We start from the raw sequence: 72,089 nt of genomic DNA, 5'->3' as shown, positions 1-72,089 counted from the left end.
GTGGGGGGAACGATGCGGTGATGCTAGAGGGAGCGGGGGTGGGGCCGCAGGGGAGCAGCGGCATGGAGCGGGGTGGGGCAGCGGCACCGAGGTGCAGGGGAGAACTGGGCGACAAGGGGCAGCAAAAACCAACACGAGGAGGAGCGAGAAAAAACGGCAAAGAGACAATACAGAGTACAATTTTAAAACGAAGCAGGCACAGAGGGAAAGTCAGGGGCAGGGGGCCAGAGAAAAAACGGCGATGAAACAATACAGATTACAATTTAAAAAGCGAAGCAGGCACAGAGGGAAGTCAGGGGCAGGGGGGCAGACCTAACAGGGGCACAAGACTACTCCTGGCAGCGGCGGCGGCAGCGGGAGGAGAACGGCCACACTCGGGGTGGGCCACACGGCAGGAGGAGCGACCGGACTGACCAGGTCAGGTCAGGTCACAGCTCCTTGCCCGTGAGCCTCGCCTAAAGTACTCTTGTGGGAGGGAGGAGCAGCTGGGAGGCGGGAGCGGGGTGGCGAGTGGGTGGAACGATGCGGTGATGCTAGAGGGAGCGGGGGTGGGGCCGCGGGGGAGCAGCGGCAGGGAGCGGGGTGGGGCAGCGGCACCGAGGTGCAGGGGAGAACTGGGCGACAAGGGGCAGCAAAAACCAACACGAGGAGGAGCGAGAAAAAACGGCATAGAGACAATACAGAGTACAATTTAAAAACGAAGCAGGCACAGAGGGAAAGTCAGGGGCAGGGGGCCAGAGAAAAAACGGCGATGAAACAATACAGATTACAATTTAAAAAGCGAAGCAGGCACAGAGGGAAGTCAGGGGCAGGGGGCCAGACGTAACAGGGGCACAAGACTACTCCTGGCAGCGGCAGCGGCAGCGGGAGGAGAACGGCCACACTCGGGTGGGCCACGTGGCAGGACGAGCGACCGGACTGACCAATACAGCTTTGGAAAGGACAGTTGCAGCAGATGGACATAGGCTATACTGCTGGCCACCATATACATTTGAAGGGTAAAATAACCTTAGGGGCAAAGTAGTCCGTTGTGGGCGTGGGCGTTCTGCTCGGGCGATGTGCTGGGAGCGTGTGCGTGTGCGTTGTGGTGGGGGCGTGGCCATACAGCGATGGACGCGGCAATCGCTACGTGTTAGTACTTCCTTGTGGCCATGTGCGTTGTGCTGGGGGCGAAAATCAGGTAAAACAAGCATTTGCAGGGATCCGTTGTGGGCATGTGGGGGCGTGGCCAACGCTACGTGTTAGTACTTCCTTGTGGCCGTGTGCGTTGTGCTGGGGGCGGAAATCTGAGGGCGGAAATCAGGTAAACAAATGTTTACAGGTCTCCGTTGTGGGCATGTGGGGGCGTGGCCATACAGCAATCGGCACGGCATTCAACGGGCATTCGGCAAAAAGGGGGCACGGAAATCCTGCAAAACAAGCGTTCACAGGACTACGTTGTGGGCGTGTGTGTACCCGGACAACGTCGGGACGGGCTGCTGGTTTAATCATAAAAGCCAAACAGATGGAGAGATTTGTACTAATACATGGGATGAGCATACAATGTAAAAGTAAATGCTGAAATCAAACGTTTTATTTCAATATAGAATATTTGCCATGAGTTATTTAATGTTTCCAAACAAAAGAAACAAATCCCAATTATATTGTAGCTCATTTATTGGTTTGAAGAGCTTAAATTGTGCACAGCTTGCTAATCATATTTATTGGTTGACGAGCTTAAGTTGTGCACAGCATGATAATCATATTTCGTTTTAAGGACAATTGCTACATCAACTACAATTTCAGATGATAACTACAACTGTTATTGACCCCTTTGGTGCTGAGGACATGCTGGAGTCACCTATGGTACCGGTGCTGAGGACTGCTCCAGCACATCCTAGTACCCACCTACCGGTTGACACTTCGAAGTGTTGCAGTAGAAGTGCTTCTGCTACCACCCTCGTTTCCTCTCATTGCTCAATGATGACCTTATAAACAGCTGGGAACTCCCTAGAAAGCATTTCCTTTTGGCGTGACCCAGCGTGAGAACATTAATTTGTAAGTCCTGTACTGGAGGGACGAATAGGGGTGGAAAAGACACACAATGAGAAAGGAAACAGTTTTTCCTTTCCCCGGTGTCTCTCTTCAGTGCATTCATGCTGCAGGATCACGGGTGAGACAACAATCGTGCAGCAGGAATGCTGCCACTAAACACCAATATTGTCTTTCTTCTGTGGAAGAGTTGCCCCTTTTTGGAGACATGTGTTGGCCATTTTCTGCCTCCCCTCCACCTCTTGTGAGCAGAAAACAGCTAGACACCAGGTATTCGTGTTATGTATGTCAGGGAGTTATCTGAATGAACTCTGCATGGCAAATGAATATGCACTTGAATTACACTTTTATCCTTTATTATGGATGTACTATATAGATAACTGTAGTTACCTGTTTCTGATAATGATGGGACGGTCCAACAGTTGTGTGAGATCCATGCATTCCGCTCTATACGTTGATATGTATCTACATAGTATCACACAGCAATGTTTACTTCCATCTATGGGTCATGAATTGAACCCTTTCTGTTTTTTCCTCTTGGTTGCCTGTAGTTTTAATATTAATTTTCCCACAACGTTGAAACTATACCTTTCCTGTACTATTTAACACTGGTCTTTTTTTGGTTGTGTTTTAATTCCCATACATTTATTTCACATTTCTTATGGTTTGGCCATTTTTTTCAACATAGATTATTATACCAGTTTTTCACACCCACAGGGGTTATCATTACCGTATTATTGCCCCTGGCTGGTAACCCTAGAATGCAGCTTTTCACATTCACCCGGCCTATTGCATTCACATAGCCCTTTCTCGTCCGTCTGTTTCCACAAGTTAGTGCAATCCAAACAATGCCCAATATTAAGAGCTGGTGTCACGAACACGCCTTGCTTTTACGCCATTGCTGCTTCCAAAACAAACCAAACAGACGTGTGTCAGTGATTAAGTAGCCTTAATGCGATCCAGTGAGATGGGCCTACCCTAGATTTTGGGATTCTTCCTCATCCCAAACCCAGCCCCCCACTCTATTTTTGGTAGGCACCCATTTGGTGTATCTCACTTTGGTTCACTGGGTATTTTGAATTCTTAATCCAGATTCCCTTTTCGACTGGGTATCCCTAGGTAGGAAGCACTGGACTAATTCCCTAAGCTTGATTCTGTCAGTCAGTTTCTCAATAGCCGTGACCCGTGTACCATTGCTGTAATTCCTTGCTGCCCGTGATATACCAATCCTAGAGGTATGCGCTGGTTTATGTTGTTTTCTCATGGCTCATAAATACAACTGTTCTTTATAGGTTCATTATGAGTGATTGCAACGCGCATATTTTTTCACAGATCACTACTTCCTTCAAATTATATCTGGGGCCTTCTGCTAGCAATCTTTCAAGTAATTACAGTTTGACTAAGTTGTGTGACTCAGGGTATTTTGGACAAATTATTACCACTATTATGCTGTGCGTGTTATTGTAGTATCATGATGGTGATTTTTATGACTGTGTGCGCAGCTCATTTTAGTTTTGAGAATTATAATGGAATGCATTCCGCCTTAAATGCATTATTGGTTTATCCTTTTACTTTGATGGCATTATTGGTTTATCCTTTTACTTTGATGACAGCTAACACCCTTTTTTCTATTTTCTTTATTTTCTTCTTGTTGCTTTTATTTCCTCTCTCCCTTATTTGTGATTATTTTGTAAGCTGCCTTACTATGGTAAATCTCAGGCATTGGCTTTGAGTGTCCTGATGATCGGTCCTTGTATTCATATAGGATTGGAATGTCCTCGACTTTGAAATTATATATACAGTACAGGTTCAATGCTCAAAGGGCTGACTTATGGCTAAATGGGTATTGTGACAAAATGTATAATCGTTATATAAATCACATACTATTGCCTGAGTATACTGCATTACTTTATGTTCCTTTTTGGAACTACCTACTACCTTTGATCGTTAATAAAGGTGTGTTTAATGTAATATGAAGACACTGAGTCAGGATAAAATTCATTGATTTAATTTGAGAGCGTTTGTTGTTTGTAGGGACCATTGTTCCTTTAAAATATCATGTACCTTGGTCCCTATGTATGCTTGGGTTTTCCCTTGTTTATTCATAAAACAATTGTTTATTTGGCATTCTTAATTGATTATGTTGGTGTGTTCTTAGAATTGTAGTGGTGCAGAATGTGGCTAGATTCTTGAATACCTTCCCCCAACACCCAAAAAAGTATTTCCTTGTTGGAGATGTAGAGTCAGTGTCGGAAGAGGAGTACAAAAGGAGAGGCAAATGCACTGCCTGTAGCGGCCTTCTTATCCTGACCTATGTGTGCCCATGTGTTTTAAATTGTGCCATATGCAACTCAAGTATAGGGAGCAACTATGAGAGGAAAAGGGGCTGTCTGGTCTGTATTGCTAAATATTTTCTGTTTAGATACCTGGTTGGCATTAATTTGATGTGTTTAATTTTGCCTGCAATGTATGCAAGCATAGTTGGTATTTCATCTTCTACCAATAGGTAATTTTTATCTAGTTGAAAAATTGTGCTTTTTTTGTCGGATGTTTCTTTTTTTCCTGTGTATGTAATTTGTTCATTGAGGGAGTGTTTAAAAAATGAAGTGGCGTTGAGCTTCATTGTGATGTTTGAGTGGCATTTGGTTGGTGGTGTTTATGGACTGGGATGTGACTGACAGTTTTTATATGTGTGTGCGTGTGTGTGTGTGTGTGTGTGTGTGTGTGTGTGTGCGTGTGTGCTTGTGTGTGTGTGTGTGAGCGTGTGTCACCCTTGAAAGGTTCACAAATGGCCTGCAAAGTGGCTGGTGACTTGCCATGCCCTTACAGCCATGAGTCACTGGGTAGGTATTCTAAAATGTCAATGATCTGATTAGCAGTGATTTCTACATTTAGATTTTTGTGAGGGGACTTCCATTGACCCTGGTTTGAACCATGCCTGTTACGGGCACAAGGCCTAGCTACACAAGTAGGTTAGCTTTTTCAAAATTGGGAAAAGTGAAGGAATGTCTCGTCTTGAAATGCTTCAGCGTTACTGAAAACTGACCCCACCTATTCATTAAATTTGGACTTTCTGGAGTAGGGGAACAGGCAATGAAAATTACTTTAGTGTTCCCTCGAATTAATTAGATCAGGGGTATTGCATATTTAAGATCCTTTGGCAGATGTGTTCTTTAGATCGTTAAAGGAGTACTTTCTTTGTGAAGGCTTGAATACATACAGCTTGGGAGTGTCAGCCTATTTATGGTGGCAGGCACCTCACTATTAATAACTAATGAGGACAGGAATAACTTTTCACTAATAAAGATTACCAGTAAGCAACCAGGCTATTAAGTGCCCCAGGTAATAAATATGCTATATGCATTTGAGAACTCCTCAGATACAAACTTTTCACACATGGTTCATCCTTCTGGTCAGGTATCTTCACTTACCCCAGACAGTACTTCAAGTTTACATCAGCTCTTAATCAGACTCTCCAGGATTTCACGATTTAAAAAACAAAAGCTACTTTGGCAGTTTTGGTCTTTGTATAAAGCCAGTGCTTTACAAAAGTGCCCACAAAATTTGAAGAATGCGACCTCCTCCTTGAGCCACTGGACCAATGCAAGGAGGGTCTCAGCGGCAGACAAGGTGTTTATTTACTCCTCACCTGCCTGCTATTTCCCATTCTTCCTTGGCTCCCACCTGCTGCTGCCAGACCAGACCAGAGACAGACGGGGAGCTTCTGAAGTCCCAGGCTCCTGAGAAGACAAGACTCCCATTTCTGTCGAGACCGTGACACCAAGGATCAAGTGGGATATCCCAGTATCTCCAGCCTACTGCAGCAGTCTGATGTGCTTCCATTTTCTTCAACCGGGCACGTTAGGTGTTCTGGGGAGGAAAAGAGAAGGGTGGGTCGAATGTGAGTGCAGCATGAGGTTGTGGGGCAAAACAAAAAAACGTTTAAAAACAGGCCTGCGCTGGGCCCAGGAGCAGAGCACTCTCTTGTATTTAATATATATTAAAAGGGGACTCCTATCAGTTCCCATAGTTGAATTACTGTGTTCATTCACTTTTGTGTGGAACTTTTTTTTCCTTAACTTCCACTGGCTGCACGCATTTACGATCTCTTCCAACTTGCCGGATTGCTTGCTCTTTATTACTTAGTTGTGCAAAGTAGATGTGTTAGCCTTGGAACATTTGTTGAATTTCCTATTCATGCCTCATTACCTTTCTATGCGCTTTGTAGGCTGTATCAGATTGATTTTTTTCAATCTCATCTATTTGGACATTATAATCTAATTCTAAATATTGTAATACACATTACATGTTAAAATTAAAGTTAATATACAGAGCTATGCTATATTTTCCTACTAAACAGGCAGTCACAAGTGCAGTTATCTTGCATGCAAGGAGTCACATGTTGTTTACGTATCGAACACACCGCAGACCCATAGGGCCATTTTTAAAAATAAAATCTAGGACCCATGGGGCACACAGCGGGTAGAGGGGGTAATTTATTTACTTAACTCTAGGGCCTACCTCCTCAAGGACTCATATTTTTTAATTGAATTTCATGCCTGACAACCACAGGGCACGTGGCGGGCCCAAGGAGGTCATTTTTTTAAATTAAAGATAGAGCCCGCCGCCCAAGAAGGCACACAGAGGGCCCAAGGAGGCACTATTTTTGTTTTTAAGTTTCAGACCCACAGGGCCATTTTTTAAATTAAATGAAGGGCCCGCAAACCATGGAGCGCACTGGGGGCACAGGGTTTTCATTTTTTCCTTCAATCTTGGGCCTGCCACCCACAGGGCACGCAGTAGGCCCTAGAAGGCTCTTTTTAAATTAGGTTATATTAAACTTCGAGCCCATAGGGTGCATGGTGGGCACAGGAGGCCATTATTCTTTTTTTAAATCAAGTGGCACATCTCCCAAAGGACACACAGTGGGCACTGGGAGCCAATAAGGAATGCATAGGCCTGCCACCCATGAGCATGCATTTGGCTCGGGGGGATATATTTTAATTTAGGAGCCCCATTAACCAGGTGCCAGTGCAAGGATGTGAGGTCCAGTTGTGCTCGGATACAGTGGTGGGGGTAGAGGCTGGTGTTTGGTTGCAGGGAAGGTGGAAAGTTAGTGGTCAGCTTGTTGGCGTGGGGAGTGGCAGCGTTGAGGGCAGTGTTCGGTAGAAACAGACAATGTAGTGTTTCACAGTAGGTGGCAGTATGGTTTTTTAAGGGTAACATGATGGGCCAGGTGGCAGTGTTGTGGGGTAAGGTGGCATGGTAAAGGAATAGCTTGCTCCAAATCTGTTTTTTTTGTAGAGTCTCGGAGAAAAGAATCTGCATGTTCCACCACAACTGTGCTATCTGTTAACTGAAATATATTCTTGCTGCTGCTCAGCTCATGTCAGTCTTGGATACTGTACACTTCTTGGGAGACAATCATTTGCTAAAGTCCAGAACCTTGAATGCTGGATCCGTATTTTGGAAGTCATACTTTAAATGGTTTGGGAGAAATGTGGGTGCCCCCACATACTTTGAATCATATATATCCTCTCTGTCCTAGATAATCCTTGCAACTATGGAGATGAGCATCTTTTCACAGGAGTAGTACAATGTTACCTCATGGTTTTGCAGTGGAGTTCTGTAGATTCTTGTGTGGGTATACATTTATTTTTCACAAATTAATACATTCATTGGGGCTTGAGTAAGTATGATTTATAGCATTTGCCCAAAAGGCATTCCACACATTTGATATGGGGGAAGGTTTGTGATTTTGAGCCCAGGTCTTCATGTTTCATCTTTTACACATCTTGAGTTAAGATGCATCCACTGCATTCCTGTTTAACTGTATTTCTCATTTTTGTTTGTTTTTTATCTTTGTTTCCCCAATCACTGCAATTGGCATGGTTTTGTTTGTTTTTTCTTCTCAGTGGATTGTTCTGTTTTAAATCTGCATTTGTGCGCCTGTTCCAAACTGATCCATGTTTTTCATTACTTGGGGCCACCGGCGATTGCATAGAGCCTGGGTTTCAATCTTTATTTATTTTTTGTTTTGGGTGGGTTGCAGCAACTTCTACTGAAGGGTGGTTGCCTGATTTTATTCTTTTTTTCCCTCTGAACTATAAAAGGTTTATTTTGTCAATACCCCAAACACATGCTCAATTATTAGTCATGTTATGAACATAATTTTAAGCAAATTGTCTTTGTTAATTTCTTGTCTTCTTTTTAGCTGCCAACACCTGTTTTGTCATGAATGGTGTACCCCACTACTTCTTCAGGGATAGAAATATAATAAACAATATGGCATACTTGTTGTAGTGTGTAAATTACACACATTGAGTAACACCTTTAATATAGTGTGCATTTACATTGTCACTTGAGGGTCTATGTATTGGGCATGACAGATGGAGGGTCGAACTTTTGGGAGCCCTTGCACTGGACTGGGGTTGTTCTGTGACTAGCTGGTTCTGCTGGCCTTTTAGTCTCTCATGCTTGGGCCCAACAGCTTGTTGTTGAGTGGGGGGCCTGTCTACTTCTTCAACAGGCAGGTTACAGTATCATAATGCACAATGCATATGGTCGGGGAGGTGCTGACGCCTTGTTGACTGTCTGTAGTGCAGGATTGTAGATCTGGGCCTCCTCGAAGATGGTCCATAGTTCAAATAACGCCCCTCTCTTATCTTTCATTTGACCTGTGTATTTGGTTTGAATGTATCTTCTCATGTTTTTAAGTATGTTAGTGTCCAAAGATCCTTCCTTTGGCCTGGGAAATGTATGTGCTTGTCTTTGCGAATAATACTACAGACAGTCAACAACATTACTAAGATTTTTAGCCTTTGTGGCAAACTAGGTTTGCATGTGTTTTAATGGTGTCTTCAGATATGTCTGGTAGTTTTTAGAGGACAATATATCTTAGCGTCTTTGTTTTAGTGACTCCCTGGTTTTGATCGGAATCATGGTGAAAATATAAATGGGGGTTTACTGTTTACAATTATGTAACTTTGAGTTCAGTGCTATGTACAGAGGAATCATTAATTCAACATGAAAATTTCATAAACACAAATAACAGTGCATATGAAGGGTTTCCACATAGAAAAAGTGCAATTTGTCAATGAAAACAGTATCTGAACGATATTGACTCCTTTCATCAATTACAGTTGGAGAGAAATAGCAGCATCTTCTTATGAAACATTGAGTTATCAACAAATATACAATAATTAGGACAAAACACAGTTTGCAGTAATTTAACATCACTACAGCATCACACATATACCTTACATCACAATCACACCCCGTATCACACTCAGGGGCTAAGCGTACCATATGTATCACGCCCAGTGGTCCAAGCGATCAGCGCCTAAAAAACTGACAAAAAGAAAAAATGATGACTCTGACAAAAACAATTCCTTAACCCGCTCATAGCACAGACTATCCTGTGACCATAGGAAGCTCTGCACAGAAAACAGGACTAAGTGAGCCCAATAGTCTGTCAATATCAGCTCCAGAACAAAGACAATAACAACAGTTCTAGGTAAAAAAAGGAATAACTTAAGAACCGCAGGCACCTCTTGGCCAAACACAAGTTACACCTAATCTCTCAGATCCAAATCTTTTTCCCTAAATGTCCAAATCACACCCTTTATCACACCCAGAGGCTAAGCGTACCATATGTGTCACACCCAGTGGTCCAAGCATACCAACTGTTTCAGGCCAAGCAGAAAAAGCGTTCCCTCTGTGTTACGCCCAGTGGTCCAAATGACCAACTCACTACTTTCAGATACCAGCAGTGTTGGAAAACCCATTACACTGAGAAACCCTTTTAGACCAAAAAATAAGATTGAGGTGTCAACTCTGACAAGAAGAGCAGAAGATATTCACCTTTCCTAGCGTGCTATCGAAAAAAAGGTGACTCATCTAGGACATAAAATAGGTAACATGCCAGATTTCTGTTAGTGACAGGGCTCTCGGGTTATGTTTTTACACTGCTCCCTAGTTTGCCATGCGCCACATGCTTTACTAAGGTTCTGACGTAGTCTCTTACCCTCTGTGACAGCTGCTTCAGGACGGACCTCCACCCTGCAAATTCAGCAGAACTTCCAGTCAATTGCAGTGTCTGCTCACCTTCCTTGTTGCACACATGTGAATCTGACCGGGAGAGGAGTGCTCTGTCCTTTGGCTGCAGTCGGGTTCGAGATACCCATCAGCTCCTATCTGACTTGCTAAAATGTTGCTTGAACATAAAATACCTTGAAGAAAAAAGAGATTAAAGGCGTTTAGCAAAACAGGAACAATGAGGCCAGGAGCACAGTCACTGGCATAGGATCTGAGAACTGTCTTAATTTACAGTCGGTCTAACATAGACTTACAGTTCATTGAATGCAATAAAATGTTTTTGGCGATCCTTTTTTGGTAAGGAATGTGTACTTCTGTTTTTGGAGCCATAAATTAAGGTATTGAATAAGGAATCCAATTGGGCCTCGACATTGTGTAGACACAATGTGGCCAGTGGGTAAGGTGCCCGGATGTCCAGCATGGGGAGCTCGTGATCACTGCATGTACTGTGTGTGCTATGCTGCGATTGGCTAAGTGTTCCTTACTTCATGTGGCATTTGATTTTATATTGTCTTGGGAACGCACACATCCCTCTAGCCATGTGTGCTTTATTGGGGTCTATCTCCCTAGACCATTGTAGTGTCACTGCATCTATCTTTGGGATCGATCTGGGATTTCCTGTTTGCATGTTTTTCTGCCATCTACATATGATCCCACTTGTGATATGTCAATCAGTGACCTCAGGCCGTGGTCTCAGGGCCTGCCTAACTACGTATTTCTGAGTCTGGTCAACATGGAGTTCACAACGTGTGAATTTATCAATTAAAATGCGATTTCCATTTTTATACATGAATGCAGTTATTCATACTGACATCCACTTTTTCAATATTAACAGCAGCACTTCTGCTGCAGGAGGGGTAGGGGAGACAAGGGGAGATGAATGCATAATTGGGAGAAGTGCAGCAGCAGGAGGCAGAAGCCACATGAAAGCTTCTCGCTTAGGGCTCAAGAGTCCAGGAATATCTCCAGCTGAGCCAGACCGCTGGCTCGAACCCTCATTGGCTTGGCCACCTCTATTCAAGATTGATTGAGGTGTTGCTTAGCTAGTAAGATTGGGGAGATGTGAGTAGCAGATTTTCCAACCATCACGCTGGAATATCATGTTAAAATACTTTATGTAGAAATCACACATGGGAGTGCTTGAGGGGCAGTGGAAAGGGAGAAGAGGGCGGATGGTTAGGGGCTTTTTAAACCCATCATTTTGTAAAATAACTAACATGTTTTAAGACCTTCAAAGCAGAGACAAGAGAGAGAGAGCGAGTGTGTGTGTGTATGTGCGCTTTTGTCTGTGCATGTATGGAAAAATTCCAGGTAACATCTAGCAAACATCTCACCATTCTTGATTGAAAAAACACTTACCCAACTATTTATTGGAGATTGCATTTATTAGGGGGGTGTAGGACCCTCCACACCCAAAGCTAAGCCCCTGTTGATTCTACTCAGCTTTTCCACTCTCAGCATGCATTGGGTGTCCAACCGTACCTAAGTTACCATTCCAAAAGTTCCTTTTGTGCTGTCATGCCTTCCTCACTAAAACTGAACACTTGCTCAGGGTTACATTTTGATCTTTCTTATGGGCATAGTTGCCCCAATCTTTGGTAGGTTCATTACAGTGTCAGCACCTACAGCGGGACAGCCGCAATTTCTTCCAGTACCTAAGCAGTGACAACATCCTTACTAATATCATCAAAGGCTAGAGGTCTGGCAAAGTAAAGTGAGGAATATATTAAGCTACTTCTGGCTAATTTTAAAGACAAAAATATAATTTAACCTCAGAATGCCCCAAAACTTGGAAAATTACAAGGTGAAAGTTTCAAGGTTCTATTTTGCTACCTACCAGTTAAAAAATCTTGAGGCATTTCATTTGGGAGTTTAGATTTCATATTTTTGGTGGGTTATTTTAGATCACTAATTTAGGGCCTCATTATGATGGCGGTGGGACTTTCGTCTGACAGCCATCATATCGGAAATGGGACCGCCCAACTTGCTGTCAGTGGTCCCGTCATGGGAATTACAATGCGAACGCCTTCAAGGCCGATCGATGCACATTGTATTTTTTGTATTGTGGTGGGTGCTGCGGGCTGCAGCACATGCAGCAGAACAAAAAATACACATTTTGCATATCCGTTCACTATGTGGCAGGCACCATGCGGTGCGAGCCCCATGTCTGAGAAGATGAGGGGCTCGCTACGGGTCCCCAGTGTCCCTTTCCTCCTGCCTTTTCATGGAGGGTAAACTGCCATGAAACGGCCGGTGGGGAGGGACTTTGTAATCCTTGCGTTGGTGCCTGGCAGGCACCGCCTCAGTAGTTGTAGGTATTGTGGTTGCCTCCGATGGTCAAACAGACTCCTTGAGCCCCGGTGGATCTGTGTCAGTCGGTCTTTCCGGCCGCCAACCATCCGCCCGCCATCAATATGCGATGGTCGGTGAGGCAGGGTCTGATGGCGGTGCGACCACCACCGACGGTCTGACAGTGGTGTTCCCACCACCATCGTAATGAGGCCCTTAATCTCCTTGTGTGGTCAATAAAGGGCAATACATGTGTCACTGTTTCAAGAGAAGTTCCCTCTTTATCTGATTTTCTGCTTTGCTGTTGATACCGTTAACAAGTGACAGCACAATACTACAAGCATCCATACACTCACTCTTCCATCCACACAATCACCCATTCACTTCTCCCATCCGATACAATTACCCTTCTTCCATGCTTCCCTCCCACACTGCCCTTGTACATTTCACCACTCAAAAAGTCACCAATCAATTTATCCTTCATTCCATGAACTCATTCACTCATCCATCAAACATTCAATCTCTCTGGCGTGGCTTAGCAGCAGACCAGTATGGCCGCTCGTTAGGGCTTCTCCGTGGCCCTCCTCTCCCACATCACTAATACGAAACACAGATCTGAGCCCCAGGTGGCGAATCAAACACCGGAGGGGAAGCGACGCCCGACGCTGCAGCCCTGATTAAAATTGGGCAGCTTGGACCGGAGATATCCGTTGCGGAGTTTTGAGGCCTGCGGTGGGGAAGAGCCGGGCCTCTAGTAGTGGAGCCTGCCATCCCGTAGGCTGAGGGTGCCGGCGTGCCCCCCTTCCCTCATCCCCGGAGGACCGGGGACCAAGACCGCAAGGCTCGGAAGTGCCTCTATGCACACAGCATCCGTACAGCCCCATACCTTGTAATCACCGAACCAACACAACTCAGGTGGCTGTCGGCGGTGCGGTGCTACACTCTCATCACGTACCTGTGGCCTTGACTGCGGGAACATGGCGAGGGAGGCCTTGGCTGTTCCCCAGATGGGCCGCCACTTGATGCGGTCATCACCACCGCTGTGACTTACCATGTGCCTGGCGGGCCGCACCAGCATTGCTCCAGTGAGACCGGCCTGGATTGTGAGACCTACGGCCCCATATCCTTTGGCATTGTTGGCCTGAGCTCCCCCCAGCACAGCGTGTTGCTCACTGCACAGACCGATGGGGAACCATTGGAGTGCCTGTCCTAGAGAGGGCAGGTTGGACGCTCCCCATTCTTTGCGCCATGCAAGTGCCAACTGCTGGGGGCCCCCTGCACCGTCCCCCTACTATCATTGCCCTCTTGTGACTCTGCCACCTGTATGAAGACTATATTTTCAAAAAGGAGCAACAGAGGGAAAAGAAAGCCAGGTCGCCCTCCACTCAGAAATCATCAAAACACCAAAACCTGGTTTCTAAGGCACCTTTTTTCAGGTTCAATGCTTTTACAACGTATGCGAAGTACTGTAAATTACTAAATTTCATACACTCCTCTTTTTTCTTATTTATGAGGTAGTCGCAAAATGTTTTCCGCCTTTTTTTAAAAAACCTGGGGGCATATTATGAAGCACGGCGATAAAATTATCACTGCTTTAGCGGCAGAAAACTGCAGTTAAAGCGGCGATAATGGGCTTGATAATATGCCGTTCAGAATTCCCATAGAAGCCCATGTTGACACCAGAACATGGGCTTCTATGGGCATTCACAAGGGCGTAATATCAAGCCCATTATCGCCACTTTAGCGGCAGTTTTCTGCTGTTAAAGCGGCGATAATTTTAAAGCCTGTCCTTGATAATATGCCCCCTAATTTTTACAACTGACAAGTCTCCCAAACGTAAAATACTAAGGTCCTTTCAACTTAACTCAGTGTACATTCAGAACCAAAGTAAAATCCTGAATCAGGAGGAGAATGTGTGAAAACAAAAAATTGTGAAAGACAAAATGGCCCCTCACGGGCGCCACCAACCATCATCGGTGGTCATTTTGTCCAAAAGAAAAAAGTGTCCAAAGGAAAAAGTGCAGTGAAGTGAAACAGGTCACATCACACGATGTAACCGAATGTGATTAAAATTGACAAAAACACTCCTATAGCAATCACTTTATTATTTACTGAGTGTTTTTTATCAAGTTAAAATGGACAGGTTGCTATTCATGCATACCATTTCCAACGCAAACATGTTTCTTTGCCACAGTAGTTTAGGCAAATTCTTCAGGGCCAATCACTTCGCCAAAGCACCAGTATTGGACACACCGTTATGGAGGACCTCAAATAGCCACTGTCTCTCGTACCGGCTTTCATGGAGCGGCTTTGACTACGCGCTCCATGAGGCCCCGGGTGATTGACACTATACTCGAATGGCCAATCCACAAGGAGGACTCATTTAAGGAGTTTTCCAGTTGACCTCAACAGTGAAAGCCGGTAGGAGAGACAGTGGCTATTTGAGGTTCTCCATAACGCAGGCTTAACATCCAACTTGAGAGGGGCGGGTATAATGCAAAAGAAATCATTTCCCTTATCAGTCACGTCCACTTATGTAGATGATCGAGGGCGATTTGCTGGGATCACGGGCACCTGGGAGGGCCAAACTATTACCTCCATGTTGATATATGAACCCCCAGGGCTACAAGCCGCAACATTCACCGACCTCAGTGCTATACTGCTAGCACTGCCTGACGGACACTTAGTGCTTGGCGGCGACTTTAACTCAATCTTGTCGGGCTCGCTCGACAGACACCCTCCTCGCACAATACCCCAGACCACCCACTCTCTTTCCAGGTTTTTAGAGGCGATGGGTTTAGTAGACGGTTGGAGGACTTATTTTTTTTTTTGTAACTTTTTATTATATAAACAGAAAAAAACACATCAACAAACAGTCAAGGCAATATGACAATAGTACATCCATTAGGCCAGTGCTCGAGGAGGACGGGAGATACATGTCAATAGCAGAAAAATACTTGGAAGACCGATAAGGGGGGGGGCAAAGGCGAAAGTGCACATAAACAGCTCAATGTAACACAGCTAGAAGGAATGCAGGCCAGGGTGACTGAGAAGGACTAGGAATTTCTGCCAGTGGGGGCGTACAGATATCTCCCCGATACGAGTTCCACTGTTCCAAATCCTTCCCCATTTTCCGGGTCTACCTCTCGCGATATACACTGTCTTCTCTCTGAACATGCACCAATCCACACTCTCTTTCCAAGCAGTCACTGTAGGCGGCCTCGGGACCCCCACAATTGTGCAATATTACGTTTGGCTACCATATTAGCAAGAGTCACCCACCGAAGCTGCGACACACCAAAATCATTCGGACCCCATACATTCAACAAACATTGACGGGCTTCTGGCATCATCACAACACCCGTCACTTCACTCATCACATCATGTATACGGTTCCAAAAAAGCACCACCTCAGGGCATTCCCAGATTATATGTAGATAGGTTCCTAGGAGACCACAGCCCCGCCTACACAAGCCATCCGTAGAATAGCCCATATGGATCAGACGGGGGCCGGTAACATAGATTCTGTGGAGGATCTTGAGTTGGACAAGACGGAGGCGGGCCGGAATCGCAACCTCCCTGGGAGAGGAGATCGCGGATTGCCAGTCCTCATCATCCAGTTCAATACCATCAGCAATCCAGGCTGCACGAAGGCTATCAAGCAGACCCGATCGGTCATTAATCATCTTTTTATAAAACAATGAGATAGTACTATCCGGCACGTGACCATCTAATATATGATCTTCAAGGGGGGAGGACTCCGGAATATCACTACCCACAGGGAACACAGAAGTCAAAGCATGGCGTACTTGAACATAACAAAAAAATTCCCTGTCACTCAGCTTATATTCCGCTTGTAGATCCGAAAAAGTCTTCACCCCTCCTTTAACCCAGAGATCACGCACTTTACTGATACCGATCGTGTCCCATTTGTCAAATCCCTTAGTCTTCCATAGACAACCCATTTTCGCGGAGGCGTAAAGCGGAGTTGCACCAGTTAGTCTATCGCTCCAGGCATAGCCGCAGTCGCGCTATGCCATACCCGCACGGCTATAGCGGTAGGTCCCGAGAGTTGTGGACGGGAGGACCCCGAGTAAAGCGCCCTGTAGTAGTCACCCCCCGGGAGCAGCAACTTATCCAATTCAAAAGCCAGATTCAGTGCCGGGCCGTACATCCCATGGTTGATGGCAGCAAGTTGGGAAGCCCAATAATACCTACGAATATCCGGGAGCGCAATGCCGCCATCATACCAGGGGAGTGTTAATTTTGGAATAGCGATGCACGAACATCCGCCCCATATCAACTGCCTCTGCAACGATTCTACCTCTCGAAAATATGTCGACTGGATCACATCAAAACTATTCTGAAGTGCATATAGAAATCGCGGTAAGGACATCATTTTAAAAAGGGCCGCACGCCCCAAGGGAGACAACGGTAATTTACGCCAGCGCACTACATCCGAGCGCAGCCTTTGGAGTGGGGGGAGTAAATTTCGTTCGTAGTGAACCGTCGGATCCAGCGTAATAAACACACCCAAGTATTTAAAACCGGACTGTGACAACTGGATGGGACAGCCCGCGGTAAACGAGGGACATCACCCGCGAGCACGTAGATATAGGATTTTGACCAATTGATAGCAAGGCCGAGTTCCTCCCGAAGGAGGTAAGCACGTCGAACAATACGTTAAGCGATTTTTAGGGAGATGTGAGGTATAACAAAATATCATCCGCATACAAGGAGATACGATCTTCGAATTCCGGTGTCCAACGTATGCCCCTCATTGAAGGCTCCCACCGCAGCCAAGCGGCGAGAGGCTCCAATGCAAGAGCAAAAAGAAGAGGAGACAATGGACAGCACTGCCGCATGCCCCTCCCGAGAGCAAAAGGCATGGAGACCCGACCATTAACCACCACCTGCGCCAGTGGCGTTTCATACAGGAGTTTGACCCAACCAATAAAGCCGGCGCCAAATCCGAACTTGGAGAGCGCGGCCCAAAGATACGACCTTTCAATAGTGTCAAAGGCCATCGTGGCGTCCAAGGATGCCAAGATGGCCGGTTCACGCAACGTAGGGGCCCTCGCGAGAACACCATGCAAACGTCGCAAATTTAATGCCGTGTTACGATGAGGGATAAAACCCGACTGATCCGGATGGATCAGGTCGCTGATCACCGTAATCAGACGATTAGCGAGTAGCTTGTCGAGAATCTTAGGCTCCGCATTTAAGAGCGAAATAGGCCTATAAGACGAGCAGAGATCCCTAGGCTTGCCCTCCTTGTGGACCACCAAAATGGTCGCAAGACGCTGTTCCCTAGGGAGAGAGCCATTTTCTCGCGCAGCCAAAAACATATCTCGGAGATAGGGAGCCAGGATATCAGGGCGTAATTTATATAATTCTATAGGAAGGCCATTGGGACCCGGAGCCCTGCCGGAACGAACGGAGCGCAATGGGAGTGCCACCTCATCCACCGAGGATGCGGCATCCAAACAATCCCGATCTGATTCTGACAAACACGGCAGTGCTATATCTTTAAGCAACGATTGAGAGTCCTCCTCGGGCCTGTCGGACACCGAGGTATATACCTCTCGGAAATAATCAGCAAAGTATTCAACAATTCCAACAGGGTCCGTCACGCGAACACCATCCAATTTCTCAATCACAGGAACCACACGACTCGCACTCTCCTTTCTATCCAGCCAGGCAATCAATTTTCCTCCTTTATCGCCTACATCATATAACCGTCCCTGCTGTTACCTGCTCATCATCCTGGCCGCATCAGTAACCAAAGTTTTATATTCCAATTGTTTAAGGTGGAGAACATGCAATGCTTCTCGAGTCACATCTCGCTCCAATGCAGTCTCTAAGTCCGTAATTTCCGTCTCGAGATGAACAATTGCCTCATTCTTACATTTCTTGGCACACCCAATCAAAGACAATGCCGGGCCCCTGATAACAGTTTTGAAAGCTTCCCACAACGAAACAGGTGAAGACACAGAACCCACGTTTTCAGCAAAATACAGATCAAATGATTTAATCAATTCAGTACGGGTTTTGGGGTTAAGAAGATACCAGGGGTTAATCGGGGCCACCCTCGCTGCAGCGCCTGTGTTAAGATGAAAATAAAACCAGACAGGGGAATGGTCTGATATACCCCGAGCCAGGTGTCTAATCTCTCCAATCGAAGGGGACAGGGCAGCCGGTATCAGGATATAATCCAGTCTAGAAAGACTACCATGTGCTCCCGAGTGGAAGGTAAACTGAGTCTGCTCAGGATGCATTAGCCTCCAACAATCTACAAGCCCAAATGTCTCCAGAAAGTCACCCAACCAGGATTGCGCAGCAGGAAGGTCTCTGGGCGGATAGCGATCCGCTCTGCCAGAAACGACGGAGTTAAAGTCACCACCCAATATCAAAACACCCTCAGGGAGACCCAAAACCACCCGCCCCAAGTCAGCAAACGTCGTGGATTGCAGGCCAGGAGGAACATACACCGACACCAACGAGACCGGTTTCCCCTCCCACCGCCCGACAAGTGGAACATATCGACCCCTGGCATCGAGGACCACATCATCAACCTCAAAGGGGAGGGAAGTCCTAAGCAATATGCCCACCCCTCTAGAACTGGATGTAAATCCAGAATGGGCAACAAGACGGAAATCCCGTCTATTAAGGGCGTGGCAAGTATTCCCACTCAAGTGCGTCTCTTGTAGCAAAACAACGTCAGGCGATCGGCGCCGCAAAAGCTGTGCAACTACCCCCCTCTTTATCCGATCACCCAACCCATTTACATTCCAGCACAGTACCTTCAACCCCCTACCCCCATCCGAATCCACTATGAGCTCCCATCCCAAAACGAGCACCACACCAATGTCAGAAATAGTGAAAGCTCTTTGCCTTGAAAAAGAAAAAACGAACAACCCCAACACATTTCCCTCCCGCCCCTCAATATTCCCAACACAACTCCCCCCCACCCTGCACCCCTGCACAGACTCAGAAGCCACCCCAATTTGCAGTGTGCCTGTCGCCCTAACAAATACAAACAAACAACTAATCTACACAAAGAAGCCCCAGAGGAGGAAAGGGTCCCGCCATCCCCGCTACCCCCCAGGATACGAAGGGAATGATCAAAGAAGACAGTGAGCCGGACACGTACGTCATAGTCATTCCTGGTCCGTTAGGCCCCCCCTGGGCGCCACCAGTATAGTCCTGGCCAGCACGGCGAGCCGGTAAAGTGTCCAACCAATCACATGCGTCCTCAAGTCGGACAAAAAAGAATGTTCGATTGTCATACTCAACACGCAGTCGGGCCGGGAACAACATCGCGTATTTTAACTCCATGTCTCGAAGCCGCCGTTTCACACCTTGAAAACCCATTTGTTGTTTCTGGACCAACTGAGAAAAGTCCGTATAAAAGTTCACAGCAGCGTTCTCGAACTGCGTAGGACCGCCCGTCCGTGTCGCCTGCAAAATGGCGTCGCGATCTCTGAAGTTGAAAATCCGTGCGATAATCGGACGGGGGGGGAACTGGGCTTCGCCTGCCCCCCCCGGCACTCTATGTGCATGTTCAATGGCGAAGAATTTGCTCAGGCCCTTGGGAACAAGATGATTGAGTATAAGGTCCTCCACTCGAAGATCAGTGGAGAGTGAACTAGAGTCTTCCGGGACCCCAATAATACGCACGTTGTTGCGCCGTGCACGGCCCTCAAAATCCTCCAAGCGACGAGCAAAGAAGTCATTGGCAGTTCTGAGGTTCCGCACTTCTGTTTGCAAGTCGGACACATCCGTTGTGAGGCTTGATGTTTTAATGTCAAGTGACTTCACCCTCTCGTTCGTCTTGGCCAAATCGGTTCGAATGAGGTTGACATCAATGGCCACCGTGTCCAGCTTCAGAGCCAGGGCTTCATATTGTTGGCCGATAGAGGACTTGATACCAGCAATGGCGCCCATCACGTCCTGTAGCGTTAGGTCCGCCGATACAGCAGGATCGTCGACAGCCTCCTCCCGGGTCTTAGGCGTGCCACCGGGGGATCCTTTAGAAAGTGTGTAGCGGTCCATGACATTTGTCTGGGTTGAGCCTCCTCGGAAGTTGGTCTTGACTTTCTGTCTTTCACCCTCGGGCTTGCCCGTCATGGCGAGCCGGGTGCCCTGAAGGGAGGCTTGGGATCTGGTCCAAATGGCTCCTTAGAATTCACCCACTAGAACACCAGAGGCGAAGTTGAGTCAATTCGAGTCCACAGCCAAACTGTCGCTAGCTCCAAGCCCAATGAACTGGCTAAGGGGCCAGTCCGATCAGCCGTCACCCAGCAGAGGGAGATGGTGCGCAGGAGAAACGAAACCGAAAGTGAAGTGAGGCGGTGAACTGATCCCCGCCAGCCGTTGTTGTTGAGTTACGACCCGGGTAGAGCCACAACTCAAGGCCCAGGCGATTCCAGGGAGAAGGCCGCAAACTTCAGGATGGTGGAACTCGGGGACCCTGCGTCCGATTCCGACCCAGAAGCCTGCTAGTACATCAGCTGGGCTGTGTCTTCAATGACCGTCCATCAAATCAGGATAGTATCCAGGATAAATGCGGGAGGCAGCGAGGGTCCTCGGGAGCCCTGTGCTCACGCGGCCATCGCGGATGCGCGCGAAGCCGTTGGAGGACTTATAATCCAGATAAGATTAAACACACTTTTTATTCCGGAGCACACAATAGCCTCTCCTGTCTTGACTACGTAGCTGTCCCGGCTTCACAAGTCCCGGATATCCACGAGATCCGACATTTGGCCAGGGGTATATCCGAACACTCCCCCTTATGGGTTCACCTCGTCCTTGACCATACGCAAGTAGGGCGCATCGCCCCTATAAATCCCTGGTACCTCAAAAATACCAAAATCCGTAAAGACCTGAACAAAGCTATAGACAACTAATTCTTGGAAAATGAACATACTGTTGAGTCCCCTCAGGTGTTGTGGGAGGCTTTTAAAACCGTAGTTCGAGGCCAAGCCCTTCCCCTATTAGCAGGGTCAAAAAAGATAGGCTTAAAGACATCTCTGATGCCGAGCAAGAGATTTACCGTCTCAAACAAGAAGCTAACTCTGACGCCACTCCGAAAGCCATTCACTCACTCCGTCTGTGCCAAGATGAATACCGGGCTCTGGTCACCGACCGTGCTAAGATCTTGGGGCCGAACAGACTGGGCCGAATCTATGACTGGGGTGACAAAGCTGGAAAACTAATTGCCTGGCTTGACAAAAGAGAGCAAGCCAGTAGGCTTGTCCCAGAACTTAGAGACGCTGACGGATTCCCCATAACAGACCCCCAAGACATAGTCAACCACTTTGCTACCTACTTCCACGCATTCTACAGATCGGTGGCGCCCTACTCGGAATCAGATTCCTCGGATCTTATCAAAGACATCTCCCTTCACACTCACTCTGAGGCAGACCGAACATTCATAGATAGTGCCCTCACCACTGATGAAATAGCGATGGCGATTCAAGCACTCCATCCGGGTAAGGCCCTTGGCCCAAATGGAATCCCAATCGAACTGTACAAGCTTCGTCCTGACAAATTAGCCCCATAATTGAAATCCATGTACGAAGATAGCCTTGAACAAGGATCACTACCCCTTGATCAGAGAATCGCCACTTTTGTCACAATTTAAAAGGACGGAAAGCCTAAAACAGACTGCGCCTCCTATCGCCCCATCTTCCTCCTAAATGCGGAACCCAAAATCCTAGCTAAAGTGCTCGCCAATAGACTAGTCAAGGTAACAGGGGAGCAGGTACATCCTGACCAATCAGGGTTTATGCCAAGAAGGAACACTGCCCTGAATCTGCGCACGTTGCACGGCATGCCGGGGAGGGCGTCTACGATGCGTGAAGATGCAGTCATAGTCTCCTTAGATGCCACTATGGCATTTGACATGCTTGAATGGTCTTATCTTTTTGCCGTCCTTGCAAAAATGGGATTTGGTCCGTTGTTTTGTCGATGGGTGGCCTGGTATATAGCTTGCCTATGACCCAAGTAATCGTGAATAATTAAAAATCTGAGGCATTCACCCTAAGCCGAGGAACCCATCAGGTGTGCCCTCCCTCCCCTTTGTTATTCGCTCTGGCTCTCGAGCCCCTTGAAGCATGGGTCCGTAAGGATATAATGACCCGAGTGATGCGATGGTCGGCAGACTGGGAAGACCGCATCTCGCTATATGCGGATGATATCCTTGTGTATTTCACATCCCCCAAAGGATCCCTGATTGCAGTTTTTGATATCCTGGACACTTTTGGCAAATATTCCGGATTCTGTGTTAACTGGCAAAAGTCTCTCCTATACGTCCTTTATGGGGGTACCCCTCCGCTACCCCAGGGCTGCCCCATACCTATAGTTTCAGAGGGCTTCAAATACCTAGGTATATTTATCTCTCACGACCCCTCGGTCAGGTATGCCCGTAACCTTGTCCCCCCCTGCAGAGTCTTAGAAGTGACATTATGCACTGGAAGACACTCCCGCTCTCACTGTTAGGCAAGGCGGCCCTTTTTAAAATGATGTCTCTACCCTGTTTTCTGTACGCCCTGCAAAACTCGGCTGACCTGTCCCAAACTCATATTTTACAGAGAAAGAAGGACTCCAGAGAGACCTTCTATGGGGTGGAAGACCGCGTATTGCCTTAGGAAAACTAACGCTCAGTTGGTATGACGGCGGTATTGCTACCCAACATTAAAAGATACTACTGGGCAGCACACCTCACGGCGGTAAACCATTTCACTTACGGTCACCCTGACAATCCGGGTTACGGTATGGACCTCTTTCTCCTTCCAAACGGGACCTTCACCTGTGGACTTTATTCCAAACCAGACAGGTACCCACTCACTGGCCCTACCAACCACACAGTTAAAATCTGGCACGTTGCAACCAAATCACTTCGCTGGAACAATAGGTTGACCCTCGCCACTCCCCTATGGGACTCCAAAAAATTGGGAGACTTGGGAAACTCCAAGGGTTTTGATAAGGGGGACCTGATTGGCATCTCCCACATTAGGGACCTTTGGAGCACAGAAGGTGTGAAGCCTTTTACCACTCTCCAAAGCCAATACTCCCTCACTGATGCAGAGCATTTTCGATACCTCCAAGCCCGACACGCGCTGCAGGCAATATTGTCCTGTGGCGTTTCTCCTCCAGATAGCTCCCCGTTAGAGGACAGACTACTAGATGGATACTTACCCAAAAAGGCTATCTCCCTTACCTATTGGAAGCTCATCAACAACATAGAGGACCCGTTACAGTCCCTACGAGAGAAATGGGTAGGAGATGGTAATGAACTGGATGATAAGAGCTGGCAGACGGCGATCTCCTCCCCTAAAACTGTTGCTTTCCCGGCACGGCTTCGCCTAGTGCAACTGAAAATCCTCCACAGGCTATATCTAACAGGTCCCCAATTAGTACAGATGGGTGGGCTGATGGACGGGTCATGTAGACGGGGGTGCACTCAAACAGGCGCATTCATGCACATCATTTGGCACTGTGAATCAATCCAGGAATATTGGTATGCAATCCACACAGCCATGAGCGAAACATTGGAGGTAGTAATTAAGCCAGTAGCACCCTATTGCCTCCTTAACATCTGGGAACCGACTGACATCAACACGCACACCACCCAGTGGGTCACACTCGGCTGCATGGTAGCCAAAAGGAACATAGCGCAGCTTTGTTGGGCCTCACATGCGCCTACGGGTTTGGGCCCCCTGGAATGCTTTTCGTGGTGACATCTGTGCTCCTCCTCACGACCTGGACAGCGATGACCCCCCTTCTCCGTGATTTCCAATGAACTTTCCTATTGTAATGGTGTCTAATTTTTTTGTATCCACTGTACCCTCTTCATTGACCATTGTGAACTGTACCTGATGTCGAGTTTGTTTAATAAAAAGATGTATTAAAAAAAAACATCCAATCTCTCGTTTAACCACTCATCTATCGTTCAATCACTAATCTCGCCTTTCATATGCATTCATAATTTTAAAAAAAAGTGCAAACCAATTGGCTTTACCATGTTGTTTTTCACAAGTGGGCTACACATTCTTCCACAGGCGAATCTGTCTATGTCTCTTCCTACTTAATGGCACGTGAGGGTTATCTAAATATATGGTTCCAATATTGGTCTGAGTCAGCTGATCCCCTTGAAGTATTTCTACAGCTAGCACCCTAATTTACAATCCTAATGTATGGTGCTTTGAATGGCCCATGTTGATGTGGCCTGTACACCTGTGTGTCCCCAGTGCTAACGTGCGGTATGTTTTCTTGTTGCAGCACTGACTACCAGGTTTCTCAGCTTTGACGCTGTTTTATTCACTTTTACGTTCCATACCATCAAGAAAAGGTTAAGTATCTCGCTCTCTTTCGTCTATTCGTTCATCTTGAATTTTAGAAATGACGGCGGCAAAGGTTAATGCTCCATCTGCGTCATTTAACAGATCCATCATGGCTTCCCTCGGCCTCTCCTCATGACTCCTGCTGCTTGATAGCGGCTTGAGCCATATGCTTCTCCATTAGCTGTCTTGTGCGATGAATGAAGAACCGCGCACGATGTTCAATCCCTTCCAGATTGGGTAATCAGTCTCTAAGGCACCAGCTGCTGCTGCCCTTTCTTTTTAGTCAAATAAATCTGATTAAATCTTCGCCATGGTTATGCCATTCTAGATGCGCTGATTTTTATGCGCACTTTCTAAAGCACATACATTTGATTAGGAATTTCTCCGAGTTTGTGCTTGTCTTGCAGACATTACAGCTGGCAGTGATTGCCCCCTTTCCAAGCTGGGTTGCTCATGCTCTAAATTGTGGCGATAACGAGGGAAATGTATGAACTTTAAAAAGTGCAGTTGAATGAAAACATGCAAACAGTTTTAAAAAAAAAAAAAAAAATAAGCAGTTGTGCCATGTGTAAGTGTGCATATTCCTGATGTAACTCTTGGGTCGTATCATGATGGTCTTTGCTTCGCTGACTCAGTGCAGAGCTGAGCACCTGCATCAGATCCCACCTAAGACGTGGCTTAGAGACCACCCATTGCTTTCTATTGGTTGGCTTTATTGTCACTCTTATTTGCTTGACATTTATTTGCTAGGTTCTATGAGCTTTCTTTCCTCTTCTGGGGGGGCATATTTACAAGCCCCTATCACCACAGGAGCGTCACCGTTTAGCGACTTTCCTGTGGTGATAAATCCTTCACGTTATTTATAAGGCAGCCTTAAGCCACTTAACGTGGCTTAAGGCTGCCTTGAAAATAAGGCCTCTGTTACGCTACAGCTAGTGTGAATGTGGTGGGCAACGGGGGTTGTGGTGGGCATTCAGCCGCAACACCCATCGATTTTGATGCTGTTCCCCATTTCCAAAGGTAGCATAAATAGGAAACAGTGCCAAAATTATGACCAGGGAGAACCTGGTCTTAACATGGCAAAACAGGGAGAAACGCTTTATTTCTCCTTGTTTTTGCTGTTTCTATGTGTGCTGCATTGTGCAGCACACATAGAAACAGCAAATTGCCATTAATGATTGTTTGTGTGTAGGAAGGTGTCCTTCCTGCACATAAACAATCATTTAAAAAATTACCATTTGCAACTTCTATGTGTGCCTCACAATGCAACACACATAGAAGTGATAAATCGCCATTTTGGATTGTTTTTCTGCAGGAAGGGGCACCTTACTGCACAGAAACAACAATTCCCTCAATGCAGGCACTCTTTTTGCGATGGTGCAAGGGTGCCTGTGTTGGTGCTAGGCAGCTGCATTTAGCGCAAGAGCAGGAAGAAACACAGGGATGCATCATGTTACATTAAATATGGCGCATCCCTACATTTCTAAAGTGACGGAGTGCCACGTTAGCAATTTTAGAGCTAACCCGCGGTCCGACACTTTCTTATACATATGCTCCCTGGTGTTTATCCCTCCACTGCAGCATGAACCACTACTTGTGTCCTTTTGCTGCTTCTGTTGCAGTTGCTTTCAGTTTCTCGTCTTTAGAAGCGAACGTTGGTACCAGACCATCTTTGTATTTTTTGCAATGTGTTCCTTGAAGGTGAGGTTGGTGTACACTGTGAATCTAAGTGACTTGTCATTCAGTAAAAGTTGGGGTCCAAAGCATCATGGTTCATGTCACTGAACAACATTTGCACTGTTTCTTTGTTGTTTTTCTTTAAAAATAATAATTTGACTTGCTATTGTCTTGCTTGCTGGGTTGAGTTCCAGGTAGGTGCTGGACATCCAGGTTTGGATGCTGTACCGGCAGTGTTTAAGGCATTGATGTCCCTCTTCTACAGAAAGTGAAACTGTTTCTTCTAGAACACAACTTCAGAACTATTATGCAAGCCCTGTACTCTCATGTCTGGATGGTGCTAGCAGGAGAGGACCTTTACATATCGTTCATCACACCGTGCTACCATTACAACGCGGTTGTTACAACGACTGTGATGTTACCACGCAAAGCCATTACTACCCAAGTCATTACATCGATGACGTGCTAACTGTTATGTAGCCTGGAGTTGGAATTGTAAATTATACATTTCTAATGTCAGCACGCCATCTACTGCAAGTCAATGCAATGACTTGCGTAGTAATGGCATTGCATGGTAACAACACAGTCGTTGTAACAACCGCGTTGTAATGCCAAGCGATGTGATGACTCGCAATGTAACTAGTCATATTCGTGCTAGCACCCTTCTCCATGTCCTCCCTGTCCCCACAATGGTGCTTGGGACTGGCATTTATTTTTAAAAACTGTAAATTATTTATGCGAGTGCACTACATGGTGGCGTTCTCTGCCTATTTTTCTTCATTACACCATTAGTGAAATTCAGAGGCAAAACAAATACTCAGCCCTCCCCAAGTTATATATTTTACCAATATCTTCAGCTATATCGCCAAATTCTGCCTGAAGCCTTGATTAGAATTTAATGCACAGACTCCATTTTATTTTTCTTAAAATATTCCTTTAATTCACATCTTCTCTCTCTTCCTATAGTAAAACGAATTCTTCAAAAGTAGCCAAAAAATTGCCAACACATTTCATCTCTTACATGAGACTTCTTCAGGGCTACAAAAATGCAAACAGTAAATGTACATTTAAAAAAAAAAAAATTGGGGGGTGTTTTAAAACAGTTTATTGAGAATCTGAAAAGTACACTGTCTCATGCCTACAACCCAGAAGCCGGCGGCTATCTTACGAGGATCATTTGACACAGCTTTTTGCCAACAACCTCAGGGGCAGGCAGCGTGATGTTCTTTGTAGCAATATGCAAAAATAAGTCAATGCACATAAACGAAATACCATCATGGCCTAAAGCAATAACAAAAAAACCCTAGTGCCCACCCCCCTTGTCGTTCCAAAGTCCGGACATGCCTTTTGCCAATATACAGATATATCCCAAGATATTGTGGAAGCCCTTTCACGAAATGTCAGCGCTATTCAGGTGCAGGCGCCCGATATACAGACGCACAAGCATGAAGCCACTACTGTCCCACCACCCCCCCCCCCCCCCAGTACAATCCAGATCGCCAATGTACTATGTTTCAGGGACTATTCAGACTGATAATCCACGACTCCCAATCGCAACCAGTCAGCAAAAGGGGCCCATACATCTGCAGGTCTGGATCTACTTGGCATCTGTTCCCAGAAGACCTCTAACTGGTCTTTCAATATGTTACTGCCCGAATCCAATCCGCCACCGCGGGTGGTCTTTGCTTTCTCCAGTGTATTGCCACCTGCCGTTTAGCCATCAGCAGCAGCATTGCAGTAAGTCTACGGTGTAACAACGGAACGTCTCGCACATAACCCAGCAAAGCAAGCATCACAGACCTCTCTACTGTGCCTCCCGTTATGTTCCCAATATGTTTAAATATATCCAACCAATAACGTGCCACAGGGGGACAGAACCAGGCCATATGTGTGAATGTAGCATCTTGTGCACCGCGACACCATCATCTGGTGTTATTATTATTATTATTAAAACAGTTTTGTATAGCGCGTGGTTACCCTAGAGCAACCCAGTGCTTCACCAAACAGAGTAACAGATTAAAAGAGAGAGAAGCACAGCGGTTTAACAAAAGAGAAAAGTTTTCAGTTGTTTACGAAAACGCAGAAGGCATGGCTCCGAACGTAAACCTAGGGGAAGTGAGTTCCAAAGGGTTGCAACCCTTACGGAGAATCTCCTCCCTCCTGAGCGGGCCTTTTGACCCTGGGGATCATGAGTAAGTGTTGTTGGTCTGAGCGTAGTGTTCTACTTGCCTTATATGGGGTCACCAGCTTTTGAAGGGCAGGAGGGCCTTTGCCTTGCAAGATTTTATGTGCAAGGCAGAGAGACTTAAATTTCACCCTTTCTCGCACTGGCAGCCAATGCCTGAACTCCCATTCGGTGCATTTGTGACGGAGTGCGGTATAGGCGGTGTAAGTAATTGAAATGTATAAGCCTAAGCCGGTAGTTGGGTGATAAGTATTCTAGCTGGGTGCAACAGTACAACCATTGCTCCTCGGTTATAGTCAGATCTGCCTCCTCCTCCCATGCCTCCCGGGATCTGGTGCGAGTGAGTGGGGTCTCCCTCTGCGTTATGCTATAGATGCGTGTAATAAGCTTTCGGGGCAATGGGTTAGACAGTAAGTTTTCCAGCGCAGGCAACATAGGGGGCTCGCTCAGGAATTCCTTATATGTAGCTCTGCAAGCCACTCGCAGCTGGTAGTAAAGTAACATGTCAGAGGAAGTTGGGGCCTGCGAATTGCACATTTCCTGCATCGTTATGAACTCTCTGGCTGGGTACAGGTCACTGCCCTTATGTAGCTCGTGTGCATTTGCCCTGAACGAGAGAGCTTTATCTAAGAGGGTTCGAATCAGTGGGTTGCCGCTCAAAGACATGGACGGAGCATAGAGCACCTCCTGGTGCGCCCTCCTCGCGAAATTTGTCCAAGCCCATCGCATACTCTCAACAGTGTCAATTCCGTGTGCGTTTGCAAGGCTGGAAGATGGCTGTGTTCAGAGGAAGTGGTGCAACCCTATCAATTTCTATCACCACATGGGGCTGAAACGGAGTAGGGTGTTACCAGAAATGTAAAAACTGAGCCTGCGCACTACAGAAGTAAAGTTCACCATCCGGGGCACCCAGACCGCCCTGCGAAAAAGGTAAAGTCAATACCTTCCATGTGACTTGGGGCTGTTTGCCCGCCCATACCAAGTCCAGAATGTTGGTGCGTAAACGCTTGAAAAAATGCAGAGTGAGCGGCATAGGGATGTTTACAAACATATAAAGTAATTTAGGAAGGATTACCATCTTTGCGATGGCTATGCGCCCCGTCAGGGACAAGGGGAGACACTTCCACCTCGCTATCTTACCCTCCAACCAATCCATGACCCTGCCATAATTTGCCGTCCACAGGTCCTGCATTGTTCTGCTGATGTGAATACCTAGATAGCGCACCTCACTTTCCGCCCATTGGATCGGAAACTCCGAGATGAAAGGTGCGGTCTCATCAGTCAGTGGTATCATAGTTGACTTAGCCCAGTTTATCTGAACTCCTGTTAACCCTCCATATCTTATGAATTCTCGCATTAACGTATCAAAGTTATCCCAGGGGTTAGTCAAATAAATTGTGATATCGTCTGCATACATTGAGACGAGGATGCCCCGCGTGGTGAATCCAATGCTTTTGCCTGCATGATGTTGCCTGTGCTTCGCCGCGAGTGGCTCCGTGGCAATCGCGAATAGCAAGGGAGACAATGGGCATCCCTGCCTCGTGCCCCTGGTAATGGGGAATGGCTGAGATATCTGACCATTTACCCAAACTCTAGCCATTGGGCCAGTGTAAAGGACCTGGATCTCCTTGATAAAGAGCGGGCTGAAGCCTAGGCGAGAAAGTAACGCAAATAAGAACTTCCACTCTAAGGAGTCAAACGCTTTTGTTGCGTCAATTAGGGCTGCCGAGGCCTGCAGGTGCTGGAGTACGCCGAAGATGGTACGCAGGTTATGCGCCGTGGAATGGCCCGGTATAAAACCTGACCGTCAACGCAATCTGCGGTAGCATGGGCTGTAGCCTGTTCGCTATTAATTTAGCATAAATCTTTGCATCTAGATTAATGAGGGAGAGAGGACGGTACGAGTCTGCCCTAGTGGGGTCCTTGTCTGGCTTCAAGAGAGTGATAATGGTTGCTTCGCGCAATGTGGGTGTCAGTTCCCTAGTCTCCACGGCCTCCAGGTACATCTGCAGCACCGGGGTGCCAATATGTCAACGTATTCCTTATAAAAGGCCGCCGCCAGACCATCAGCTCCCGGGGCCTTGTCCCCTGGCATGGCACCAATCACTTTTCTCACATCTTGAACTGTCATGGGCAGCTCCATGTATTTACGGGCACCATCATTAGACCATGCGAGCCCTATGTCATCTAAATATTCTGTTATATCCGTCTGCGACGGAGTCTCCCGGGAGGTATACAGTTCGGAATAATAGTGAGCAAATTCCTCCAAGATATCAGGAGGAGCATGAAGTACTGTTCCATCCTCCGTGTGGAGTTCAGAAATATATGTGGCACCCCTACGTGTTCTAAGCAGGCTCGTCAGAGTTTTGCCAGGTCTTTCGCTTTCACCATAGCGCCTAGCTTGTGCGTATTTATGCAGATATGCCGTCTCTCTCTCAGCCTCTCTCAGCCTCGCTCTGAAATTCGGTAAGTTTAGCCCGTATGTTAGCAACCGTGTCTTGTGATGGGCTACACATCTGCTATCCCGCTCTAGGCATTCTAGCATGTTGCGGATATCGCGCAGTACCCCAGTTTTCAGTGCGATACAATCCCCTCTCGTTACAGCCTTGAAGGCTTCCCAAAGTACCCCGGGTGAGTCTACCGAGCCCTCGTTTAGCGTAAAGTAACCCTCTATCTGGTCTCGAAGCTCTTCCCGAAAGACCTGATCACGTAAGGCTCCCGATGGGAACCGCCAAGAAAAAGGTTGTGTGTACGCCGGAGGAAGGATGAGCCTTATCTGTGCGGGTGCATGATCCGACAGGGTACGGGAAAGGTGCACAGCGTCTTCCAGCCAAGCATGGAGATCGCCTGAGAGCAGCCAGTAATCGAGCCAAGACCAGGCATTTCTATGGTGTGTGACACATGTCCCTTCTTTACTCGTTGGGTGAGCGGCCCTCCATGAGTCAATCAAATAGAGATCAGCCATGATCTCATGGAGGAGGTCCGCAGCCTTCGGATGGTGTGCACGGGAAGTCCCTTGTCTGTGGAGGTCGGTGGAAAGGGTTACATTGAAGTCTCCACCTCACATTATAGCGGTGTGTCCCAGCTTTTTTAGCACGTGCCATATGTGTTGGAAGAATTCCGGACTGTCAGTATTAGGGCCACACGTGTTAACTAGGGCTACGGGCGTGTTACAGAGTGCTCCCTCCATTATTATGTACCTGCCTACCCTATCTATGATCGTGTTGTGTGTATGCCAGTGTAGACCTTTCCGCAGCAGTATGGCGACCCCTCTAGAATAATTGGAGTAACCGGTAGCAACTACCACCTCCCACCGCCTATTCCTGAGTGTGTTCGCTGCCGAGCCAAGTAGGTGCGTTTCCTGCAAGAAGCCGATATCTACCCCATGTCTCGTGAGGTAAGAGTGTATAAGTCTGGTCTTCCTGCGGCCGTTAAGACCTCTCACATTCCATGTAAGACATTTTAGTGTGGCTACAGTGTCTGAACTAGCCATCGCAGCTAATGGAGTAGCAATCGTAAGGCATAATCTGTTTTATCATTGCAACAACTCTTAAAAGACATCCACGCAGTGGCAGGCCAGGACGGCGCGGCCATAGCACACATCCACATATCACGTTTACTGAGTATTTCTTCCGACATGGCATCTGAACCTTGAACGACAGTGTCTGCAACCAAAACAACCACCCTACCCTACCCCCACCCACACCAACCCCCCAATCAGGTTGTGAAGCCCTCCCACCCCCCTCCCATACTCGTCCCCAAACCAAAATGTAAAGCCAAACATGGGGAATCATCCCAGTGGGTTCGTCGGGTTACCGGCAACAACCCCTGCACTTTTGGTAGGGTGGCCAAGCTACAACTGGCGCATTAGCACTCGCTCCCCTCGCCCACAATTAGTACTATTGTGCAGTCATCCAAGGCTTCCCCCGGCATATGATGTATATCGTGTCTTTCACATCACTCCAGGGCAGTCGTACTGCCCCGACCTTACCAGTTCTAGGCCGCCATCGTCCGAGTTCGGCTGTTGGCACCGCCAAGGCCCTCACATGGCAGCCAAACTTAGTCATTATCACTGAGCCTGTCCTGCGAATGCCCATCCTCTTGCGTCTTCTGCAGTTTGTGATCTTTGGCCAGCTGCTTCGCGAATGTCAATGCGGCTTTGGCGTCGGTGAAAAAGGCGGGCTTACCAGGTCCCTGCACTCTCAACTTGCCGGTTAAATCAGGGCATATTTGGTTCCGATGTGCTGGAATATCTTATTGGCGGGAATGAACTCCCTCCTCGCCGCCTGGACCTGTAAAGTAAAATCCGGGTACAGCGCAATCTCATTGCCTTTGTATTGAATAGCGCCTTTTTCACGGGCAAGACGGAGTATCACATCACGGTCTTTGTAATTCAACACTCTCGCCAGGATTGCCCTCGCAGGTGCGCCCGGCTTGCGCCGCGGGCCTATGCACTCGCTCTATGAGGAACATAGGTGACAAGCCGGGGCCAAAGAGGTCCTTCATCATGCCTTCCACGAAAAGCTCCATGTTAGGAATGTCCGTAGATTCCGCCACACCAGTAATACGTACGTTATTTCTGCGCGAGCGCACTTCCAAATCCTCATTCTTTTGATGTATGAGCTCTAGCACCTTGTCCATGCCCCTAATCATCTTTTCTACCTCTGTCTGCCCCTCTTCTGTCTCCGTTACCCTCATCTCCAGGAAACTCACCCGACCTTCCTGTCTATCCATGCGCTGGGTAATTTTATCCATCCGGTCAGCCAAGGCATCCATTTTGGAGTCTATGCCTTTCAATCCGTTCTTTAGCTCCTGGAACATAGCCCTGACGTCGTCCACAGGCAGCTGGCTTGCCGCGCCCCCCTCCGCCTGACTGCGATCTCCATCCTCGGCTTCGGCAGATTTATTCCCTTTTTTCCCCTCAGAGTTGATGCGGGACTGGTTTGTGTCTGGTTTCCCCATTACGTCACAGTTCCAGGCTCCGTGATCCCAACTGGCCTGGCAGGGCAAACACACCAATCAAACCACCACTGCCAGAAAGTACTACATAACACAGCCTCAGTAGCATGTAGATAACACTGGTGAATGCAAAACTGGCACCGCGCAACTACACGCGGCCTCTCCAGCACCCTGTAATCAATATAATCCAGTGAGGGAAGCAAGCGTGATCTACCACCTCTGTTAGAGTGGGCAGTCCATGTCCGGCAGGTGACAGAAGGGACCTGACGTGCAGTCAGTATCACAGGGCTAATCCTCACAGCGAGCGAAGTGCCTCTGTCTAGCGAAATCACGCTATGGGCCCAAGTGCGTGGTTTCTTACCGGCCACCGCCCACCGTGGCGGTTCCGCGAATCTCCTGGGGCGGGAGGCAACACCACCAGTCGACCTCACAGGGGCAGACGGATTGACAACTCCCCAGGATGGGTATCTTCACAGCCCCAGCGCCCCTCTCTCTTCTTTCACAACTGGGGCCCGTGTAGACTCAGCCGATTTCTCGGGTCCGCCCCACACAGACTGTGTGGTATTCACAAAATGGTGGTCCAGCCGGGCCTCTTCACTGCCAGGCGAATCGGTTTTAATAGTGCGATCCCCGGATCCCAACAAGCAGTGTCCCACCGACCCAGTCTTTTGCTCACCTCGGTCAGTTCATTTAGTTTCGGTCCAGGGTTTTGCCGCAAATGGGGGGCCTCGTCAGGGACGGATGCTCCGCCGCACTCTCCCAGCTGGTACCAGCTCTCCGGACAGATCTTCAGCTTTTAGGGAGGCGCGCAAGGTACACCCGACGCGCCCGCGATGTTTCTGGCAGGCGCTGCGGGCTCCGGTGGCTCGCCGCCTTCGCTCCGTGCCCGGTCGCAGTCCGTCGATGCGGCCCCTCGCCAGGACGGCCGCCACTTGAGGCCCCGGCTCCACTCTCGCTCACAGGCCTCAGTCACGCCCTCGGGGCCAGCCTCCGGCACGATATCTCTGCAGCGGGGTAAGATCGCCAAAGTGCATCTGCGGGTGCCAGGGGGTGTCAGCACACAGTTCCCGGGCTTAGGTCGGCGCACAGCAGCCAAATTGACGGATATATGTCGGATTATCGGGTTTGGCCGGCAGAGCCGCTTCAACAGACGGCCATTCCACTGCTCGGCTAAGCCACGCCCCAACAGTAAATGTACATTAAAAACATATGTGACACTCAACATTTTTCTTCCTACATGTTATATCCAAAATCTATTGATCCTCAATCAATGTCATGTCACAATACAACCTTATAGTTTATGTCATCTGTGCACTATACATCTGTTATTTACTACAAAATTATGACTCATTACAGAAAGAGGCGATTGGCTATGATGTAATTATTCCATGCAATATTAGGTTCTCCATGAGCAAGAAGTTCTTACTAGACTGATCTACGCTTGGATGTATTTCTTCTTTTTTCTCAATGTGCATTTCTTTTCAACACTACTGATAATATGTACCTCATTAATTAGCTTTCTTGAAATTAACCAAAGCACTCATCGACCTGCCTGGTCTTTCAATGTATCCTGGATTTGTGTTCCCTCCTGATTCAATGCTAGTGATGCAGCGGAACAAAGGGTTTACTACATCAAAAACCACATCATACTCGCCTCAGCTACGATCATCAACAATATCACAGGGTTTGGCCCATAAGAACTCTAAAACATCAATGTCTATAGTATTACAAATCAGTCAAGGTCCTCCAATGGATTTTTGAATCAAGCCGACTAGGATAACTTAGAGACGAATGGCCACTCCTTCATGAGGACCTGAAATAAAGAAGTGCCTACATGTCAAACATAAAATATCCAAAGACTATATACTAAGAAAACAACATACACATAAAGGTTAAAATCAACAAATCTTTATCTAAACTCCAAATTTCAAATGGTTAAATTTATTATCGATTATTGTTTTAGTACAGATAAAATCACAATGCATCACAGTTGAGAGTCAAATACATTTCAATTGAAATACCTGGTGAGAATGAGAGAGAGAGAATTTAAAGCGATATCAGAATACAGATTATGAATCAAACAAACCAAAGATCAATTGCAGATTGTCAGAAATGCGGGGATTCAAGGTGAGCCCAAAAAGACACTAGAGCACAGCGTGCAATAGCCGAAGTCATTTAACCCTTCGGCCGCACAACTTCTCCAGCTGGTGAAGTGCAGGAATTCAGGAAAGTTTATTTGAGAGAAAATCAAAGTTCAGTCGGACAGCATGCCAGGCATATGGGAAATATCAAGAATTGCCAGCCCACAGTTCTTTCCTCACAGGGCAGTTATACTTTCCGATTATTCCTAGTTCCTTCCCACAAAAGTATCCTTTACGCAGTTTGGCACGATTTCCATTCCTATGGTCTGTCCTCGGGGTAATTAATATATTACCAAATTGATCCAGAAATTACACGTAATACCATTGTCTGATCTTCATCCTTTTATTAAAAAAATTCAGTGTCATTCCTCCTTGGAACTAGGAATTTAATTTGTAACTTATCATGTTGGTTCCCAAGTGCTCTCTTTTGAGCTTGCAACAAAGTCGACTCAGTTTTGTTCCAGCAGAGAGAGAGCCCTTTATTCAAAACTAGAGAAAGAAACTTTAGCAAAAAATCCCACAACTGATAGTGAAGTCATATCAGCTCATTCTAGTCTTTTTGAAGGAAAAAATGAAAAATGCATGCTAAGGACCGCACGGAAACCCAACTAAAAACATTATTATTTACTGAAACTGTATTACTCTTTCAAACATTGAATTGTATACGGATAAAGCTTTTTCATTTGTGATTAATATTTCTTCATAAAAATGAATAACCAAACACCATGTTGTATCCCCTTAATAAGCATTAACTCATTTGTGAAATCATTTATAAGTGAACAAACACATTTTCTCTCGACATTTTGAAACTGCAGGTTTCTATGATGCTATTGCTACGTGAACAAAAGTAATTTTCTCGTTTTCATTTTCAACAACTTCTGTTAATCTACTTTTGCTTCTAAATGAGTATTTTTCTAACTTTTTATAATCAGTTAGTTAAAACCTACTTCATTATGTCACACATGTTAGCATTTATAAGTATTCATAGCACATAATTATTTTATATTCATTGACATTATAAATTTCATTCTCCTCATGAACAATTTTCATCTCAAACTGGTTTGCGATCATACTGCATGCTTTTACGATGCAGAGTAAACTCTCGTGTGTTTTCCGTGTCGCACTGTTAGTTGTGTTTTTAAGCATGTATTAGTATCATATTATTCAATGGGCAGGAACTGACAGAGACAAATCATACTAAGATAATTACGCTCCATCAATTCCCCCTCTGATGGCGAACTAAGCCATCACGCAATTGAGTTTTGCTAATCTGATAACAATCTGATAAGGCTTAGAATGCACTTGTCATCATTTGTTTCAGTCTAACACCTTCCATGTCCTGTACAACATCATAATAAGTACTTTTCATATCTTTTAATTCTATTTCAGTCCTTTTTCACTTTCACCTTTTTCTTTCCTTTATTTGCGTATACAGCGCCTGTATATCAGTACTAGTATTAATATGCCAATTGCAAAAGCAAACAATTGTGTTAGTATTTGCCCAACCAAGCTATTCCCCAGTGCTGCAATCCAACTTCCTACTGAGGAAAATCCTTTCCCAATTTTCTCCCATGCAACATCAGCCTTTAGTTCTGTTAAATCATGGCTCAAGTTAGTGATGTTACTTATATATCCCTGCAAATCTTTGCATTTATCAGGGATATAAGTGCAAGATTGTTGAATTTTCAGCACAAAACAGGCTCTGCCTTCTTTCACAAATAATACACTTAAGGCAAGTAGGTTCTGCAAAACCATAGACCTAATGGCAACCATTTCAGTATCAATCACTAAGAAACCACCAGTGGTATCTGTTGATAATGGATCAACCACTGTAGACAGTTTTCTAATGTTATGCAAGTTCAATATTACCCCTACTGAGGGTATTATTGCAACAAATATATCACCAATAATCTCTTCAGCACTTATTCCCCTTTTGTTACTTGTCAGTTTCTTTCCATTGGTTCCATGATGATCATTCACGTGGTATATTTTATGAAAGACAATACCCATGTAACAACATCCATACCAATTTTTAGGCAATTTATAATAAGCATTTCTCCCACACACATAATATGCCACCCTCTAATCCCCAACCTCCCATTATGAGGAAGGTGTGTTCACACTCACTGGAACCAATGATTTTATTATTATATTCAGTCTTTTGTCTTAGTATGCAAAGCTTTCCCTTGTTTTGCCAATCCAGAGACATTGCAGCATAAGTCTCACTCTTTTTATAATCACCTTCCTTGAGCCCACAGAGGTATACTATTTTTCTGTTCCGCAAGTTTTCTTTTTATTTCTTCTCGTTTATATTCTACTGTGTGAAGTAACTCTTTTTCTACATTGTGTAAGATGCATGTTGAATTATTTATTTGCGCATGTAGAGTATCTAAAGGCTTTAAAGCATGAAATAATTCTTCCATTACCTCAGCATTTTTCACACACTTACAATGTTCAGATTCTTCTTAATAGGAATTTCAGAAAACACTATGTCATAATTACAGTAATAATACTGAAACTGCTCTTTGCCATAGAATAAACTTGTTAGTACACTACAAGAAATACCATATGTTTTAACGAAGGTGATGTTAAGTCACCCCTTCAGACACAGACGTAGGTAATTGCATGCACACAACAATATCTTGCATCCGTTGTGTCAATGTACTTGGACAATAGTTTGGTAAAAACATTTAACAAAAAGTTGTTAAACGAGTTATCTTGGTGTAAGTCACTACTTGTGCATTCTTTAATGTCTATACCTTCTCCAAGGACTCTTGCTAATTCAGTAGTCATATTCACGTACGTATTAGTAGATTTGTTGGAATACATATAATGAGGTACATTTAGAATGATCAACAACAAAACAAGTATTAGGACAAGAACACTCATAAAGCAAGCACCTACACACTTTCGTCTAAAAGAAGCAAACTTTTTCGAATTTCCAGTTTTGTAACCACAGCCATCCATTTTATTATGTACTTTCTACATTAAATTTATGATTAGCACCAGGTTTTGCATCTTCGATCGAACACTTATACTACTGTCTTCTCACAGCTCATTTTCTTCTGCCTTCTCTTTCCAGCACCCTTCTTTTCCCACTCAGTTTTTTTAGGGTGGCTTTAAACACAGTATTTGCTTCAGGACAATATATTATGAACTCTTTCTCCCAATTGTTTGCTGCAGCTAGATATGTCCAATAAGGTACTGAGTATCTCTTATTTGGGACTCATACTCTTTTTGTTCTGTTCACTATATTTTCTTCTCCGTCTGCATCACTTTGTTCTGACTGACTAGAGACTTCGAATACAGAGGATGAAATTCTTCCTACTGTCAGAATGTCTTGCAATTGTACAGTTTTTCTGGGCCATCGGTCACCTTATCTCACTCATTTTCTGGTTCACTGTTTATTTCACTTGTGTCAATACTTTGTTTATCCTCGTTACCTGCAGGGTTCAACTCTCTTTTGCTTTCACCATGTGTTTTGAGACCCAGTAGTTGGTGCCCACTCTACTTTGTGCTCAGTCTGTTCAGGCTGTCTCACTGCTACCACCGGTTCACCTGTAATCGACTCTGCACCTTCAAGTGGACTAAGGACTCGACGAGTGTCGACTGCATGAACCCAATTAGGTATACCACCACATTTAACCGCAGTTGTTGTGACAAGAATCACTTGGTAAGTACCACGCCAATGAGGTTGCAAACAGGACTGTCTCACTTGTTTCTTAACAAGCACCCAATCACCTGGTCACAAGTCATGTGTTTGCTCCTGTTGGACAGTAGTGGGGATTACTCCAACCTGGTGAGACACAGACCACACTACATCAGCCAATCCTTTAAAGTAATTGAGTACCAAATCATCAGATATATTCACAAGATGATTCACTGGACGGTAGGCTGTCTCATGGCCCTCGCCATAATTATTGTCCTTTTATCTTCAATACTCCAACTCATCAACACCAAATGCCAATCGTGATTTTATTGTGCCATTTATTTGTTCAACTACACCTGAGCCCTCAGGTTGATATGCACAATGCAATTTTTCCTCAATTTGTAAAACAGCATAGAGCATTCACACCACTTAAAGTGTGTTCCCCTATCTGATTCCAACAAGACTGGAAATCAAAATCCTGGGATGAGCTCTCTAAGCAGCACTTTTGCAATGGTTAGGCTGTCATTTCGTCGCGTAGGGTATGCCTCAACCCAACGTGAAAACAGATACACAATCACAAGGGCATATTTTAATCCATCACAAGGAGGCATCTTTATAAAATCTAACTGCATACAGGTAAAAGGACCTCCAGACCTTCCAATTTGACTAATGCTAACCACTATTTTCATTGCTGAATTCTGTTGCTGGCATGTAATACATCTCTGGCACAGACTCCCTGCAATGGCTCTGAGTTTTGAATTGTACCATGTCTGTCTAAAAAGTCACATCACTGCATCCCTGCCTATATGTGTCGGTCCATGGCCGACTCTTGCCATTGGTGACAGCAGAATATCTGGCAGTACAGGTCTTCCATCTGTATAAACCCACACTTCCTCTTCTGGTCTACGTGTACATCCTGCTTTGATCCACCCTTCCCTTTCTGTCCTGGTAACGGAATCTTGCAATTCTCCAATTTCTTCCCATGCCTCAACAACTGAAACCATTAGTATGCATTCAGATTAAACAGAGTGTTCGTTCAAGGATTCCCCATTAAACACATATGAATTTAGAGCACAATAACGTGTGGTTTTGTTAGCATATCATAATCATGTCCAGATTGAGGAGCCGAACATTTTACCATAGCAATTTGAGCTGGCAGTTGTAATGCCATCAGTAGGTTCTTCGCACACTCTCGGTTTCTTATAGGTGAGCCCAAAGAGGTCATGAACCCAAGTTGAGACCACAACTGCCCAAAATCATGCACCACCCCAAAACCACATTGCCTGTCCGTAAATATGGTTATTCACATCTGCTCCATGATGCAACATGCCCTAGTGAGTGCAATCAATTCCGCCACTTGTGCTGAATTTATTCCTTTCCACCATGATGCTTCAACAACACCCACCACTGTAGAAATCGCATATGCAGCTCGCAAGGTGCCTCCAACGCCTCTCAAGCATGATCCATCCACAAACAAAACATGATCAGATTCTGGTAATGGAGTGTCCTGTATATCAATTTTCCACTTTGTACACAAATCAGTCCCATCAAGGCAATCATGACCAGCTTCTTTTACAACCACTTCACAACTTGGGAGCAGCATCAATGTAGCTGGATTCAAACTCATACATCTTGGTACAGTCACGTTTTCCACACCCAAAATCACTATTTTGTGAAGCAACTGCTTTTAAGATGCTGTGTACGCGTTCACATTAACAACATCTCAACTAAATGTGGCACATACACTTTCAATGGATGACCCATCACAATCGTCTCACACTGCTCCAAACTTACTCAAGTTGCAGCAACAGCTTTTAAACATCCAGGTAAGGCCGCAGCCACAGAATCTAATGTGGTTGAAAAATATGCCACAGGACGGCATGCAGTTCCATGTATTTGCGTCAGAACTGAAAGAGCACAACCGTCTTGTTCACTGCAAAATACAGTAAAACTCTTATTAGAGTTGGACACTCCCGATGCTGGAACTCAACATAAACTGATTTGCAGTTCAGATGTACAGGGTCAGACTCGTCTTTGTGGGTCAACCTCTGCAAGGGCTTGGCTACCAGTGAAAAATTTGGTATTCACTGCCTGCAATATTCAATCATTCCTAAAAACAATTGAACTTTCTCATGTTTACTCAGCGGATTAATCTACAATATGGCATTGATCCGATCTTGAGACACTTTTCTGACTCCTTTTTCAATATGAAGTCCCAAATAAAGAACTTCTTTCTGACAGAATTGTAATTTGGCTGGCAAAACTTTATGCCCACCTACTGCTAAATGGCTAAATGGTTCAGTTTATTGATTGTATTATTAACACAAGCCTCTTTTGTTCCTGATACAACCAGAAAATCATCAATGCACTGTACCAGCACAGAGTGATTAGGATTTTCCAATGTTTCCAAATTTCTTTTCAAAATCTGATTAAAGATTGAGGGACTTTCAGTATACCCTTGTGGAGCTCGGCACCATGCCAAGACTAGGTCTCCGAACCGGTATGCAAATAAATATTGGCTATCTGGATGCAAGGGAATCGAGAAAAATCATGACACAAATCAATCACTGAGGATCATTCTGCCTCACATGGAAACTGATATAGAATCACAGCTGGGTCTTCACTATTGGACAACAAGGTATCACAATTTGATTAGTTTTTCAAAGGTCCTGAACTATTCTATATTTATCATTAGGTTCTCGAATACCCATGACAGGTGAATGACATGGGCTTCCTAATATTTCCTTCAAGATACCTTGTTCAGTCAATGTTTCAATCAAAGGGTTTCTTCCAGAACTGTCTTGGGACTCAAATTATATGCTAGAATTCTCGGGAATTCTGCATTTGGTTTTTACAGTAATTCAAATTCGAGCCCCTCCTCTCATCAAACCAATCTCTTTTCCTGAAAAATCCCAGACATCAGGCAGACCTGCATCTTTCAATTCAGCAGGCAAATCATTTGCTGTAAGCAAAGGATGTAGACTATTCACTTCTAGCTTTTGTCAAGCCATTTTAAACACCACATCTTTATCTTTAGTATGGAATTCTATCCCATCTGGAGTACAATAAATGGAACAGTTCATCTTACACAGCAAATCTCTTCCTAACAGATTGACTGGACTGGCATCACACATCACAATTCTATGTAGATCTTTAAAACTTCCAATTTGCACTTTAACAGATCAATTTATTCGATACTCCTACAACTTGGATACTTTTTCCCGAGAGGGTTAGGTTAGGAATTTCCACAGTTCTCACAGTGTAACAGGTAGCACCAGTGTCTACAAGGAAGTAAAATAGGCTTTCCGTCTACCTTGCCATCCACATAGGGGCTGTTCTGGTCTACCTCTAAGGATGCGCCAAGCACGCATTCCTCCTCCCCCTCAGGCACCATCATTTAGATGCATCTAAATCACTCTCATCCATCTGTTAAAAATATTGTGAAGCCACCTGCACATTTGAATTCATTTGATCATTTGTATGGAAACCCACAGTCGGATTTTACCTTTGTACTTGACCATTCATATACTGCATAGAAGCTTAAGGCCTTCTCTGACCCTGTCCTCTTCCGATAGACATCTGTTGATTCTTATTCTGTTGATTCATTATTCATTACCTATTTGCAACTGTCTCATTCCATCTACTCCTGGGTCTATGGTTTGTACACCTCCTGTTTTTGACAGAATATTTCTACACTTGCGCCTCCAATGCCCGAACTTGCCACAACCATGACAGAGAAACTTCTTCTTCATTTCCTCTAGATTACTTCCTCAACCTGTCCCTTTTGGCATCAAATTTGGCACAAGATTCAGCACCACACCTCTCATTCCAGCCGTAGTCCGACCATTTCCCTGTAATACTCCTGAAAAGTCTGTATCCATACTCATATAGCCTCTTTTTTGTTTGCTGCTTTCATCTGAGCTAACATCAATTTCTCTTTCAACTTTTTGTGACGCAAATCAATGTCATCTCCACAGTATTTTGCATAACGAAGTATCTCATCTATTGACTTACTCTGCCAACAAATCAAATGCTGCTGAATCATGGCACTTATTTCTGGTCTCAAACTGTGCACAAACTGTTATACAAAATGTCCCATATCTTTCTCAGAGCCATTCTCAATCCCGCTATACTGTTTAAATGCCTGTAAAAGCCTCTCGTAATATGCATGAACTGACTACTTCAATGCTTAAGTAGTTCTATTTTTACCCAATCTGTATCTTGCGTTGACATTGTTCCCTTCAAATAAGTAATGACTTGATTATATTTTTTAATGACCTCATCCGATGGTGCTACTGTTTTCAGATCTCTTGGATACTCCTCTTTTGGCCAATTTATAGCAATTTTACACTCAATCCACAAGTCAGTCGGAATTACAATGTCAAACAAAACATCTAAATCTTTCCACAAAACCTTCAAACCCATAATAAATCTTTCCAATTGCTTGTACCACTCAAAATGTTTTTCTCTCAACCTGGGTAAATCATTTGTAAATGACAATATGTCCTGTTCTGAATATGGAACATGAACAAACCCTCCTCCTGGTACTTCTCTCATAGGAGAAACCATTACGTTTGCTTCCCCCTTTTCCATTTCCCTCACTGGATACAGAGGTAAAGGTACTGTTGCATCCTTCTTTTTAGCCCATCTACTTTCCCATCTATCCACTTCATCCTGTGTCCTTAGAGTGTTAATCAACTCTTTAATCTGTAAGCATTTTCCTAAAACATTTAAACTCTCAAAATTGTTGTCCCTAAAATCCAATCGATATGTCTTTTTTAAAGCTTTGGACTTTTCTATATCGACTCCATATCTTTATGCAATTTCTGCAAACTTCTCATGTGTGTTTTTCACTTAAAAAAGTAGTTCTTCACCCCGATATTTGGCTAATCGTTCAGGACTTGTGGTTCCTAATATCATTTCTTCTATTTCCACTTTTAATTTACTCACATCTACTCCCAAATCTCGAGAATTACTCTGCAGGCTACAACGAGGCGCAATTTCTGGTATCCATTCATCAAGTTCTTCTGGGGAGGGTCATAAGGATGTATACTCTCCTGATCTCTGTAGTCCCTCAACAGTTCCAACCGTTTTTGACCATCTTGATGACGGTGACAACAGTCTTTCCATCTGTAATATCCTCATCAAATTAATTTGTGAACCTCTTTTTGGTACTTCATTCAACCTGTCTGAAAAATGAACTAATGGTTCTAACTCTCCTTCCGTATTTAAATTCCTTCTACTATTCCCTTTCAACCCACTTTTATTATTCACTTTTGGCCATTCCCTGATCTTCCGCACTCACATTTCTCTCCGATACAGTACAAGTTTCACTCATATTTCTATTGGGGACTTTCATAGCATGAACTTGTGAAACTCATTGTCCATCATTGTATAATGGAACAATAGGTCCTATAGTCACTGGAACAGATAAGGCATCTGGATAATTTGGCATTATTATTCCCGGTAACCCTTCTCTATCTGAGATCTGATACTGATTCTGAGAAGTCGTCTTGTGAGCGTATTTAACTTTACTAGTGGGGTTATTTTCATTGAATCCTACAAAGGGACTTGCCTCTACATTATTCTGTTCTTCGTGATAAGGTGGAGGTCTATTCAGTAATAATTCATTCATGAATTCATCATCTACATCGTCAACTCCTTCATCAGTTAAATCAGTATCTCTAGACTTTGACTCCTCAACATATTTCTTCTTTTCTTGACATTTCCCTACTATTTTGGTCTCGGTTACCATTACAAGATACACACATACCCTCTCAGCTACATTCTTTCTCCATCTCTTTTTCTGTGTATCTCATTTCGCTTCAGCATACCTACTTACAGTATTCCTGTACCTACACTGATTTTTCTCTTTGTCTCTCTTGTAGGCTTCCTGTTCCCATTCCTCGAGAGCCTCATATTGCATAGGACATGGATTTGGTCTCAGACTATTCATTTGGTTTCTTTGATTTTCAAAAACTCGGGTATTAAAGGTTCCAAATTCTGGAAATGCTAAGTCACCATCTCTCTCAGTATATTTTATACAGATATCCAACCAATTACACGTATGATATCCTTTTTCCAATAACATAAATGAAGCAGGGGTTCCTTCCAGAGCCACGGGAACTCCTTCCCTAATTGATATTGGTTCATCTTTACAAAAAAAAGTTTTTTACAGTTTTAAAACTTCATTTTTCTTCTACACTAAATCAGAACCTTTACAAATAAATCTTTAACAATTTCTCTTCCATGTTATGGTTCTTTACTACCAATTAGAAGTCTTCCTTGTCCACCAATGCCAGTGTGGCTTCTCACCAACCGACCAATATCAGTGCGGTACCTAGTGGCGTCAGTCTAACTCCACACTGCGACTGACCATCCCTTTACCAATGTTGTTTGTTTTCTTTTCTAAAGTCTTTTAACAAAACAAGACAAACAACATAAAACAAACTTTGTTTGCTAACCTAAATGAAAAAAATAATAGAACCATACACTCCAAGAATTTTCTCTCGCTTCCTACGCAATCTCAACCAGCGTGATTTCGCCCTCACTAAGTCAAAAAATCCTCAAGATTTCCCCATATGCTCCTTTTTGAAGAAACCTCAATAATTTTCACTTGTCTTGCTTCAAGCTTCCCTATGTTAGCACCAACAAGGCCTTTTGCACAGTACTTACTTCCACAGCTGACAAAACACGCTTTGTTTATGCCACACTAAGACAGCCCTTACACTTTATACTAGTATCTTAGGCCTCAACAGACCCATTTAATTCCATTAAGGTCAACAACGGACCTTAACGTGAGACACAAACAAAACAAAACTTCCATAGTCGCTCACAAGTCCATTTTTTAATGTTTCGATTATTCAACCCTTACCATTATGTTTAACTCTTCAATGTAAAATGTCACTAACCATTATCTGTAAGCTTGTCTCTTCATTACCTAGTATATTTAGTGAAATAAACCATCCTCTGCTACCAGAAAACTGATGCAATGGTACAAAGGGTTCAATACATACTTATCAAAAACCACATCAAACTCTCCTCAGCTACCATCATCAACAACATCACAGAGCCTCGCCCATAAAAACTCTACAACATCAATGTCTATAATATGAAAAATCAGTCAAGGTCCTCCAATGGATCTTTGAAACAAGCTATCAGGGACTAGGATAATGTAGAGACAAATTGCCACTCCTACTTGAGGACCTGAAATATTGAAGTGCCTACCTGTCAAACATAAAATATCCAAAGACTATACACTAAGATAATGACATACGCATAAAGGTTAGAATCAACAAATCTTTATCAAAACTCCAAATTTCAAATGGTCAAAGCACAAAAAATACATTTGGAATCATTTAATATCGATTATCCTTTTAGTGCAGGTTAAATCACAATACATCACAGTTCAGGGCCAAATACATTTCAATTCAAATACCCGGTGAGAATAAAAGATAGTACCCTCAAATTACTCCTTTCTGTGTGCAAGACCTTAGTATTAAACTCGCCCTTTATGCAGACGACCTGTTAATTTATACCAGTAACCCTATAGAGGTTCTCACTAAAGTGGAGAATACCTTATGCGAGTTTGGACTGTATTCTGGGTACGCAGTCAATCCTTCTAAAACAGAGATAATGTGTTGGGGGATTGAAGGCTGGGATAGGGGTGTCAGCACAGGATTCAAATACCTGGGGATTAATATAGAGCAGGACGTGGCGAATATTCCCCTGATAAACCAGAGGAGAGTTTCGGACGAAATTGACCATCTTTTCCTTAGGTGGAAAAATCTATCACTTACAATATACGGCCGAGTGAACATAGTCAAAATGGTAATTTTACCTAAGCTGACCTACCTCTTCAGTGCCATCCCCCTGAACTTCCCCGGTAAACTCCTGGGGAAAAGCCAGAGTAAGATTGGGAGTTTTATTTGGGCCAATAAGAGTTCCAGATTGTCTAGGAACAAGTTAAAGAGAAGGTTGATTAAGGGGGTGTTTAGCTTTACCTGATGTCCTCTGCTACTGCCTCTCTTTCCAGTTTAAAAACATTCATTGTCTACTGTCCAGCCCAACCGAAAATAACTGGGGAAGGATCCTGAGTGCCATGGCTAACCAAGAGGGGGGGACTGGATTCTTGTATAAATAAGGGGCCCCCAGGTTCTTCAAGAAAGTCTGCCTAAAGGTGATCAGATCCGGACTTAACATCTGGCAAAATCTTAAGGCACGGTGGGGGATAAAATACTATTCGGACTTTGCCCCAATCTGGGACTCCCCGGGGCTTCCCGATTGTTTGAAAGACAGCTTGGCTGTTCCAATCGAGCGTGCGGGTACCCTGGTGTGGTCTGATTTATTATCTTCAGATGGGGTTCTGCCATGGGAAGTTTTGAAAGAAAGGATTGGGGAGGCTTTTTCCCGCTTTATATTTTTACAACTGTGTTCATGGTATGCGGCAGAAAAGGAGAATATAGGTGGGAATTATAAGGTGGAGTTAAAGCTCCAAAATATAGCCCCCATTAAAAAAGAGATCGGGCTATGGTATGGTAGTCTACTAGATAGGGAAGACGCCGAGCTACCTTTACCACATATAGTCTGGGGTTCATCTATATTGGAGAATAGCTCCTCGGAGTCCGCTTCCCTTAAGAAAAACCATTTCTACACCATTAATAGGCTGTACTATACCCCCAAAAAATTGCTAAGTTTGCTTCGGATCCACCTCCTCGATGCCCCAAATGTGGTTTGATAGAACCAGATGACCTGCACATGTTTTACGAGTGCACTCAGCTAAAGGGCTACTGGCATAATGTAGAGCTGGCATTGACGGCCCGGACATTAGGAATTGTGTACCAAGACAACAAATGGGCCTTTTTTTATGTCTGATCCTGTTAGCCCGAAGGGAAATCTGTATACTATGGAAGGATTTGGCTCCCCCTTCATATGAGAAGTGGGTCCGTGTGGCTTTGAATATGGCAAGATTGGATCGTAGCGAGGGAAATATCTGGTCGCCCTTGGTACGCTGGGCCAAAAGCGAATGCAGGAACATCGACCCAGGGCACCCAGGATCAACAGGGTCTTATATGTTACGATGGCAGACGCTTACGGTGGTATGAGGAATAAAAAAAAAGAAAGAAAAAAAAAGAATAAAAGATAGAGAGAGAATATAAATCGATATCAGAATTCAGATTATGAATCATTCAAACCAAAGATCAGTTGCAGATTGTCAGAAATACAGAGACTCAAGGTGAGCCTAAAAAGACACTAGAGCACAGCGTGCAATAGCCGGAGTAATTTAACCTTTCGGCTGAATGGTTTGCACGCACAATTTCGGATGTATATGGCAAGATTGGATCGTAGCGAGGGAAATATCTGGTCGCCCTTGGTACGCTGGGCCAAAAGCGAATGCAGGAACATCGACCCAGGGCACCCAGGATCAACAGGGTCTTATATGTTACGATGGCAGACGCTTACGGTGGTATGAGGAATAAAAAAAAAGAAAGAAAAAAAAAAGAATAAAAGATAGAGAGAGAATATAAATCGATATCAGAATTCAGATTATGAATCATTCAAACCAAAGATCAGATTGTCAGAAATACAGAGACTCAAGGTGAGCCTAAAAAGACACTAGAGCACAGCGTGCAATAGCCGGAGTAATTTAACCTTTCGGCTGAATGGTTTGCACGCACAATTTCGGATGTAAACACATGCGATGTAACGCATGCGTTGTGATTGGTGTTCCCCACAATGGAACCAGCTGGTGAAGTGCAGGAATTCAGGAAAGTTCAGTTGCAAGAAAATCAAAGTTCAGTATACAGCATACCAGGCTTATAGGAAATATCAAGAATAGCCAGCCCAGGCTAGTTATACTTCCAGTTATGCACAGTTCCTTCCCACAAAAATATCCTTCAAGCAGTTTTGCAGCACGATTTCCATTGGTCTATGGTCTGTACATGGAGCGATCATTATATTGTCAATTTGATCCGGAAATTAGACGTCCTACCATTGTCCGATGTTCATCCTTTTATAAAAAGTTCAATTTCATTCCTTCTCAGAACTAGGAATTTCATTTGTAACTTATCATGTCTGTTCCCAAGTGCTCTCTTCTGAGCTTGCAACAAAGAGAACATGGTTTTGTACTAAAAGAGGGAGTGTCCCTTATTCTTTCTTTTTTCTTTAAAATCTGTATTCGATCTGTTTACAAATAGATCATAAAAGCACAATTTCATCATAACACACTAATATTGTAAAAATCATAAAAAAACAGTTTAAAATGTAGGTGACCCTTGGACCCAGAGACTTTCTTTTCTTTGTACAAGCCCACAAGAATGATGCGACAGAGAAACATACATAGGGATTTAGTAAGGATTTTGTAAAGTACAAAGCCACCCTGCATTGTTTAAAATTATGACATCTTAAAATAGGGAGGATAAACGCTGTTCTTTCACTTTGGTAAAAATTTGCAGAACAGTACCAAATGTAAATCCGTCAGGGGAGAGGAATTGTCACAGGGGCAAAAACATGCTTGAACTTCCTCTCTGGAAACCAAAGCATCAGTGGAATGAAATTCAAGCGAAAACGTAACTAAATAAATCTATGGTGGACCAATGTAATACGTGAAAGATAAGAGTAGGCTTCTCCTGGTCTAGACGGAATGAGGGCATAGGCTATGAATTATTTCAGCTGGCAGTTCTTTTCCTTACGAGCACAGCTGGCCCTCTGTGAAAATAGCTCGACTATTTTCTGTTTGGGGACCTTTCTGCAAGAAGTGGGGTCTTTAGTTTATTCAAAACTAGAGAACGAAACTTTAGCAAAAAATCCCACAAGTGGTAGTAAAGTGATGTCAGCTCATTCTAGTCTTTTTGGAAGGAAACATGTTTAAATGCATGTTAAGGCCTACACGGAATCTCTACTAAAAACATTATTATTTACTGGCAAGGTATTAATCTTTCAAACATTTAATTGAATATAGAGTTGTTTCATTTGTGAACAATTACATTTTCTCTTGACATTGTGAAATTGCAGGTTTCCATGATAGTATTGCTTTGTGAACAAAAGTATTTTTCTTGTTTTCATTTTCAACAACTTATGTTAATCCACTTTTGCTATTAAATTAGTAATTTTCTAACATTTTATAATCATTTAGGTAAAACCTACATCATTACATCACACATTTTAGCATTTATAGGTTTTCATCGCACATATGTATTGTGAATTCATTAACATTATACATGTTTCTTCTCGCTTATGAACAATTTTCATCTCTAACCGGTTTGCGATCATACTGCATGCTTTTACTATGCAGATTAAACTCTCATGTGCTTACCAAGTCACACTGTTAGTCGTGTTTTTAAGTATGTATTAGTATCATACTATCCAATGAGTAGGAATTGACTGAGACAAATCATACCAAGATAATTACACTCCATCACTTGTATCTAAAACATGAACATTGTTTGCTTCAATACTGTGTTCACTCTTGAGTCCGGTCAATGATGTTATTATCCAATAATCATATCTATGTCTCAGCTATTTTCACTTCCTGTTGATAGTGATATTTCCCAATTCCTTCACTACTACAGCAAAAATAATCCCAATGTATCATCCAAAGCATTGAAATATATACTCCCTATTTAAGCGAGACCTTACTTATTTAGACCACATGTCCAACAATGCAATTTGGTGCATCCCACAAACGATAAGATCATAACTACACAGTAACTGTGGAGACCAATACAACAATTCCTCCCAACAATTCCTCCCAACATTTCTCAATTTGGGTCATCGTTAATCGATTATATGACATTCATCACCCGTATATTCGTAACTACAGTCAATTCACCACTACCTTCATGTATAGCACAACCCATGGTTTAATATTCCATTTTCTGCCACATGTGACTCGACCTACCTACTATGCATTCAGGCTGCCTCCCAAATACATTTGCAACAGTGGGGTTAGCTACTGTCATTTGGAATACTTGGATCCCACCTTCTCGGGTGCATTGTGCTCTCATGTATAAACAGTCAGAGTCACTCTTTCTTAAGAGTAGAATCCAATCATGTTTCACCGCGTACAAGGCAGAACTTTAGTAGAGCCGATTTGCTGCCACATGCAGCTCTCCCTACTGTACATTGTGATTGTCCCCCCAAAACATTTCCGGGGAGGAGTTATCCATAGTCATTTACACTAGTATCGTCACCTTACGATTCGGTAGAGAAGTTCCGACATGTCTTGTGCGGCGTGTTCCCATCACTGTCATCCAAACAGTTGAGTGGCAAAATGTGAATTTCAACTTTCACAATTAATTTATACATTTCCACTCAACCTATAACACCTGTGAGTGTATTTCAACTCTATCCAATGACCTCATTGCACACATTACAGCACCTAGGTCCCACCATTTGGGTGTATTACGCACCGCTATGTGAATGGTTGGTGGTGTTCTTCCATAAGGACTAGAACAAAATTCTAATCATATTTTGCCCCATCTTACATAGTGAGACTGTGTGGGTGCCATCTTGGTTGTATTTAGAACCACTTGCCGCATATTGTTATATTCTAGCTGGGCACAATTGCCCCTCATTGCGTACAATGGGGCTTTAATCACACCATCTTAAGGGTGTTCCGTACTCCCAAACTGAAAGCCATGGTTTGCCACATAGATGACTAAACTATGGTCACACCCATGTAAGCACCCATACAGAGAATTTAAAACGATTGAAATGGTCTGTCGATATGGCCCCATCTCTGATGAAAAATGCAGAGCACTGATAAATCAACAACCAGATATTGACTCCTCAGCTATTAGTAGCTGGTCCAACTTTACTAACCAATAGTTATACGCAGTGCCTCCAAAGAGGAAAACTGGGCAGCAAGTATTTCGATCATACACTTCACCTGCAACAAAAAAATTAATTCTTCACAGAAATCGAGCCCTTCGGCAATCAAGGAAGAGCCCAGACAACAAAACTAAATTTCTCAAATATAAGAAAGCTCTAGCAGCTTTCAAGTCCGCTGTACTCGGGGAAAAACGAGAGGCCTCTGATCAATTTTGGCTTAAGCTCTTCCATGAAAGTAGGAAATCAAACTCAAAGCAATTCTGGTCCCTGGTGAACAGGAGCTAGCGTGGCGGAAACGGCCAAGGCAGTGCAAACATCTGTGCCGATGAATGGATCCACTTCTTATCCTCCCACTTTAGGATCGCTCATCATAAAGATAACCGTCTTACTTCACCAAGCGTAAATATTGCAATGATACTTTTACCAGAGGCCACGAATCAAATACGACCGCGCCCCAGCCCTTTATCAGATTAGCACACTTGAAGAGACTGTACACAGAAGTAGGAACAACATCGACTCACTTACTGAAAAGACAAAACGGCCACCTGAAGGAATAAAACACAGGATCCTACACTCTATAAAGAAAGCCAGGGCTGACGGCACACCTGGGCCAAACGGCCTCCCCTAGGCAATGTTCAAATCAGAAGCCGAATTTTGGTCAGAGCATTTGACCCCCTGTTTTTGGAATGTCGATTAAACAACGAAGTTCTCGAGTGCTGAGAGGTGCTTTCATCCATCCCATTTATAAAAGTGGGAAGAGAAACAACCCCAGTAACTATCGAATGATATCCCTCCTCGACGTGGAGGCCAAATACTATGACAGTACTCAATTGGAAGATCTTCTGACCTGGGCCAACGAAACAAAGCACCTCCCATTCAATCAAACTGGTTTTGTGGCCAAATCCGGTACAACAACCAATCTACTAACATTATCTGTCTTAATAGAGAAAGCAACTGTCCAACAAACTCAATTGCACTGTTGCTTTGTGGATTTCAAAGCGGCCTTCGACCGTGTGCCCCGGGATCTATTGTAGCAAAAACTAAAGGGCTGGAGAGTGCCTCAATCCTTGCTACTAGCAATAGTTTAACTCCACTCCAAAACATGGATAAGACTCAAGCTGGGTGAAGGCTCCCATGTTTCCAGGAAAATCGAGACCAGCAGTGGAGTAAAACAAGGTTGTGTGCTGGCTCCACTCCTTTTTAACTTGTTCATATCGGACCTTTCGCCAATCCTTGAAAGCATCTATTGTCATCCCCCCAACTAGATGGAGTACGTATCAGCAACCTCCTATACACCGACGACCTGGTGCTGCTCAGTCACACGAAGGTGGGCTTACAGAGGCTTCTTGATGAACTGCTTCCCTATACTAAAAACAACCTCTTAGAGCTGAACCTATCGAAAACAAAAACAATCACCTTTGGGAAACCTAAGAAGATGTGTAGAGGGTGGCATTTTAATAACGTAAAAATTGACTCACACCCTCAAGTATCTGGGAATATTTTTAGACTCTAGGAGCTCATTTGCCAAGCAAAAAGAAGCACTGAGGACCAAAGCACTGGCTTTAGAGGCTACAGCAACAAAACTGTCAAAAAAACTACTAGGTCCCAGCTTAATCCCATTGTTAAAAGTGATGAAGGCAAAAATATCTAACTCTCTGACGTACGGCCAAGAGATTATGAAGGGAACCACAAACATTCTTTTAAACAAACTGACAACTAAAATCTTTAAACGTGCATTCCATCTGCCAAATTCAGCATCACCTGCACAAGTCTGTCTCAAATTTGGCTTACTTGACCATCATGGCGTAGAGGCTGGGGCATTTATAAAGTTTTGCAACAGACTGCGTCAAGCCCGGGAAAACACACTGGAGGCCAGACTTTGGCAAGAAATTCGGAAAAGTCAAGCCAGTCACAAATATCGGCTCCACCTGGATCATGGTCTACAATTACTTGGTATTAATGAATTATGGGGAACAAATCCCCCCCAGTCGGTATTAAAGAAAGCTATCAAGAAGAGTGCCAGGTTGTGGTCCTTTCACTCAGACAGGGCAATACTGTCAAAAAGGAAACATGCCTGGGCAGTAATCACTAACTTTAATCCAGGAGTTGAAACTCTTCATTTATCAAGCACTGAGGTACTTTTTTTTAAACTAAAGTTCCAGGCTCTGAGGTTGGGTGAATGGCCTTTTTTGAAAAAACTTCCAGAATGGCGCCGGAAAGACAGTCAAATCCAATGCAGGTTGTGCGGCTACCACACTGAGGGGATGGAACATATAGTTTGTCTATGCCCAACAATGCTCACTTTTAGACGTTCATTACTGCAAGAAGAATGGAGAAGACTTGGAATCCGATCTTGTCGCCAAGCCATAATAGCAGCCTTCAACCCAGACAACACAAAGCTGAATATCGGGTTAACGAAATTTGTTATTAAAGTATTGAGCCAGTTGGAAGTTATCGGGGTAGCCAACCCTGTCCCATCATAGCTGTGCGAAACTCCATCATTAGACATATCAACGGCTTGTCGAGTATTAACAAGTTGCTGATTTGAACTTGGTCTGCGAGACTTATAACAGCAGCTAAGAAGCTAAGTATAATTTTAGCCAAAAAGTTAGTTGTCGTTCCAATAATTTTACCTAATGTATCTTTTTTTCCGTCTACCTATTAATGAAAAAATCACGCAGCACAGCATATCACCTTGCTGTGCTGTGCTGCATTATAAGAAAAGGGCAGGGATGCACTGTATTGTATGTTATACTGTGCATTCCTGTCTTTTCCCTTAGCGCCAATGCAGGCACCCTCGTATCATGGTGAAAGGGGCCCTGCATTGTAAGCAGGAATGTTTTCTAACACAATCCTTTGAGGCATTTTCCTTGTAGTATGTGTGCTGCAGAATGCAGCACACATAAAAAGAGGAAACAACGAGGAGAAATTAAGATATTTCTCCTCATTACGTCTCACCTGGGGAGGTGTGGCATTTTGACACATTCTCAGGTCTACCAGTAATGGTAAATCTGGGAAAGTGCCACAGTCCATGGGTGGATGCGTTGGGACACCCAAGCTCCACCCAAGCTCCACCCATGGAACACTTTCCCGGTGTAGATTTGCGCTGTGTTGCTTTACGCTGGATTTATCAAGCCACACAAGTCCACGCAAGGTAGCCTTGTGTGGCTTGATAAATCTAAATTAAGAGTTGTGTCACTCTTGTCTTCCATTGCGTGGTGCAAGGGCGGTACAACAATTTGATAAATTTGGGCCTCGATCTACTACAAAATAATAAAACTTGTTCCTCGAGCCAACCCAACAGGTGAGGGTGACCTTCAATCATCAAAATGACTCACTTGTTTAAGTGTGATAGTTAGCAGGTCATGCCGGCACTGCTGTTCGGCAGCTTTAGCGGCAGCTGTGGGTGGTGCAGTGGAATACCTTGAGCCCTGGGCATGGGCAAGGCTAAGAGCTCTGGCTTGAAGGTGGCAGCCCATGGAAACGATAGCATGGATCAATGCACTCTCCATGCATTAGCACATTTAGGTCAACCCGCTTACTTTTGCCAATTTATGTTATTATTAGGGTTGCTGGTTTGTCTTCGTCACCATTTGAACTCCAGGAATGGTTTCCTACTAATTTTCTCCCTTCATGCTCCCAAGCTAGGTCTGAACTTTGGCCCACTAGAATGTCTTAAGTAAAAAAAAATCTGCGATCCTCAGTCGAAAAAAGCCAGGATCTGGTGTCAAATTTCTTTCCAATCCGCCCTTTATTGTGGCCTCAAAGATGGCGCATGGTTCTCCTAAACTTTTAACTGAAATGGTTCCAGTGTTTGGGTCAGTGCTACCAACCTTCATCTCATTCTTGGCAGTCACCCTACTGCATTTGCAATAGTCAAATGCATCTGCAGGTAAAGAGCGCCGCGCAGTAACGCATTCAAATCATTGTAAAAAAATGTACCCCACAATCTCACAGGCCTTCATAACCCCTACTTGTCAGGCTCCTCCTTTTGCTCATAAATATCCTTAGCACACCTCATAACACACTTGTATTGGGTCCCTGCTAATGTCGCAAGATATAAGACTTTCTTAGTAAATGTACAGGTCAACCGGATATGTCTTAGGAAACATATAGGCAGAAGCAAATGAATTACACATGGGTACTCACAAGTACCTTTATTTTCCATGTAATTTTTGAGTAATTGAACAATAATAGACTCTAGGAGGACAAGTGTTTGGTTCAAAACAGTTTTGACATAAAAATATTAATTTCCAGATATTTTTGGGGGGAAACATATCGTCAGGTAGTTTCTTTTATTAACAGTACTAAAAATCAGTTGGTTTGAGGAGAGTCAAGGATAATATTAAATGCATTGTCAAATGCATAGTTAAACACAGTGGACCGGAAGTACAACAGCACAAAAGCAGGCTGGTTACCTTTAGCAAATCAATTTTTTTAGAAAAATAACTCACATTAATGAGTTTGTTCCGGAACTTGCAAAAACAGAATTGCAGCCTTTGAAATCTGGCATTAGAGCTTTCTATAAATTGGAAGAAGCAAATCATCATCTGGACAATGTACGCCTACAACGACAAGAACATGAAGGGGAATATTTACAAGCCCCCAAAGCCACCAGAGCGCGTCACTTTTTCTGACGCTTCGGTGGCGTTCCCTCTACCCCATATTTACAAAGTGGCGTTAACATGGCTTAACGCCACCTTGTAAATTTGCCCCTTACCGCAGCAGTCTGCTGGTGGCAAAGGGGCAGGCAATGGGTGTTGCAGTGGGCATTCCGCTACAACACCCATTGTCTTTTTGATGCTGCCCCATGTTTACAAAGATGGGGCAGCGCCAAAAACTAAGACCAGAAACTTAGGATGGTGATACGAAGAGAAATGATTAGTTTCTTCTTGTATTTTGCTCTGCAGAACACAGCACAAATAGACACAGCAACTCACCCTTACAGGTTGTGCAGAAAGGTGTCCCTTCCTGCACACAATTGCTGCTGAAGCGCAGACAACCTTGCAACATGGCGCAAGGGTGCCTGCGCTGGCGCCAGGCAGCTTTTTCAGTGGTAGTACTAGGGTAAATAGAGGGGTGCGCCATATTTTTGTAAATGCGGCACATCCCTGCTTTTAAAAAATGTCACAGGGCGACATTACTGTTGGGATATCAATGCTAGAATGTAGAATGTGTACTGGTGCAATGTTGATATTCAAGGTGGGAGCGACAGTTTACATGAACCTGCTTTCCTGTCGGTCCAAGCTGAAGATACTGGCAATAATAATAAGATTGGAGTGGACTCACCTGTCTCCGCATCAGCTTTATATTGGTGACGAGCGGACCAACAGAGGCCCATGCGTGCTCCTCCTGTGCACTTTCAGGTCCTCTGCATCTATCGTTAGGGTTTGCTCATTCTGCTGTGACTGTTTCCGGGACTTCTCCCTTCTCGACTAGATTCCCATGTTTGCTGGACCAGGGCCATGAGGACGCAGATTCCCTGGAGGTTTTCTACACATTTTGGGTGCATCGGCCGCATCTTCATTGCGCCTTGGTGCTTTCTTTTTCGCCGATCCTGTCTTTGTGAGGAGGGCACGAGCAGAGAGCACTGGGACCGTGGACTAGCCAATGTGTTTTAGGTTCAGAGTGTGGATTTTGGATGACCGCAGTACCCCTGGCGCGTGAGTACAGTCTCCGTTAGCCGCTGGGAGGCTTGTGCTTTCTGCCTGCTCGCAGCCTCACTTTGTGCTTTGTCTCTTGCATCATATGACATCATCACGCGGAGTCACGCAACATAACCTCATCCGCGGCCATCTTGAATTGGTGGTTTTGTGGTGGCAAGCCTCAGCCAGGCCTATCAGTGCAAGGGATTCGCCCTTCTCTACACAGAGTCCTTAGACCAATAGCAAGAAGTTGGCACAGAAAGTGGAATAGAATAAAGAGTTTATTAAACCTCATGAGGTGGAACTACATTCACACAACACCCTTCGATAGAGTATGAGGTAGCACACTGACTGGAAGGAGCTTGGTCATTTTAAACCCAGACAGGGGCTCAAATAAAGGCGGTACAAGGTATAGAATGCTGGTTTCAAATACATATAAGGTCATACAGAGAGTGTGCTAGCAACAAGTGGGAGGGGCTGACAGTTAGATAATTCTATTGGGCACATCTTGACAGTTACAAGTTGGAGACAGCTGTAAGCTCAACTGAGCATGTGCAAAACAGAGGAGACTAAATATATCTTGTCTCTAGGCAGATTTCAAAAGCAGTTGACAGGAAGGTAGGACAGAGCACATAGCAAACAAAATGGCCGACAGAAATACAAAATGGATTCCGTAAAACGGACAAGATAGTCTCTAAATACAAGATGTCTTCTGCTAATGCTTAACCTAATCATTGCTAAATTACCACAGACAACCCTTTCAGCATTTGCTGAAGACATTTGTCTATCTGGGGTAATCTAAATCTGCATCCTGTATATTAATGTTTATCATTTCAGTAACTTCACTATTTAACATTTGTTGTTCTTTTGCAATATTTCTTTTGGCCGGTGTACAAGCAGTGAGCCACATGGAACAAATCATGGGACCACATTGTATACAAGTACAGCATGTAAATAGTATCACCAGTAGTATACATAGAATAGTCAGTAGCTTCCAGCCCCAAGTAACAAAAAGTGTCCATATCCAGTTTGAAAATTTCCGTGTACCAGTCTCTGGGTGAATGTCTGCAGCAATCTTATGCAGCTTAGAGATTGCGTCATAAACTGAAGGTGAGTGGTCAGGTATAAAGACGCAGCAACTGCTACCGATGATGCGGCATGCACCACCTCGATCAGCCAAAATCACGTCGAGCACCATCCTATTTTGGAGTGCTACAATTCTTGCAATTTGCAGTTCTTCTGTGATGTTCCCAAGTGCCATGGCTGTCTGATTGGTGACAGCTCTACAACACGAGTCAATCGTCTGATTTTTCTGCTATTCAATGCAGCACCCACAAAGAAGAACAAACCCAAATTGAAATCGACATATTGTTGCAGAGCAGTGTCTGTATGGTCAATCTCGTCAGTACTTGTTGTTCTTTTATATCTATTTTTAGAAATATCATTGTACAGCTTCAGGTCAAGATGATATGATGCAGGTGCTAAAAACACAGGGGGTAACAAAAAAGATATGTAGCATACCGCTGACCATCCAACAGGTAATTGATAATATCCTTTAATACCACACACAAAGTAGGTGTTGTGCGACGATGTAAAACTACTATTATTCATGCCCTCAATGTTCAGTACAGAAATACATTCACTTCGTCCTACGGGAATTCTCCCAACACTGCCAATACCTAAATCTGCTTTTGCTCATGTTACAGATATCACAAAAAGTCCATTATTTTTAATCGTCCTGACATTTGTGAAGACATATGGTGTCAAAATATTGTCCAGTTGGTATTCATCCCATTCCCATTTAGTCCCTTTGGCTTGAGGATAGCCATCTTTATCTTGGTAGCATTCTTTATTCAACCGAAAAATGATTCCGCCTACTGAGGGCTTTCCAAAAGCAAACAAAAGGGCATACCAAGCTTGACATGAACCATAATGGGAAAACGGTAGAGGAATAAAAGGTGTTCCTCCTTTCTTCTGGTGTGCAGGTATCATCCCATATACCCAACAATTGGTAGTATTTTTAGCATTATGGATATGATGCAACATCTGGATGAATGTGTTATTTTGATAGGACTGTTGAAGTTTCTGCTCATGATAAGGAAGAGTATAATAACAATGCTCCAGTGGAGCTGGAGTAGTTGCAACAAAAAGCTGTTGAGCAGGAACTGCTTTCTCAATGAACCAAGTGGTTATTGCCAAAACCACCAGGGCAACAACCAACCCTACAGCACAAATAATCCTCTTGTTATTCATTTAAATGACAGCGATGATCGATCTTTCTAAGAACCTGTCTAAAACAATCGTTGGAGCTCTTCTCCCTTGGGTAGCCGTTGATTTCTTTACCACGGGCCAAGACGTGCAAGGCTGATCCCCCCCCCCCATCTTGCCTCATTGGCTCTCCGTTTCACAAACCCAGGGAGGTAGCTCAACCAGTCTCGTTCAAAACTGCAGATTCTTTTCTCGGTCTCAAATTGTATCGCGATGCTCCAGAGATCGTGTGGTCTGGGAAGACTTCCGTAGACTTGTCAGATTAGATAGCTTGACCTTTATCCGTCTCCAGAATTTCTCGATGGTCGGTCAGCGCAGCAGGTTCCACCAAGGCGGGCGATACAAGCTTGCAATACGTGGTGTGGAGCTAATTCTTTTTGTTCGTCACTCAAACTGCTGTCCTTGTAGCCAACAGCACCTGCTCCGGGCCTCGCCACCTCGGCTCTAAGCTGTTCGATCTGTCGAAGACCTTGACCATCACGTAGTCACCGGGACGGAGATCATGGGCCTCACCTGTAGATCTATCAGGAAGAGCTTCTCGAACCTGTTGATGAATAGAAGTCGAACTGTCGGTTAACTGTGCCAAATAACCATTCAACAGAACACAAGATACATCATGTATGAGGCGTGGCTTAGGAACTCCCCAAATATTCATTGGTCTTCCAAATACCACATCATACGGTGTAAGACCTGATTGTGAGTGTGGTGCCGATCTTATGGATAACAGTGCCAAAGGCAGTGCATCTGGCCACTTTAGGGACATGAAAGCCAGTATTTTTGCCAGCTTCAATTTTAAGGTAGCATTATACCTTTCCACCAATCCTGCTGATTGTGGGTGGAAGACTGTATGGAATTTCTGTTTGATCCCTAACCCTTTCAGGACATACTCAACAACTTGCCCAATAAAATGAGGTCCGTTGTCGCTCCACAAAATTTTACAAACACCGTATCTTGGAAAGAATTCCTTCAGAAGCACCTTTGCTTTGGTAAGAGCAGTATTATCCTTTGTAGGATACGCCTCTATCCATTTACTGAAGGCACATACCACCACTAGGACATATTTTAGATTATTGCAGCGTTCAAGCTGGATGTAATCCATCTGCAAAACTTCAAAAGGTGCGGTTGGTGTAGCAAACCCTCCTGTAGGAGTTCGTGTCCCTTTTCCAGGATTGTACTGCCAACAGATCAAACAGGACTGTACTATTCTTTTAGCTGTGTTGGCAATTTCAGGATGCTCCCAGACTTGTGTAAGCAATTTGGTTATTGCTAGAGCTCCAAAATGTGCCAGCCCATGTGCCATTTGAACCATAGGTTGTAGATAGGCTGCAGGCAATTTCCATTTAGTCATTTCTTTGTTACGCCAACAACCCTCATCATCTAACATTCCTTCTTTGGACCACTGCTCAAGTTCTTCCACAGAGGCAGATCTCTGTATAGCCAATACTTCCTCTCTAGCATCATGCCAACGTTCAGCTTGTGATTTTACTACGTACATAGATGTAGTGCTTCGCTGTATTGCAGTTTCGCGAGCTACTTGATCTGCAAAGGCATTTCCTTGTCCTATTTTATCAATGATTTTCTTGTGTGCGCTACACTTCATAATTGCAACTTTCTTTGGATATGTAAGTGCAGTCAAAAGATTATGTACTAATTCTCCGTGCATTATCTGCATCCCGTGGGATGTAAGAAAGCCTCTTTCCTTCCAGAGTAGGCCAAAATCATGAACCACTCCAAAAGCATTGCGGCTATCCATGTAAATGTTCACACATAAGTCAGTACTAAGCTCACACGCTCGTGTCAAAGCTATTAGTTCAGCTGCTTGAACCGACTTCTGTGGTATACCAGCTGTTTCCACTACTGTCTCGAGTGTGGTGATTGCATATGCAGCTGAGGTTGTGCCATCTGGTCACTTCAAACAGGACCCATCAACCCACAGCTCCCCATCGACATCTGGAACAGGCGTATCTTGCAGATCGATGAGACCCTTTATCTGTTCCTCAGTAAGGAATATACAATCGTGAGGCTCCTTTGATTGAGACTGAGTCGCAGGATATGGCAACAAAGTGGCTGGGTTTAGTGTTGCACACCTCTTCAATGTAATATGAGGTGCAAACAGTGTCAATTCGTATCCTGTCAAGCGAGCACTAGTTAAGTGTTGAGTCTTGGTCTGATTCAAAAGGGCACCTACTGCATGGGGTACTAGCACCAACAGTTTGTGTGACAAAACTATCCCTTCACTCTGACGTATGGACACAGCTGTTGCTGCAACTGAACAAAAACATCCAGGCAACTCACGAGCAACAGGATCAAGAACTGCAGTAAAACATGCACAGGAACGCTGCTTGTCACCGTGTGTCTGTACTAAAACTTACAATGCACATCCATCTTTCTCGTGTGCATAGAGTGTAAAGGCCTTCGTGTAATCTGGTGTGCCTAACACTGGTGCTGAGCAAAGAGCTTGTCTTAACTGACGAAAAGCATTTTGACATTCATCTGTCCAAGGAAGAGGAATCGGAGTGTTCTTAGTCAAGAGTGCTAGCAAAGGTTTACAATGTGTGAAAAACCAAATATCCATTGCCTACAAAAAGGGGAAACATTGTTTACAACGCGGTGTTTACACCGCGTTGCCTTTACAACGATGCCATTACAACGCAAGTCGTTACTACGACTTGCGCTGGATGGCGCTGTTGTATAAGGAATATTGTAATTTTATATTCCAACACCTTCCCTACTGTTACGTCTGCTGGTGTTAGAATATAAAATTATAATATTCCACAATCCACGCACACCAACGCCAGTCGTTGTAACGACTTGCTTTGTAATGGCAGCGTTGTAAAGTACCGCGATCTAAAAGATCGCGTTGTACTAACGTACATCCACAAAAAGAAGTCAAACCAATGAATGCACGGACATCTTCCTGGGTGGAAGGTACTGTAGTGTCTAAAATTGCTTGAATGCGATCTGGTGTCAGTGCACGGCCCTCCTTGGACAGAAGGTGTCCTAAATAGGTCATCTTCGGTCTACAATATTGCAATTTCTTCCGTGATACTTTATGGTGATGTGTCGCAAGAAAAGAAAGTAAGGACAAAGTAAATTTTTCACACTGCTCAGGTGTATCAGCTGCCAACAAGATGTCATCAACATATTGTATGAGAGCCACTTCTTCAGGCAAAATAAAGGAATCAAGTTGTCTTTTTAAGGCTTGACAATAAATACTCAGACTCTCAGTGTACCCTTGAGGAATTCTACAAAATCTGTATGATCTGTTATTCAAAGTGAAACCGAACAAATATCGGCTATCAGGATGAATAGGAATCGAGAAGAAAGCGTTCTTCAAATCCACTACTGAAAATGTAGTTGCTCTTGGAGGGACCAGGGTAAGCAATGTTGTTATGTCAGACACTACAGGGTAATGTGGTACTACAATCTTGTTGACTTCTCTTAAATCAATGATAAATCTATAAATCTTAGTGTCAGTATCTTTTTTTAAAATGGGAAGAATTGGACTATTGCAGACATTATTAGGAACTTCCCCCACCACCCCCACTTCAATCAGGTCTTGTACAATACATGTAAGTGCTTCTTCTCCTTCTCGAGAAATTTTATACTGAGGCAATCTCGGCAGTATAGCACCCTCCTTGACACTAATATGTACTGGTGGAATAACCATTTGTCCTACATCGGTATCTGAAGTAGCCCACAAAGTACTAGGGAGTGAAGCTAGGGCAATGTCCTCTTTAACAATACAAGATCTCTCAATCATGGGGTGGTTGTCATTTAAAATAACCCGTACTCCATCCGGAGAACATCGTATAGTGGCCCTGAAATATTTGAGCATGCCAAGACCCACAATATTGTCTGGTGTATTTGGGGAAAGCAAAAACGGACATGGAGCAGTAAACTTATCAACATGAAGTGCAAGTGGCTGTGACAATGGGCTAAGGGAAGATGTTCCATCAAAACCTATCGATGTAATAGTTAAGCCAGACAGGGGAGCCCTTGGAATCAAGTGTTTAGACAAGGTGCTACGAGTAGCTCCTGTATCAACCAGAAACTGATCAGTAGAACCCAAAACATGTGCCGTAACATAGGGACCCCCCTGATCTCTTGGAACTTCACCTGATTCCTTACCCCATCCTAGGCAATCCTATGCATAACCAGAATCTTGCAAATCAGATGGCTCATAGTCGGACATTCGATATTGGTTCCGTCTGTCAAAAGTATTAGACCCCTCTTATCCAGGTGTATTAACATCAAACCTAGCACGATCATTTGTGTTTCCTCTAGGCCCTGAATATCCTGAACGATTTCTCATTTGTCCCCGACCACGTGAACCCTGCTGAGCACGCAGTACTGGACAGTCAGAAAGCCAATGTCCAAATTTCTTGCAATACGCACACTGATCAACAGACAAATTCGGACGAGTATAGGGAGGAAAGGACGAACCATGAGATCCACATCCACCTCTATTATTACCTCTAAAAGGTGGGCCATAAGCCTGAGCCATCATAACCTTTGTTTTTAACTCTTTAGATTTTTTATCCTCCTTACTTTTAGCTTCTAATTCTTGTTGTTCATGATACTGAGCCATAGTTAAGAAGGAAACCGGAGAGGAGGTAGTCCATGAACTTTCACTCGCCTTTAGGCGACTAGCTATTTCTGGCAAAAGTTTTGTGACATATTTATCGACAAACAGATGTCTACCCGTGTCATCTGTCAATGACTGGCCACTAAAATCGTGGAATGTTTCTTCAAAGCGTGTGAAGAAGTCTGAAACTGATTCATCTATATTTTGCTTTCAAGACGCTAACATAGTCCAACCTACCTTTTTAGGGGGAATAATCGTCTTTAATTTAACCAATATAGCTGCTGGAAGATCTAAATTTAGCTGACACGGTTTCTGTGCAGGTTCTCTATCTTTATCTAATTGTTCTATATCTGTCCACAATGCCCCATATACCACACGATCATCAACTTTACGCACAGTTCTCCATATATGAGGAGGTAATATTATTCCAAAAAACAAATCAATATCAGACAAAGTCATAGTACAAGAGCTAATGTCACCCTCAATTTCCTCATAAAAGGCTGTTGGATTCTTTCGTTTATCGGGCAATGCATTTTTAAGAGCCATAACATCTGCTCTATTCCAAGGAGTGTACACCCAATTATAAATAAAGTACCCTTTCGCGTCGACAGAAGTCTTATCATCACTTGTACCTGTTCCTTTAGGAGGAACATATAAAGGCACGGCTTCCCGCATGGGTTTCAAATTTACAACATTCTTATCTGTTTCGAGTGTCAGAGCTCATGCCATGTTGATTCGAGATGTTTGTGCAGCTGTGTCTGCTGCCTTTTTCTCCTCCCACAAACGGACTGCTTCATCACGTAGTTTAGCCAAGCGTTTGATCGTGTCAGCCACCTGGGAGAAGACAAAAGAACCTTCACGTAATTGCTTACAATCAGCTGCTATATCATATGGCTCTACTTCCACCGAATATTTCCTAAATCGCTCCGGAACCTCTGCAGCAAATATCTCGGTGAAATATTTTTGTTCGTTTTCTGACCAATTCTTAATAGTATCTAGAAGTTCTGAAGCAGTGATAGTACTACGATCGGCTTTACACACCGCAGATCTAATCTCAGAGGAACGTTCGGTAGTTAACATCGAGCGAGTATCTCGGATTTTATCCTGCTCTGTAGGAGAGTCCTCATCTGACTCATCAGGAGCAGAGGGAAGAGTATACGGCGGTGGACAAGGATCAATTAAGAGAGAGTCATCTTGGGGTTTATTAAGGATAGGGTAAAGAGGCCTACGAATAGCTTATTGGCCATTTACCTGTAACTGACGCTCCCTATCTTCCCTTTCTTTAATTTCTTTAATCTCTTTATTTTTCATTTCTAACGCTTTCGCATGTACACTCTTACGTTGTTCTTTTTCAATCAAGGCCTGCTCACGCTTCATTCGTTCACGCACTTCTTTCTCCCACATTCGCACACAGTCAAACATATCTTGCCTAGCCTTTCGCTTAAACATCCGTTGCTCCACATACTGAATCTTTCGCAAATCAAATGACCCATGCATAGGCAACGCAACTCAGGATCCTTACGGGTGTATTTGTTCCATAACGTACTGTACATTATGGACGAAATACCATACTTAATATACATGTCCCTATTAGGCGTCCCCTCCGGGGGGGCTGGTTGTGCTTCATTGATTCTCAAATTGGTACCACTACAAAAGCAACACATCCTACGAAGTGTGCTGGAAACAGGCATGCCAAAAACAGTGCAAAATATGCAGTATTATAATCAAAAGTAGCGCTGAAGGTACTCTTCGTACATTGCGCCATTCAAATAATCTTAAATAGAGAAAAATCTCCTCATGACCTGCCTATATGTATTGCAACAGATATATATATATATATATATATTACCTACTGGCGGTCGCCAGTAGGTATATATAGTTAGGATTTTTTCTCTATGGGTTTTTTGAAAATTCTATGTCTAATAACTTTGCCGTTTGTGGACGGAATTGGCTGAAATTTTCAGGAAAATGGCACATTTTGTTTCTGAGCAGCCTTTGAAAATTTGGGGGGGGTTCGTCAAGGGGGGCCGAGAAAAAAGGGGGGTCCCAAAACGCGTTTTTCCCATGTTAATTTCCATAGGGCGGTTGGCCTCACTTTTAGCCCGAACGGCTGAATGGATTTGCACGAAACTTGGCAAAATTGTAGGGACTGGTAGCCCGATGTGCCTTTTGTAGGTCTCAATATATGTGCTCCAGTGGATTTTGAGAAATTAACGTTTAAAAAAAGATATATATCTGTAAGCGCGGACCAGGCAGCGGTCTGGTTCGCGGACTTTTCGCGCAACGGAGCTTTGTGAAGCGAAGCTGATTGGTTCTCCGGCGTCTGTCAACATTCCAAACAGTCCGTAGCGGCCGCCATCTTGTCTCTCGGTAGGATCGAGAGACAAGAGGAGGCGAAAGCGAAGGGGCAAATGACCATAAGGGGGAATAGTAGATCCTCGCTGACCCCCTAGGTTTGATGTGGAGGTTTTAAAAGGGCCCCGCGGGGCAAAAAAAAAAATAATAATAATAATCGAACGGCTGAATGGATTTGCACGAAACTTGGCAAAATTGTAGGGACTGGTAGCCCGATGTGCCTTTGCTAGGTCTCAATATATGTGCTCCAGTGGATTTTGAGAAATTAACGTTCAAAAAAAGATATATATCTGTAACAGCGCTCCGCTTCGCGTACTTTTCGCGTTACGGAGGTTTGCGAAGCTGATTGGTTTTTCGGCGTCTGTAAACATTCCAAACAGTCCGTAGCGGCCGCCATCTTGTCTCTCGGTAGGATCGAGAGACAAGAGGAGGCCAAAGCGAAGGGGCAAATGACCATAAGGGGGCATAGTAGATCGTCCCTGACCCCCTAGGTTTGATGTGGAGGCTTTGAAAGGTTCTCGCAGGGCAAAAAAATATATACCGTTTTTTTAGTTTTTTTGCGTGGAGTGCGCTCGGTTCGCGAACCGGGAAGCGTTCTGGGGAGCGTACTTTCTTGAAAATTAGTGAAAAAAGTTAGAGTACAATAATAATTGTGAGTGATCAGATGTAGGGTAGCTCTGAGAAGAGCTTTTGGGTTTATGGTACATTTAGGTACTTATAAGTAGGTACCAATGCACATTCTTAAATTCAGAGTGAAAACTCTGTTGCCCTCATCTGAGAAGTGAACTCCATCTCCTCTGTAGATATCTTGCATGTAGTAACGCAAGTTATTGTTGTACAGGGAGCCCATTCCATGGTCTCTCATGTAAGCTGAAACAGATTTGTTTACATGCTTCCTCGATTTCTCAATTTGTGGACAAAATTGGTTCGACCACCTCCATTTCTGTCTTTGGCATATATTTGAATATACCAAGGCAGTCTGAGGAAAAAGTGCCATCAATTGCTCAAAGGTGTCCTTTAAAAGCATTTCCAGACCTACCCCAGTCAAAGTGCCCAAATCATTACCTCCACAGTGCACAATTAACAGGTCAGGTTTTGGCAAATGCATAAAGGTTTTCACCAATGGTATCAATTGGTGACATTTTAATCCTCTGTGGCCAAACCACTTAATTTCCACATCTTGTAAATTGAGGTTAGGTAAATTCCTGTTTTCAGCGTACCTTTGAGCCCAATAGATGTAGCTATGTCCAACAATCCAGACAGAAAACATGGCGAGAGAAGGTTCTCCTGCAGTCAGATGAAGTGTGGCAATGAAATGGCAGTTGAAAAAATGAGAGTGTAAAATGAAAAAAACTGAGGAGTTTCTGTGTTAATGAAGCAGTAAGAGTGATTGGTGGATTTTGATTGCTGAAAACAGAAAGTTAGTGTGCATGGATGAGTTCGTTGAAAGATGTATTTTGAGTGGCGAAGAAAAAATCATTAAATGAAAGAATGCTTTGGATATGCAGGTGCACTGAGAGTTCAGAGTTCAATTGCAACATTGTTGTGTGAGAGGTCTTGCAAGAGGTGGTTGCTATGCAGAAAAAGCAGAGAGGGGGCAGAGGGGGGAAGGGTTTTGCTTTGAAAAAAAGTGAGGGAAGAGTTTTGATTGGGTGACATGAGAGATCTGTGTGAGGAATTACAGCATTTCTGTGCTTTTGATAGCTGCAGACTCTGGAGTGCATACCTTTTGCTCTGCTGAAGACAAATTGGTGTGTTTCTGAGACTGTTTTGAAACTGAAAGTACTTGCTAAGGTGAGAAAAAATTTCTTTAATTTAGATAGAAAATAGTGTGCTTTAAGGAGAAAATTATGAAGAAAGTTGTGTTTTTCAAATGTTGCTTTGTCTCAAGTGTTTCACAAATAGATTTTGTTTGTTTGAGAAATTGTAATTGGAGAAAATGTGAAGTATTAGTACTGACAGGGCTTTTATGTGCATAGGAGCTGTGGAGTGTTTTCAAATTATGACTTGTAAATCGTTTTTGAGAAAAAGCAATGGTTTTAATATTGATGAGAAGGATATAATGGTGTCTGCTTCTTTATAAGGTAATTGAGAGTCTTTCCCATTTCAATGTAAGAAGTTTGTCTGTGGAGCAAATTGCTTGTAAATATGCTCCCACCTGTGCATGGCAAATTTAGATTTTGAATGTTTCCGTTACATAGGCATGTTAAAGGTGACTGAAACATGCTGCAAAGGCAATCAAAAAATGCTTTTATGTGTCTTAAGGACATTTTAAGTCATTTCCCCATGTGCAGTGTTTTCAAATTATGAGTTGAAAATCGTTTTTGAGGTAAAGGAATGTTTTCAAAATTTATGTGCGCCATATGACCCCAAATTTTTTTTTCAGGGGTGCAGCAGGGTGTTCTTGAGATACCCCTGCACCGTCGGAAAAATTCGTAATTTGCGATGAGGTAATTGCTAATCGCAAATTGCACCTTCATTCCTATGGGCCTCCTGCTGCATGGAAATGAATGGGTAATCTTGCTGAAATGCAAAGTCGAATCTGTATTTAAAAGGGTCTGCACCTCTGTACGGGTGTTCGCTATGTGAAGCACGAAAGTTTCACGGGCCGAACTCAAGGCCACCTCTCTCTGAGACAAAAGAGCTCTTATTCTTGCCATGCTGTTGAAATGTGCTCCCAAGGTTGGTATTTGTGGCCAGATTGAAAACTCCCTATGTTCATGTGTGGGAGGAAATAGAACATTTCTGCAGCAAATAACCCGTTCATTTACTGTTACGATAAAATGAATACTTTTAATTAACCCAGAACAATCTTCATTATTGAGCATCAAATAACTACCATTTTCCAAGAACTTGAACGTGGGGATGATAGCAGGAACTGGCGTGCCTTGCAACACGCAAGCCATATTTGGTCGGTGTTTGTTGCATGAACCGTGTAACTGTCTGTGCCTACACATTAGTGAATGATCTGGCGTCTCAGTGCATTCCTCTCCATTCAGATAAAGTTCTTGATCATCTTTGAAAATCTGTATGTGTATGGAAGCGACCAGACTTGATGAAGAAAACCACTACCTAAAGGTTAATAACGACCTATTGGTATATATTTCATACAATTTGAAAACTTATATAAAGCAAAAGGCAGCGTTATTAAACCGTGGATAAGGCACGTTGCCAAAGCAGTCAACCTTTTGGATTTATACTGGAAATGTTAAAGGAAGAATTACGGAGTAGGGCCTGTAAATCTTTAATAGACAACGAGTAAAATTACTCCAACCATCGTATTCCTCTAACTCCGGGATAGTAGGGGTGTTTAATTTTTTAGAAGTAGCCAATCCAAAGCATTTGGTCTGGGAAATTGTTTCATTCACAAACAACATATGTTTTGGGATGAGACATGCACGGTGGAAAGCCTCAGTGCCTTGTACCTGCCAGGTTCGTGAACCCCAAACTGATGTAGATCCTGGATATTTTTACTCTGTATTACGTTAGCATGGTCTCATTACTGGTTTAAACGCCATTTTTCCTTTTTTGTAACTTCTGCACACGACACTTAGTTGTTGCTTTAGCTTTCAGCCTACCTGCGTCAAGATCTATGCCTGCTTCAAGCAGGCGCAGGGTTTTGATGTAGCTTTGTCCTATCTGATTGTAAATGCGGCACACCGTGGGTGGCAGAGCAGCGGTGCACGTTAACTGGTGCATCCCTGGGGATGTGCTAGTTAATATAAATCTGTCCCTTTACATTTAATTATGTGCAGGGGACACAGAGTAGGTGAGGTTTATCCAAGGTTAAGAAGAGATGAGTCCTGTTCAGTGAAAAATTGGAGATAGGCTTCAGTATATTATATACTTAAGTAGTGTGTTAAGTTTTTGATGACTGTTATTAATTTACTGTTGGGTAATAGTGGTTAATAACATTTTTTATTATATTTTACCACAGATTCAACTGCACATTATTTCAAGATTTTAGGATGCCTAGCAAAGAAAGAGTAAGAAAGGCTGGAAAACGTCAAAGACAGCAGGAGCATGGAATATTGCAGCAGTCCTCTAACAAAAAGATTTGTCAAGTCACCAAGAAAGCACCGGGTAAGAGTCGAAAAACAGTCATAAGAAATATGTGTAGTAAAAAAAATATTACTACAGAAAATGTTTCACTCCAGAAAAGGAGACCGAATTCAAATGGTAAGGAAAGGCCAATGAGAAATGTTACTGCTAGAGTAAGAGATAACTCTATGCATGAAAGTAGAAGGAAACAACAGTTTAGGGATATTCGTAAACGAATGTTCCGCAACAGGATAATTGGGAATTTGTTAAAAAATATTAAGAAAGGTCAGCAGAAAGTGGTTTTTTATAAGAGAAAAAAAATAGTTGAGAAAGTTATTGATCAGGCATTTGAATTTAAACGTAAGTTATTTATTTTGACAATCAATAGAATTAGGAAGCTAAACAAGGTAATTTATGATTTCAAAAGAAATAGTAGATGGAAGAGAATAGTTAATCGTAGTAATTTTTGTGAAGTTTTTTCTGGAGAATGGATGCATAGTTCAAGCTCTGAGGCATTTTTTAATGAGGAGAGTTATTTCCAGGATAATGATTTGGTGCATGCAGTTGACACCAGTGGTCGAGCTTATGAAGTGAAAGATGGTTGTCCAGTTGAAAAAGAAAAACTTGTGAGAACAGAGATAGAAGAGGTGTTAGGTAATGAGGTTTTAGGGAGACGTCCTAAGGGTCCTGTGTACACCTGGAAGTGTAGTAGTATTTGCAGTGTACGACAGGATTCCATCAATTTGCTTTGTGATTTTATACGGTCATTTAGTAAGAAAAGTTTGAAGCAGAAGATGAAGTTGTTGCAAGAATTAGATCCTTGCAGAGTGAGAGAAGTGATAGGTTTGCATGGTCATTCACTGGCTTGTCTTTCCAGGAGAGTATGCCAGAGTGTTTTTCATCATTTCAGGATGCTAGCAGTGCATCATAATAAAGTGAGGAAATTAGTTAGAATGTTGTATTATGCTAAGAGTCCAGCAATTATG

Source organism: Lissotriton helveticus, chromosome 4_1 (assembly GCF_964261635.1).
Source record: "Lissotriton helveticus chromosome 4_1, aLisHel1.1, whole genome shotgun sequence".
Classification (NCBI taxonomy): Eukaryota; Metazoa; Chordata; class Amphibia; order Caudata; family Salamandridae; genus Lissotriton; species Lissotriton helveticus.
This window is presented reverse-complemented; position numbering follows the sequence as displayed.